Below are 72,089 nucleotides of genomic sequence, written 5' to 3' on the forward strand. Positions count from 1 at the left end.
GATGATAATTCTGAGTAGTTAAGTCTCGATTTATAGTATTATTGGGGGACAATTTGGCAATTTAGTTATAGGAATACACTAATAAACTTAGCAAATGATGTAAGCATAACTAAAAAAAGTTATTTTTTACAAGATTTTTCAATAAAAAAAAAAGTTTGTGGTCAATGACTTTCATCATTAATTTTGTTAGTTCCATTATTCTATAGGTGAAGTACTAATAAATCTCAAAATATGATCTTGTAAACGGTTTAGTTCTTCATTTTTTCTTATGAACTCAAAGTTCCCATTAAAGTGAAAATTACACAAAAGGATAGTCACTTATATGTTTGGGTTTAATTTTTCAAGGAAAAAGTGAGTTTCTCCAAATGTAAAAGTACACATTTGGGCAATCCGCTAGATTTTCCCTCATTTTGGAACAAATCCCACATTATAAACAAAAATGTAACATATTAAAATACTCATTGATGTACTTTTTCTAAACATAACAATGTAATCTAAAAAAAACTCCTTAATGTATTTTTTTCAAACGTAACACTCCAATCAATGTAATTGCAAACGTAACACTTCAATGTAACACACTCCAACGTAACATACACAAAAACATTAAAAACTCCTTAGTGTACTTTTTCCAAGCGTAACACTCATAGTTTGAAATTATACATTTGCCAAAATTTACTAAGAAATTTTTGTACTCCTTTTAGAATAGTTTGAAGAATCTCTCATCCACTGCAGGAAAATTGACTTTTACTGGCATTTCAAAAACGTCGCTAAATCTATCAAAAACGCCAGCAAAACATCTGCTGGCATTTTAAAATTACGTCAAGGATGCAGCCGTCGCTATAACTTGGTGACGTTTTATAAACGTCGTACAAGATCTTTCGCGGCGTTTTTTTAAACGCCAGTGTAGAAGTTGCCCATACTAACTCATAGTGGCGTTTTTATTAAAACATCTCTAAAAGCCTTTTTTTTATTAAAAAAAAAAAGGTGAACCTAATCAGAATTTTTCCCAAATAAATTTACAATAAAATAGCAAAACCTAATCAAAACATGTATTCCTTCCTCCAAAAAAACCAAAAACAAAAAGAGAGAGAGACCAACAAAAGCAAAATTCAAATTACACAATTCACAATAACTTGAACATTTGATCACCTTTAACATTCAAAATAAATTAAAACCAATTAAGCCATAAATATTTTAGAAAAATACATATTTGACCAATGAAAATTTATGTCAACAAAAAATTAAAAATATTTACAGACATGAGCAGAACATGACACGCTACTACATCATGATATTAAGTTCACTTTCTGCCATGGCTGCTAAGGTGGTACTTCAAATGCCTACACTTGAAACAAAATAAGACATCTATGAGAATTGGACAAGTTTGGATATAATAAAAACATTATTAGACATAATCAACAGCAACAGTACACATTAACAAATTACTCAAAAGTAATTATAAGTAATTAACTGTAACAAACTAATGAAGGCAATGTTATGGAACAAACGTGATAATGACAAAAAGAACACTAGCAGCCATCATGAGGAAATCAAAAATAAAAATAAAATACTAAGATAATTGGGAGTGTTTGGAATGAGCCCACTATATTATACGTGTTTTGCCTAATCAATATAGCCAATTATTTGTGTAAAAAAATCCACATCAGTGTTTGGGTGGTGTACAACACATGACAACATGGCAACCCAAGTGTTTGGGTGTCTGTAGTGCATGGTATGTGTCAGCAAATCATATGATAAATCAAAAATCATCTTGAATCTGCAGACTAGCTAAAAAGAATTTGCAAATTGGGGGAAACAAATTTGCAGATTGCTAGCAATTTTTGCTCTCAATTTGATGATTCATGAATTAAAGCACCACCACCTACCACCCTAGGGTAGCAGATTAGAGCATTGAGCCAATGCTTATGCTTAGGTCTTTTTACTATGCTTATGAAATTTCATTCTGAAAATCAACATCCAACAGTTATAACATAAGCATTTCACCAAGCACAAAATCTACTTCAGAAAAAGCAACTTCATCTCTACAATGCTTCTTGTAGTTGTAACTAGACAGATCTGAGCACTACTACCCACATCAACAGCTGTGAAGCATAAGTGGAGTCATCACAAGAATAAGGAATGGTCAAAAGGAAAACAACATTCATATTTGATAAGGGGTTGTAAAAGATGACGGTATGTTACAATTTTATCTCCAGATTCATTTTGGTGGTGATTTAAGAATTTAAGATTAACAGGAAAAAAATCTTCAGTGTAAAAACTGATACTTAGATGTTAAAACTGGTGGATTTGTCATCATTTTAATTATCAGAATAAAGCACAGTTGTTTTCCTCACACTATCATTCTGCTATTCTTCATTCAAGGAAAGGAAAAGGATAGGACCAACCTCTTCAGAGTCTCCATGGGAAGCAGCGATGTCCTGAAAACTGACTGGAGGTGCCACGGATATTCCAACCTTGTGAAAGGAGATCTCTCTTCTCTCTTCTATTTCTTTCTCAACCTTGCAAAATAATGTTTTTCGTAAGAGACAAGATTATGACATCACAAAAGACTAACCTATCAGGAGTAAGCATGAACCTGGGGTGGAGAGGGCATACCCTGACAAAATAGAGGAAGAAGCTTGATTTGAATACTCAACAAAAGCCAGATTAGAGCAATTTTTGGTAACCATCCAGCGATTTTTAGTGTTTTGGGTATAGCTTAGATACTTTCTCACAGAGGTGTCCCACAGATGATGAGTTCTTATATATATTTATTTTCCACAATCCTGCAATTTTGAGTTATGCATCATGCAACAAAAAGAATGATTTATGAGTTAAGCATCAGGCTTGTAAAATGTTCTTCAGGGAGAAAAATGGCAAGACGGGAGCTAGTGTTCCAACAAAGCACTCACAGTTCTAAAGAATTTACCATGCAAAACACAACTCTATGTCATGACACAAGACCATGTCACAAATGATGCTCTGACAACAATTAGATGTAGGACCAAACTGAAGAACTAACATATTACAAGGAATTATCAATGTTAAAACTTACAGTTTTTCCTTAATGATTTTTATGTTAAAACCTTAATTAATAATCATATCCTCGATCATCATGTAGAAAAAATCCTCTTCTTTATATTTCAATAACAAATAAAGAGTCCCCAGTTCTTTTAAGATATCACTAATGCCAAACTAAAACAGGAAAAAAGCTATGTTAGAATGAAGGGCTAGACCTGGAGAGTCAGAGCACTGGTGTGTTTGGTGACCAAGAAATTGGTCAAGTTCACACAATATGCCAAGGCAGAATTGAAGAGTAAATAAAAGATTATTTTGATATCATCTCTGGCAAGAGTTATTATGATCCCAACCATGTTTTCCTCCATCAACAATGTAGCAAGAATTAAGAACTAAACAACTATTGGTGCCATGTATAACAGAAGGTTCATAGAATTCAGTTTTTCCCTGGAAAAGAAACTAAGATAATAGTGTGGGTTTTCAGTAATGGAAGCAGATAAATAATCTGTAACAAAAATAAAGGACCCAAAATATCTACAATTTTGTTATAGAGAAAAAGTGAAGACAAATAGTTAATTACCCTTCTGAGGACAACAAAATGCCTTGAAGCAGAGACTTTAATGCCCTTGCAGCTGTAGCACCATGACACATTATAAAACCAAATAGATGAAAACTTGGTTCACCCTGCAGCCACATGACAAAGTTCAATAATATAATACACGAAAAGGTCCAAGAGGCCAAGAAACTCTAGAACATATCAGAAATACCAATTATAAATAATTTCTTCAACAAAATAAACAAAGGTTATATGGATAACAGTGCAAGTAATTGAGTCATCATTAGCCTAATTTGCCAGTGCCAAACTTACAGCCATGGATTGGTAAACATCATAAGGTACAAGATGAAAATAGACAAATCAATAATAGGATAAATTACAAGATGAAAATGGACAAATCAAAGGCTGCAAGATAGTTTGATATAAATTATGAGGATGTTCAATAATAGGATAAAGTACACTGACCTCCCCCTTAAGTTTAGAGAAAACACAACAAACGCTACAATTTTGACATAATTACGTCGATCTTTCCTTTTAATATAAAGCTAAAAGAACAAAAATTAATGCAAATGATGTGAATACATGAAAATAAATAACATTTCAGTATAAAACTATAACAACCTTTTAAGAAAACCAAATCTAATTATGCTTAACTAGTGCGGTTTACTAAAAATCAATTAAATCCCTATATGCAACATTTTCCTTATGTATGCTATGGAGAAAACTTTACCTTTTCAATTACGAGGAAGAAATGTGAATACATGAAAGGAATCCACCAAACCACCTTGGAAGAATAGGGGTTATCAACCCACCATTAATTGCCACAACAACTGCAATATTTATACTGCTATTATAAGTAAAACTCTTCCCATCTTTACATGTAGTATTCACAACTGGGTGCTGAGCATGTGTCATGGCCGCAGCCTTAGCTAACAATGTAGTCATAGTCACACAATGAAAATATTTATGAAAAAATCTAACAAATGTTCACTAAACACAAGAAATATAAAAATATATCAGCTTTTTTATTTTATGTTTCTTCTTAAAATATATCAGTTTTATGTTTCTACTACAGTCTACAACAGTAAAAAGAGGGCAACGTCAAATAACAGGGGTCATTTTACATTACCTTTTTTTTCTTTTTCTTTTTTAAAGATGATTACAGATAAAGGCTCTAGACGCAAGTTGCATGAAATTCCAGTGGCTGTGGGGGGAAAAATATAAAAAAAATAAAATATATATATCAACAAAAAAAAATGGAGTTCAAGAAAAAGGAAGAAATCTGGACAAAACAGAAATCTGGAATGAAAAAAAAATCTGGACAAGATCAATTTGTTCTTGGTTTGCTGCCAATGAGGAGTACAAAAATCTGGAAAAAAAAAATGAAAAAAGAGGAAACAAAAATCTGGACAGAACAGAAAAAAAAATCTGGACAAAACAGAAATCTGGAAAAAAAAAATGAAAAATTATTGTCTTCGTTCTTCGTTTCCTGTAAAGAAACAAAATTAAAAAAAAAAATCTGGAAAAAAAAAATGAATCGAAAAGGAAGACAAATCTGGACAGAACAAAGAAGAAGAGGAAGATGAATCGAAGAAGAGGAAGAAAAGAAAAAAATCTGGACAGAACAAAAAATGAATCAGGAAAATCTGGACAGAACAAAAAATGAATCTGTCGTTCCATGCAATCACCTCATTGTCCATGCGATTGAAGCTACTCTCCATCGCGATCTTCCACTCCTCCGTACTCAAATCTGTAATAACCCTCACCACTGATTACTGATAACCCTACTAATTACTGCTAAACTGAGATTGATTATGAAAAGTAATTGAATCGACTGAACTATTGAACTGACTGATTGAACGTGCTAGTTTAAATGCATATCTATCTGTTGACTGTTAAACTTATCTGTCCATGTTTTATGTTTTAAATTGCGAATTGAAGGCCTTATCGGCGGCCGAATCTGAAATCGATTGATGTTTTATGATCATTAGAATTTATAAGATTTTATGGCATATTTATCTGAAATGTGATTTGGTATGATTAAATTAGATTAAAATAAGCTAAATTGCATAGTTGGCTCTAATTACCAAACTACTGCTTAGTGGGCCAAGTCTTAAGCCTTTAGTTGATTCACATATGTGAGCCTTAACACATTTCATCAGCCATTTGAGAGACATAAACCGACTATAGAGAGAGAGGGACCTAGAAGAGTTGGTTTTCATTTTGTTTTGCTTGGTTTTGCTTGGAAATTAAGAAGATTAAAGGAGTTCTTGCTTGATTGAGCTTCTAGACTTGTAATTGGGGGACCCAAGATAGAAAATTCAACCTTTTATTGATTTATTTAAGATTTTTCTTGCATGGTTCATGGTCCATTTGAGGGTGGAGTCTAGAATTGGTGCTAAATTGTTGAATGAAAGCTTAATCTTTGCATGCATGTTTATATCCTTGCATTTGGATGTTGATTTCATGGCAATTAGTGCATGCATGTTCATGTTTATGTTAAAGTCCATGATTTCATCATGTTTTGGAAAGAATTGGCTCAATTGAGCTAGCTTTTAAAGCTTGAAAGTGGTTTAAAGTCTTGCATGTTACACATTCATCATGTTCTTAAAGTATTGTTTGAAATTGGGTTTAATTCCCTCACCTTTGGGCCTTGATTTTACAAATTGAGCATTGAATCATGTCATACTATGTATTTACAAGTGTTTTCTAGGAAATGGGCGCAAAGGAATCGAATTTGTTACATTTGAAGTTGAATTTGAGCTTAAGGTTCAACTTTGGGAATTCCAGATTTTGAACTCCCGCTCGAGCAGGGTGACTGGCGTTCGAGCGTGAAATTCATGCTCCCAGCACTTTACATTGTTTTGAAGTCCACTCGAGCGAGACCTTGTGTCTTACGCTCGAGCGGGTGTCGAGCGCCCAATCGAGCGTGATTTTCACACATCCAGCACTTTTGACTGTTTTGCAGTACGCTCGAGCGGGTAATGCTACGCTCGAGCGGAAACCTTTGTCTGCATGTCCGCTCAAGCGGAGTAACCTACGCTCGAGCATGAACCCTGTTTTCTGAAAATTCTGAAAATGTTTTTCAAGTGCATCTTTGCATCCTCATTTCATCCTAGGCATTCCTAGGCCTAGTTTAAGGTATCTAATGAGGATATTGATGTAGGACCACACCGAGTCGAGTTAGGGATTAAGTTATTATTTTCCCAACTGTATAGCTTAGTGTGTGTTCACTCTGTAACTGTGTAGGGTTGGCATCCGGAGACGCGCTCTAGCTTATCTATAGCCCAAAACTCTGTGAGTAACAACTGTGTAAAGATATGTTCAAATATGATTATCTTCTGAACAATTGAACTGTACTGTTTTTTGAAATGATACTGTTATTGAATGAATAATGTCCTAATTGTGAACTGTATTACGGCATCCTTAGCAACCTACTATTACTGTGTTGTACTGCTACTGTCACAGAGATCTCTGTCGGTTCCCATGTTGGAACCACTACTACTTACTGATATGATGGCCATCAACTGACTGTTTGGTCTAATAAGACCTACTGTACTGTTTTGCTACTGGATGTACCACATATGACTGTAATGACTGAATAACTGATATACTGATTGAAGTGACTGTTTTCAATACTGTAAGGACATTCATTCTTAACCTCTTTACGCATTATGTTATTCACTGGGCTTTAGCTCACTGCTCATATATATATATATATGTAGGTGTACAGGCACTGGACCGTTGCTAGAAGCGTCGGGGTAAACTCCAGTTTTGTCAAGCCAACCTATGTGCCTCACTGCGAGGTTCCGAGTCCATACAAGCTAAGGCTACGGGGTGTTTTAGTTTTTCCCTTTCTATCCTGTTTTTGTATAGACTGTATACACTGTTAATGTACTGTTTTAATAGGGATTAAGTCCCTGTCCTGAACGATTGTAAATGTTGTACATACTGTTTTGCACTGATTGTATATATATATGAGAAGTCTTTTTGCATACAGACTGTCACAGCTCATTGGACATTGTCTATTTACTGTTTTGGCTTCCGTTATGCCCCTGTACTCTGTATTACTGTTTTACTGTTAAGCAGGCCTTCGGTAATCTCGGATTACTGGCCGGTTACGGTGCTAAACCCATAGGGGTGGGTTTGGGTTGTGACAGAGTGGTATCAGAGCGATACTTAACCACAAGTTATATCGCACACACGTGTCCAAATGAGCTATAGGGTGTCCTAGAAATGCAATTAGGGCATCACATGAGCATGAAAAGTGTGTGTGGACATGACATGAATATGTGTTAATGTGTTGAAACATATAACTGCTTATGTTTAAATGTTTAAAATATGCAACTTCTTATGTTTATTATTACTATGTTGTATATAGTGAAATGGATAATGCAAGCACTGCTAATGAAACTGAATCCTCTGAGGCAAGAATGGCGAGGTTGGAGAGAATGGTGGAACTATTAACTGCAAGACTAAAATAACAACAGAACCAACAACCCCCACCTCCTCCAGTACAACCAGAGCCACCTGTTAATGATGATATCATAGTTCTGACACAGAAATTTAGCAAGATGAAACCGTCATCCTTTCAGGGAGGCCTTGAACCCTTAAAGGCTGAAGCTTGGGTTCTTGAAACAGAAAAATTGTTTGAAGTGTTTCCGTGCTCTGAAGCACATAAAGTATTGCTAGCTACCTTCACCTTGCAAAAAGAAGCTAGAAGGTGGTTGATGTTAATCCGTGATCCAAATACTGTCATAACCTGGGCTCAATTTATGGAGTCCTTCTTCGAAAAGTACTTCCCTCAGTGTGTCAGGGATAGAAAGGTGACTGAATTTGAATAGCTAAAACAAGGTACCATGTCCATAGGAGGGTATGAAACAAAGTTCACCGAACTTGCTAGATATGCACCACACATGGTGGACACCGACTACAAAAAGGCCAAGAAGTTTGAAGGCGGCCCGAATGTGGAAATTCTTGACAGAATAAATGTATTGAAACTGTTGAAATATGTAGATGTTCTTGACAGAGCCATCATGGCTGAAGCAAATATCGAAGCTTTGAAACAGACTGAAACACCCGCAACTGAGTGGCGCGGGAAGAAACGGGATTTTAAATTCAAGAAAGGCAGAAACAACCCACCGAACAAAAAGTAAAACTCAAGGTCAACCACCAGTTCCAATCAGGGAAGTGGTTCCATACCGCCCTGTTCTAAATGTGGTAAGAAACACAAAGGGGTTTGTTATAAGTTATCTAGTGCTTGTTACAGGTGTGGCAAGGTGGGCCACATGGTAAAAGATTGCCCCTCTGCTCCTCAGGGCAATAGTAAAGCTGCAGCCAGCGGCGCAGCATCAACTGCTCCACCTAAACCCAACCCCAAAGCTACTGGGAAAGAGCCTATGAGGCAAAGCCAAGTGTTCGCACTCGTACCAGGAGACATACAAAATACCGAGACCGTTGTGTCAGGTATCCTCTCTATTTGTACTCAAAATGCTTATATGCTGATTGATTCGGGGTCTTCGCATTCATATGTATCGCATGTTTTTTCGCGAAAATTGAATAGACCATTAGAACCCATGAACTATCTGTTAGCTGTATCTTCACCTGTTGGGAGATCTATGACTTGTGCTTATATGTACCCTACATGTGAAATTATTGTTGGGGATATGCATATGTATATTGATTTACTGCCATTGAACATTGACCATTTTGACGTAATATTGGGGATGGACTGGTTAATGATGTATCATGCCACCATAGACTGTGTAACGAAACAAGTAGTTTTCCGTCCACCCGGACTACCCGAATTTGTGTTTAACGGAGTAAGAGTAGTACCTCCCCCGTATCTGATTTCCTCCATAAAAGCCTTTAAATTGATTAGAAATGGGTGTAAAGGGTATTTCTGTTCTATATTGACTATACCTACTGATGATAATACTGATGTGAACAATGTTCCTATAGTTAGAGAATTCCCAGATGTTTTTCCAGATGATCTGCCAGGGGATTTGATTGATAGGGAGATTGAGTTCACTGTTGATGTAATTCCGGGTACACAGCCAGTATCTAAAGCTCCTTACCGAATGGCTCCGACTGAACTGAAAGAATTGAAAATTCAATTGCAAGAGTTGCTAGATAAGAAGTTCATCAGGCCCAATACTTCACCGTGGGGAGCACCTGTCTTGTTTGTGAAAAAGAAAGACGGCTCACTGAGACTTTGTATTGACTACCGCGAACTGAACAAGGTAACTGTGAAAAATAAATATCCATTGCCGCATATTGATGACTTATTTGATCAATTACAGGGTGCTCAAGTGTTCTCTAAGATTGATCTTAGATCCGGTTATCATCAGTTGAAAGTTAAACTAGAGGACATTGACAAAACTACTTTTCGAACGAGGTATGGACATTACGAATTCCTAGTTATGCCTTTCGGAGTTACCAATGCACCTGCTATATTTATGGACCTTATGAACAGAATTTTTAAACCATTCCTCAATGACTTTATTGTTGTATTTATAGACGACATTCTGATTTATTCCAAGAGTAGAGAAGAACATGAACATTATCTGAGACTTGCCTTACAGACCCTAAGAGAACATAAAATTTTTGCTAAACTATCTAAATGTGAATTTTGGCTTAATCATGTTATGTTTTTGGGACATGTTATTAGCAAGAATGGAATTTCAATTGATCCACGGAAGGTTGAAGCAGTAGTGAATTGGCCTAGACCAACAAATGTTACAGAAGTCCAAAGCTTTTTGGGATTAGCTGGATATTACAGAAGATTTGTTAAAGATTTCTCCAAAATTGCCTTACCGTTGACCCAATTGACTCAAAAGGGGATATCATTTGACTGGATTGACCAAAGGGAATCAGCATTCCAAGAGTTGAAAACTCGACTTGTGATTGCACCGGTTCTTACCCTACCTTCAAGTACGGATGGTTTTACCATTTTTAGTGATGCTTCTCATAAGGGTTTGAGATTTGTTTTAATGCAGAATGGGAGAGTTATTGCCTATGCTTCCCGACAACTGAGACCGCATGAAAAGAACTACCCGACCCACGATCTAGAACTAGCTGCAGTAGTGTTTGCACTGAAAATTTGGCATCACTACCTTTATGGGGCTACATGTGAGGTATACACAGACCACAAAAGTTTAAAGTATTTCTTCACACAGAAAGAACTGAACATGAGGCAGCAGAGATGGTTAGAACTGATAAAAGACTATGACCTACAAATCTTGTATCATCCGGGGAAAGCTAACACCGTTGCCGATGCACTGAGTCGGAAATCGATTGGAAACTTAGCCTATTTACTCACCGGACAGAAAAAGTTGCTTTGTGACCTTGAGAAATCTGACATTAAGATTGTTTTGCGAGAACAAGGTGGAACAATGGCCGCTATTTTTGCTCAACCGGCACTGATTGAAGAGATTAAAGAGAAACAACAACAGGATGACTTCTTGAAGAAGATCATCGAAGAACAAGAATCCAAACCGAGGCCGGATTTCAAATTTGAGAATAATGTGTTGAAATTCCAGGGAAGATTGTGTGTACCGAATGACTTTGAACTGAAAAGAAGAGTTTTTCAAGAAGGCCATAATTCGAAACTGTCTATCCACCTAGGAAATACAAAAATGTATCAAGACTTGAAATTGAATTTCTGGTGGCCGGGAATGAAGAAGGAGATTGCTGATTTTGTATCAAAATGTCTTTATTACCAACAAGTTAAAGCTGAACATCAACGACCCGCAGGCTTACTGCAACCCTTACCGATATCGGAGTAGAAATGGGAACATATTACCATGGATTTCATCGTTGGTTTACCTCGCTCCAGTAAAGGTATGGACTCAATTTGGGTTACTGTTGATAGACTGACTAAATCTGCTCACTTCTTACTTGTCAAAACAATTTGTAATGCGGACAAATTGGCTATACTCTATATTGATGAGACTGTTAGACTGCATGGAGTGCCTGTGTCCATTGTTTCTGATAGGGACTCGAAATTTACATCGAGATTCTGGCAAAGCCTATAGACTGCATTGGGTACTGAACTGAAACTGAGTAGTGCATACCATCCTCAGACAAATGGCCAGTCAGAAAGGACCATCCAGACTCTGGAGGACTTACTGAGAATGTGTGTCCTTGATTTTCAGGGAAATTGGGAAAGCCATTTGCCATTAGCTGAATTCGCCTACAACAATAGTTATCACCCAAGTATTGGTATGGCGCCTTTCGAGGCATTGTATGGCAGAAAATGTCGATCTCCGATTTGCTGGGCAGAAGTTGGCGATGGGCCTTTGCTTGGGCTCGAGATTGTGTATGAAACGACTGAGAAAGTAAAACTGATACAACAGAGACTGAAAACTGCACCGAGCTGACAGAAAAGTTATGCGGATGTTAGAAGACGAGACAGAGAGTATGAAGTAGGTGATCACGTTTTTGTGAAAGTGACACCGATGAAAGGCCAGACTCGTTTTGGAGTCAAAGGTAAGCTAGCACCGAGATATGTCGGACCGTATGAAATTATCGAGAAAATCAATCCGGTCGCGTATCAAGTAGCGCTTCCTCCTGAAATGGAGCATATGCATAACGTGTTCCACATTTCTATGTTGAAGGACTACCTCCGGGATCCTTTTCATGTGATAGAGCCGACCCGTGTAGTGCTAAGTGATGACTACACTTACGAGGAACGACCTGTTCAGATTATAAACAGACGAATCAAGAAGTTGAGAAACAAAGAGATCCCGTTAATTGAAGTTGACTGGCAAAACCATGGTGGCGTGTATGCCACTTGGGAAAGGGAAGATGACATGGCCAAGAGATATCCTAACTTGCACCCACTGAATCCTGTTTTCTTCCAGAATGAAGGTAATTCGAGTTTATAGGACCAAACTCTTTTTAAGAAGGGGAGACTGTAATAACCCTCACCACTGATTACTGATAACCCTACTGATTACTGCTAAACTAAGATTGATTATGAAAAGTAATTGAATCGACTGAAATATTGAACTGACTGATTGAATGTGCTAGTTTAAATGCATATCTATCTGTTGACTGTTAAACTTATCTGTCCATGTTTTATGTTTTAAATTGCGAATTGAAGGCCTTATCGGCGGCCGAATCTGAAATCGATTGATGTTTTATGATCATTAGAATTTATAAGATTTTATGGCATATTTATCTGAAATGTGATTTGGTATGATTAAATTAGATTAAAATAAGCTAAATTGCATAGTTGGCTCTAATTACCAAACTACCACTTAGTGGGCCAAGTCTTAAGCCTTTAGTTGATTCACATATGTGAGCCTTAACACATTTCATCAGCCATTTGAGAGACATAAACCGACTATAAAGAGAGAGGGACCTAGAAGAGTTGGTTTTCATTTTGTTTTGCTTGGTTTTGCTTGGAAATTAAGAAGATTAAAGGAGTTCTTGCTTGATTGAGCTTCTAGACTTGTAATTGGGGGACCTAAGGTAGAAAATTCAACCTTTTATTGATGTATTTAAGATTTTTCTTGCATGGTTCATGGTCCATTTGAGGGTGGAGTCTAGAATTGGTGCTAAATTGTTGAATGGAAGCTTAATCTTTGCATGCATGTTTATATCCTTGCATTTGGATGTTGATTTCCTGGCAATTGGTGCATGCATGTTCATGTTTATGTTAAAGTCCATGATTTCTTCATGTTTTGGAAAGAATTGGCTCAATTGAGCTAGCTTTTAAAGCTTGAAAGTGGTTTAAAGTCTTGCATGTTACACATTCATCATGTTCTTGAAGTATTGTTTGAAATTGGGTTTAATTCCCTCACCTTTGGGCCTTGATTTTACAAATTGAGCTTTGAATCATGTCATACTATGTATTTACAAGTGTTTTCCTGGAATGGGCCCAAAGGAATCGAATTTGTTACATTTGAAGTTGAATTTGAGCTTAAGGTTCAAATCTGGGAATTCCAGATTTTGAACTCCCGCTCGAGCGGGGTGACTGGCGCTCGAGCGTGAAATTCGTGCTCCCAGCACTTTACACTGTTTTGAAGTCCGCTCGAGCGGGGTAATTTACGCTCTAGCGGGACCTTGTGTCTTACGCTCGAGCGGGTGTCGAGCGCCCAATCGAGCGTGATTTTCACATATCCAGCACTTTTGACTGTTTTGCAGTACGCTCGAGCGGGTAATGCTACGCTCGAGCGGAAACCTTTGTCTACATGTCCGCTCAAGGGGAGTAACCTACGCTCGAGCGTGAACCCTGTTTTCTGAAAATATTTTTCAAGTGCATCTTTGCATCCTCATTTCATCCTAGGCATTCCTTGGCCTAGTTTAAGGTATCTTATGAGGATATTGATGTAGGACCACACCGAGTCGAGTTAGGGATTAAGTTATTATTTTCCCAACTGTATAGCTTAGTGTGTGTTCACTCTGTAACTGTGTAGGGTTGGCATCCGGAGACGTGCTCTAGCTTATCTGTGGCCCAGAACTCTGTGAGTAACAACTGTGTAAAGATATGCTCAAATATGATTATCTTCTGAACAATTGAACTGTACTATTTTCTGAAATGATACTGTTACTGAATGAATGATGTCCTAATTGTGAACTGTATTGTGGCATCCTTAGCAACCTACTGTTACTGTGTTGTACTGCTACTGTCACAGAGATCTCTGTCGGTTCCCATGTTGGAACCACTACTATTTACTAATATGATGGCCATCAACTGACTGTTCGGTCTGATAAGACCTACTGTACTGTTTTACTACTAGATGCACCACATATGACTGTAATGACTGAATAACTAATATACTGATTGAAGTGACTGTTTTCGATACTGTAAGGACATTCATTCTTAACCTCTTTACGCATTATGTTATTCACTGGGCTTTAGCTCACTGCTCATATATATATATATATATATATGTAGGTGTACAGGCACCGGACCGTCGCTAGAAGCGTCGGGGTAAACTCCAGTTTTGTCAAACCAACCTATGTGCCTCACTGTGAGGTTCCGAGTCCGTACAAGGTAAGGCTACGGGGTGTTTTAGTTCCCCCATTTCTGTCCTTTTTTGTATAGACTGTATACACTGTTACTGTACTATTTTAACAGGGATTAAGTCCCTGTCCTGAACGATTGTAAATGTTGTACATACTGTTTTGCACTGATTGTATATATGTATGAGAAGTCTTTTTACATACAGACTATCACAGCTCATTGGACATTGTCTATTTACTGTTTTGGCTTCCGTTATGCCCCTGTACTCTGTATTACTGTTTTACTGTTAAGCAGGCCTTCGGTAATCTCGGATTACTGGCCAGTTACGGTGCTAAACCCATAGGCGCGGGTTTGGGTCGTGACAGAATCCTTCTTCTCTATCTCTTCCTTTACAAGTTCATGTAACCGATCTCTACACTTTATCACCACCTACAAAGAAACCAAACACCTATTAACACTTGTTAATGAAAACCAAAATAAAAACGACTTGCTTGAAACCTTGTTAATCAGCAGATTTAACAAAATGCGAGAGAGATCAGATCAGATCGAGTTCGAATTCTGATGAGATTAGATCGATTTTCTTGTTCGATTTTGGCTCTACAATTTGCGAAAGAGATCAAGTTCGAGTTCGATGAAGAAAAGCTAGGGCAAGAGCAGATCTAACAAAATACAAGAGAGATTAGATCAGATCAGATCGAGTATGGATTTCGATCAGATTAGATCGACTTTCTTGTTCGATTTCGGATCTGCGATTTGTGAGACACACACACACACACACAGTTCGATGAAGAACAGCTAGAGAAGAAAGATCGAGTTCGAGTCCAATGAAGAACAACTATTGAGAGAGATCGATATTAATCGCGGGAGAGGAGCAGCTCATGAGAGATTGTGTTACTTTGGTAATTGGAATGGGGTTAAGTATCTGTTAAGTAAAACAGACTTGGCTCATTGAGACCATCAACAGGCATCATGCCTTGAAAAACGTGTTGGCTATTGAGATATACCACAGCATTTCATAAAACGTCTTTGAATCAAACATCGTCATAGGCAACTTTTCTTGTAGTGATCCTTTTGGAATGGTTTGAAAAATCTCACATATTTTTTTGGAGTGTTACTTTTCAGAAAAATACACTGAGGAGTTTTTTTTGTTTGTTACATTAAAGTGTTACACTAAAAAAAAAAAATTGTATGTTACATTAAAGTGTTACACTAAAGAATTTTTTTGAAATGTTATACTGGAGTGTTACATTTGGGAAAAGTACACTAAGGAGTTTTTTTGTGTGTTGCATTAGAGTTTTACAGTAAGAAATTTTTTTAGAGTATTAAGTTTGAAAAAAGTACACTAAGGAGTTTTTTTGTGTGTTACATTATGATGTTATACCATGGAATTTTTTTAGAGTGTTATATTGGAGTACTATGTTTGGGAAAAATACACTAAGGATTTTTTTTTTTTTTTAAGTGTTACATTGGTGTTATGTTTGAGTGTTACATTATAGTGTTACAGTTTAAAATTACACATTTGTCCAAAGTTTACCAAGGAGTTTTTGTACTCCTTTTAAAACATTTGAAGAATCTCACATCGTTTTGGAATATTTGAAGAATCTTATATTTCAAGTCATTTTTGTACTCTTTTTGAAATATTTTCCAAATAAAAAAGATTCTCATACAAAAATTTATCCCATATTTGATTCTCATACATTGTATACCTTACATTTCTATCACAAAAGAAGAAGGAAAAAAAAAAAAAGAAGAAGAAGAAAATATAATAGAAATAAGGGTATAATCGTAAATCTAATTTTCAAATAATATATTAAATCTACCCTTCTAAAATCAATGGGACAAATTGGTCTATAAAAAAATTCTTAGAACTAAATGGACCACCATTCCTCAAAATGGGATTTACATGTTAATTTTCCTAGTTTTATATTAATATCACATTAGAAAGAAAAAAAAAATATTGTTGAATTAATGTTGTGTAGGCATCATAACATTTAGACTCATTTTATTTATTGTAAACTGTTTCATTAAAAAAAATTACATTTTGTGATATTTGACCACATATAATGTTAATAAAATAAATGTCAATAAATTATTTTATATTGGATCATGTAAAATCACTTATAAAATTTAATTTGATAAGTCATTTTATGAGACACTACATTGTGTTTTGACTTATTTGAAAATATTTTCTAAAAATGTTTTCATCATGCTTCTAAATAATAACTTGTAATGAGACAATCTTATTAAATCAATATTATTAAAATTTTATCTTGTTTAAAGTAGGACGTTTTTGTCATATTTAAATTTATAAACTTTTCAATGACATTTAAAATATGGGTATTTAGTTTAATATCTCTTTTTCAACTTATAGTAATAAAAAAAATTCACAATATTTTATTTTATAATCTAAGATCTCTCACCTTTTTATGAGTCTGTGTCTCACCCACACCCATATATCACTCTCTCTCTTCCCTCACTTCCCATGAAAAACAACTAATCCTCTCTCTCTCATCTCCATGATTTGATTTTTATTTTATTCTCAATTCACACCAAATTGCACGCACACATCCTATAATATATACACATTCATATACGTACATACACACACATATATATATATATATATATATGCACACATAATCACTGAGCTGAGTTGATTGATCCAAAACCAGTCTCAAAGAAAAAGAAGATTAATGGCTTACAAAGCTCTAGATTGCATCACCCTTCGAAGTTGCAGAGCGATTTTACCAAAATCTCAACGAAATCATCTGCAATTACGGCTCTGCCACTCCCCTCCACTCCGGAGACATGGCAGCGCAGCGCATCACTGTTTTGAAAATCAAATCGGTGAGCAAATCGAAAAAGATATTAGGTGGAGGTCACCGCTTCAATTGTCAGATCAAAACAGTCGAATCGTGACGTCATAATTAATATTATATAATTAAAAAATATAATTATAAATTATAAATAAATAAAAATATATAAAAATACTTAAATAAAAATAAAAATTATTGCATAATATTTATTAATAATATTTAATAAAGTCATAATTGATAAGAAAAAGTCACTTGTTTTAAATAAATTAAATTTTTTTAACATTCCCTCCAAACAAATTGATTGAATGATAGATTTAATTTTGGAGGGAAATAAAATTTTCAAGTCTCCTTCCAATCAATATGATTCAAATAATTTGATTGAATCCCACATAGAATTTTGTAGGTTCCTTTTGAAAATCTTTTCTTATAAATAGCAATAGACTTTCATAATCTCCTCAAGTTTCAATGAGACCCCTCCTCATGAGAGGAGACCCTTAAAGTATGAGTTTTTAGGCAAAATCTTAAATATATATATAAGAAAGAAAGAAAATGTTAGACTTATTTATTTTAATAATTTATTTAATTATGTTTTAATTTATTTGAAAAAGAAAAATAGAATTAAAATTTATTTTGATGATTTATTTAATTATATTTTAATTTATTTGAAAAAAAAATAGAATCAAAATTTATTTTGATGATTTATTTGAAGGAGAAAAATAGAATCAAAATTTAGTTTGTCCCATTATTTCTCACATAAACTTTTATCCTAAATGTTGTTAGAATGTATTTAATATTTGATTAAATCAGGAGTTCAAACAGCCCAAAACAAAGGTTCAAACAACCCAGCACAGCAGCAGGCCAAAAGGTTCAAGTGCAAAATATTCAAATTTGTAATGATGGAGTGGAAGATATTCAAATTAGTAATGATAGAGTACAACGACTATAAATTCAAATGAATACAACGACTATAAATGGCTATAAGGTTCATTATATATACCAAAGTCTCTAATGTAAACAAGTAACAAAAAAAACCAGAAAATATTCTTTGATGTATAATCACTCACATCTATTTTCTGAAAAATTCTCTGAGAAGTGTTCTTTAATTTTTGTTTACATCCTCTCTCAGAAATCATACACTGAGCCTTATAGCATCAAGCTTATCTTTCTTGTGTGAGGTCTACAGAAAAACCAGAGTTTCATTTTTATATCTATCTTTGAGAGATAATTATTGTAGTTTTTTGTGAAAGCAAAAACACCTTTTTTTCAACCTTGTAAGAGTGTAGTACACTCAGTGTTCTTGACTTAGAAAGTCTGTGTAAAATCTGTGAAGGATTGCTCCCTCTGTGAAAATGTTGCTAGCACCCTGTGAAGCTAGAAGATAGTGGAAAATCTCAAGTGAAACTTGAGGAGTGGATGTAGGCTTGGTTGAAACCGAACCACTATAAATCTGTTTGTCTCCTCTTCCCTAGTAGCTTTACTTCCCTATTACTGCTATATCTATCTAATATTCAAGTGCTAATCATTTGATTTACCCTGTATGTTAGTTATACTTCATTGTTATTTTAATTGATTATTTACTACTAAGTTCATCATTGTGCTTGTTAATAATTTGTTGTACTAGTAGTTAATTTTATTGGGGTATTATTAATTTTAATTTGTAGAAACCTAATTCACCCCCCTCTTAAGTTGCTTTTTGGGTAATAGAAAGAAAAGAAGAAAAATAAAAAATAAAAAAATTGAAAAATTTTCAACCGCCAGGTTGTTACAAAACTAGTACTGGCTCATCGGTTTTTCCTGTTGAACGGGCTGTTCTTCCAGTTTTCACAATCTAAGCTGGTTTTCAACCTAGTTCGGGTTTTGGGTTTCTTCTGAACCAGAACTAGGCCCAGGTCCTGGTTCCACCGATCTAACCGGCCAGTCTAGTCCAGGTTTTAAATCATTGCAACGCATCTCCAAACACCTCATCGATTTGGACCTTCTCTTCTCTCTTTATCAGATGATGTACTACATTTGCGTTCCAAGAATCGATCAGCAATGATTTAGCCAAACCTATGTTGAAATCGCTTTGTGTTAGCTTTTTGATCAATTTTCTCTAGTTAAGCCACAACACAATTTTCTTTGATTTAGTTAGAACACAGAAAAAATTGTAAGCAAATAAGAGAAAATTAGTCAAAATATAGAGAAAATTGTAAGCAAATTAGAATATTTTGTGTGCAAATTAGAAAAATTTAAAAATATAGTGAAAATTTGAAAACATAGAAAAAATATCAGAGAAATTGAGCAAACTTCACAAAATTTCAAAATTTCTCTGTGATATGAAATTTCTCTGGATCAAAAGGTTTTTGAATCGAAATTTCTTTAGAAAAATGTTGAGGGACCCCAACTACTATAAAAATATTGCATGTCCTTTATTCTATAAAATTTTAATACCAAGGACCTTTAAAAATATTAAAATATTCTTAATTGGAAAAAAAAAATACAATGATTTCAGTCAAAATAAATAACTATGTTTATATTAAAATAAATTTAATTTATAAAATCTATCTTAAATCACTACGATTTATTTTATAATTTTCATTTGAGATAATAGAAAAAGTGTTGATAAGTTTTTATTGTTTGACAGATATTTTTTTCTTTTTAAAAAAAATAAAAATTGAAAATACTTCTATATACTTTAATTGTATAATTATTTGGTATATAAATTCACTAGCGTATACCCATGCCTGAAGACACGGTATAAATAATGTTAGGATTAGAATGTAATTGCAATTCCAACACTATTTAAATTTATTTTTTAATTTGATAAAATCAAAAATTTATTGTAAAATTTTGGAGTTCTCACAAAACTCCTCACGAAAACTCACTTTTGCTTATATAATATATAGCTAGATAAATAAATGTGCCTGGCATACATACAATTTTCACGAACATACATACAATATTGCTTTTGCTTATATAATTATATGGAAATTGTATGTATGCCCATAATGTCCTAGTGTATTATGGGCATACATACATTGTATGGAAATATGTGTAAAATATATTGAACAAAAAGGAAAAAAAATAAACAAATAGAGAGAAAAAAAATGGGAGAAAATAAAAAAATAAAAAGAAAAGAGGGAGGAAGGTGGGATCAAAGAAGGATGGATAAGAAAAGAAAAAAGTCAGAGAGAGAAACGGGAAAATAGAAAATTTACATGTAGGATATTTTTTAGAAAATATATCTCGGGCGTTGTTTTATAATTTGAATAGATTCGAACCGTCCAAATGTCCTAGTAGGACAAATGTGTATAGGATAAATTCAAAAACCATCCTGCTTTATTATAGAGATGTTGAAAATTCATATGAGGTTTAAATTTATGAAGTCTATCAAGTATTCAATATATTTAAAAATAATAATTAATTGTTCAAATTAATTTAATTTGTGGAGTATAAAATTAATTAATCTAATCTCCACTACGCACAGTAAAATCTAACTTTGAATGCTGAGATCGTAGATTTTTTCATATAATATGCATAAAAATAAGCAAACAAAAAGGAGAAAATTTTAAAAATAAACAAATAGAGAAAAAAATAAACAAGGAAGAAAATAAAAAAAAAATAAAAAGAAAAGAGAAAGGAAAGTGGGATCATAGAAAGACGGGTGAGAAAAGGAAAAAGTTAGAGAGACAAACGGGAAAATAGAAAATGTACATGTAAAACATTGTTTGGAAAAATATATCTCAACCGTTGTTTTATAATTTAAACAATCTAAGCCATCCAAATGTCCTAGTAGGACAAAAATATGTTGAAGATTCAAAAATCATCCTGCTTTATTATATAGATGTTGAAAATTCATATGAGGTCTAAATTTATAAAGTCCATCAGGTATTCAATATATTTAAAAATAATAATTAATTATTCAAATTAATTTAATTTGTGGACTATAAAATTCATTAATCTAATTTCCACTGCACACAGTAAAATCTGGTTCCTAATTCTAGGATCGCAGATTTTTCCATATAATATGAATAAAAATAAGTGAACAAAAAGAGAAAATTTTAAAAAATAAATAAATAGAGAGAAAAATAATAATGGGAGAAAATTAAAAAAATAAAAATAAAAGAGAGAAAAGTGGGATCATGGGAGGTTGGGTGAGAAAAGGAAAAAGTAAGAGAGAAGCAGGAAAACAGAAAGGAAAAAGATTGAGGCCTCAAATTTTTGGCTCAAATTTGGCTCGAATTTCCTTTTTTTTTTTTTTTTTTTTTTTTTGCTGGGTTGATGCTTTGCTTGTTATTATTATTATTATTTTTATTTATTTTTTTTGGTAATGTATAAGGGTTGATGCTTTGCTTGTTATTATTATTATTATTTTTATTTATTTTTTTTGGTAATGTATAAGCCCAGAAAAAAAAAAAAAAAATTGCATTTGAGGCAATTTCGAGGCCTCAATCACAGCTCAAACAGAAAATGCACATGTAGGACATTGTTTAGAAAATATATCTCAGCTATTATTTTATAATTTGAACAATCTAAACCATCCAAATGTCCTAGTAGGACAAAAATATGTTGAAGATTCAAAAACCGTCCTGCTTTATTATATAGACTAGCGTATGCTCGTACCTGAAGGCACGGTATAAATAATATTAGGATTATAATATAATTGTAATCCCAATACTATTTAAATTTATTATTTTATTTGATAAATTCACAAATTTATTGCAAAATTTTGGAGTTCTTATAAAACTCCTCACGAAAACTCGTTTTTACTTATACAATATATAGCTAGATAGATAGATGTGCCTGGCATACATACAACTTCTATGGGCATGCATACAATAATGTTTTTGCTTATATAATTATATGGAAATTTTATGTATGCCCGTAATGTCCTAGTATATTACGGACTTACATACATTATATGGAAATATGTGTAAAATATATTGAACAAAAAGGAGAAAATAAAAAAATAAACAAATAGAGAGAAAAATAAAAATGGGAGAAAATAAAAAAATAAAAATAAAAGAGGGAGAAATGTGGGATCATGGGTGAGAAAAAAAAAAAGGTAAGAAAGAGAAGCAGGAAAATAGAAAATGTACATGTAGGACATTTATGAAAAATATATCTCAACCATTATTTTATAATTTAAACAGATCTGAACCGTCCAAATGTCATAGTAGGATAAATGTGTGTATAATAAATTCAAAAACCATCCTGCTTTATTATATAGATTGTTCAAATTAATTTAATTTGTGGACTGTAAAATTTATTAATTTAATTTCCACTACACACAGTAAAATCTGGCTCTTAATTCTGGGATCGCAGACTTTTCCATATAATATGAATAAAAATAAGTGAACAAAAATGAAAAAATTTTAAAAATAAGCAAATAGAGAGAAAAATAATAATGGGAGAAAATAAAAAAATAAAAATAAAAAAGAGAGGAAAGTGGGATCATGGAAGGATGGGTGAGAAAAGGAAAAAGTAAGAGAGAGAAGTGAGAAAATAGAAAATGTATATGTAGGACATTGTTTAGAAAATATAGCTCCGCCGTTGTTTTATAATTTGAACAATCTGAGCCATCCAAATCTCCTAGTAGGACAAAAAATATGTTGAAGATTCAAAAACCGTCCTACTTTATTATATAGATATTTATTATATAATAATATTTATATTTGTAAATATACAGATGTTATTTAATTATTAATTTCAAATTTTTAATTTGTGATCAATAATGGAATATAAGGCTAGTATGCAATTAACATGATTGCTACAATGACCCAAATGATGAGGTGGAAATGTGGAGCTAATGAAAATAGTGAAACAACTAGAAGACGTAATGAGAGGGTCATTTCATTTATATATTAATAAAGCTTAAATAGATGTGACCTCCAAACTTGTTCTAGATCCTCACCATTACTGCACATTATGATTGATAAAAATTTACATCAATATGTCCTTATTTTTTAATTTAAAAATTATTAAAGAGAATATTATAAAGTGTTAATTTTGAATTTGAATGATGCGTTACAAGCATATAAAATAAAATGAAAATTTGGATATGTAATATAGAGTATCTCAACCCATTTATTTTCTATTTAAATCATCGTATAATTTTTTTTGGAGTTCAAATGAATAAAAACTAAAAAGTAATCTCTTAAACCCTAAGATAGCGTTTGGTTTATTAGAATGAAACGGAATGAAATGATCATTCCATTAGTATATTCATTCTCATATTTGGTTAGGCTAAAAAAATAATAACAAATACGTTGCAAATGGAATAATCTTTCACCATTTTAAGGAAATGATAATTTCATAGGAAAACTTCAGAAATCACCATTCTATCCCATTTTCTCTCATTCCAAGAAACTAAATAAATCATAGATTATTTGAGTGACGAATTAAACTGTGATAAGTGCCTTAAAAAATGTATGCTCTAAATTTGAATTCTATGAAACAATTGATCCCTTGGAGACTTATGACTTTGATATGCGTTTGACGGAATGACTACATATACCTAAGAGATTAGTAATAAACCTCTAAATATCCTTCTTACCAAAAAAAATTTAGACATTTCATAGTTTCCTCATTTATTTTTGAAAGCTGTCAATTAGGTTTGAAAGGTGGATTTGTACAGACTTTTCAATTCAAATTTCCTGTGCCTCCTATACTCACACAAATATATATATATATATATATATACATCTCCACACCATAATACAACTAGGATTGCTCAAGGTTTTGTAAGACTTTCAATGGGCTATAGTGTGTCAAATCTGTTGTCTTATTTCTCTATAATTGCATGGCTATCATCAAATGGTACCGCTGATGTTCCATTTGATGAAAACTACTATGTTACATGGGCAAATAACCATGCCTCAATTCTTGACCAAGGAAGAGAAGTCCAACTCTCTCTGGACCAGTCTTCTGGTTTTTTTCCCTCTCTTTCTTAAATGTGTGTTGTTTGCTGTGGTGTGTGCATGCAAAGACTACCTACCTATATATCTATCTAATTTAATTATTGTTATTTGATTTGATCAAAATATCACAACATTGCCTTGAGGAAATGAATATGTCTAGCTTCTCAACCAAGGAAGAGAGACAATTTACGTCTGTTTATCTTTGAATTCCTCTTAAAAAAGCATAATACAATGCATAAGACGCTGTTAATTACAAGATCTAAAGAGAGTCAAATGTACGCAGCCTTACTCTGCATATAGAAAGACTATGTCTGTATATAATCCCTTTTTCTTAATATACATTTGGGCATATGTTTGCAAATCATTAAATCTATGTATGTGTTTTGTGTGTGTTTATGTACGTATACAAGAAACTTAGTAAGATACTTGGATTTAAAATGAATACTTCTTCTTCTTCTTGTTTTTTCTTTATTTTTATTATTTTTAATTTTTTGTTTGTTTGTTTGTATTGCACCATAGGGGCTGGATTTGTTTCAAAGCAAAGCTATATTTCTGGGTTTTTTCATATGATGGTGAAGTTACCGGATAAGGATTCCACCGGAGTCATTACGACTTTCTATGTAAAGATCATTCACTTTTGTTCATCAAATTTGATGTCTTATTGTTTGCTTAATAATTTCTCCAATTGTTCATCACATATTTTATTAAATTTGAGTAAAAATTTGTTCTGACACGATATATTCTAACATTTTCATCAAATCTAACCGGTCGACTGTCTAGAGTAAATTTTATCAAATTCATCCTAAAAACGGTTGTCCGAGAGGACATTCGGGTGGACGTCCAGGCCAATAGTCACCTACAAATTTGATGAAAGGATAAACTCTCCCTATGTTTGATGAAAAAAGTACCACTTCCTTCATTTAAACCAAACTGATGAAACGGTTGGAGTACCGTTTTCATCAATTTTTTATTAAATTTAAATTTAATGAAAGATTTGATGAAGAATTAGAGATGGTTTTAGTGATTGTATTAATTGTTTTTTGTGTTATTTTTTTTTTTAAATGTGGAAAAAATGACAGTTGAATTCAACATCGGGGGCTCATTCGGAGCTTGACATTGAGTTCTTGGGTGGGAGAGGCAGGCCTTACGTATTGCAAACAAATGTGTTTGCAAATGCAACAGGAAACAGAGAACAAAGGATTCACCTTTGGTTTGATCCCCTTTCTGATTTTCATGACTATCAAATTCTTTGGAACCAACATCAAATAGTGTATGAACTCTCTCTATCACTCTCTCTCTCATATACAGACACCTCTTTGCTAATATCGAATTGTGATCCTCTCCATTCTAAAATTATAATCGAAGATCTTCATTACATTATTTAAGAGTTTGTAATTGTTCTTTCTAAATTTAAAATAGTGATAAATTCTTATGCTTATTTCACAACGTTTAAATAATATAATAAAGAAGATCTCAGTCTATCATACTTTTGAGTACAGTAGCCTCTTTAATAATTGATACTTGTAATAATTAATACTTGTGGGAGAATAAAATTACTACTTAATAACTAATATTAAGTACATGCTTGGTTATGTTTTTATTTTTTATTTTGAATTACTGATTTCATTTTTTGGAAAAACTTTTTATACGATTTTTTTTTTTAAAAAAAAAACTTACTTTTTTTAGGAAATATCAAAAAGTTGTTTTTGAATTTTAGTAAAGTATTTTCACAAAAATAAATAAATAAATAGAATGAGTAAAAAAATGAGTGTTTGCAAACTTATCATTGTTTTTATTTTTTGAAAATAAGAAAGATCAAAATGAAGAAAGCGAAATACAACCAAACAGGCCCTAAGTTTCTCTATGAATCTCAATGATGAGTTTTTTTATTTTATTTTATACTTGTACATATAGGCATGCTCATTTTTGAAGAGAATGGACTTTGTTTGCGTAAAATATGCATTACGTGTCATATTAAAGCTTCTAATCCCAGTTATTTAAAATAAAAAATAAATAAAAAATAAAATAAAAAAACAAAGAGCTATTAATCCATTGTTCACTACTAGTAATAATTCATATAAAACACATATGCTTGTTTGAGTGTATTTTTCTATTCGAATAATCTTACAAGAGGATTTTCAAAACAAAGAATGTTTAACTCTTAAATAATAGAATTATTTTTCTCAAAAAAATATTAACTAGTAGAGATTATTAAATTATTAAATATTAATTACAGCCTAGGAGTTCAACTCTTGCCACCATTAGCTAGATATATAAATTGTATTTGGAATCCTAAAACAACAAATGATATTGACAGGTTTTTTGTGGACAATATCCCAATAAGAGTGTTCAAGAACAACATAAAGATTGGAGTCAGTTACCCAACAAACCCTATGCAAATTGTGGGTAGCATATGGCAATCTGATTGGGCAGCTGGAGCTGGAAACAAAATCAATTGGACTCAAGCACCCTTTGAAGCCCACTATAGAGGGTTTGACATTCAAGCTTGCAATTCTCAACAATGCAACAATTCTTGGTGGAATCAAGACAAGTATTGGGAACTAAGTCCTGATCAATTAAAGGCATACCAACATGTTAGGGCCAAGTACTTGTATTATGACTACTGTTCAGACAAGCCAAGGTATCCTAATCCACCCCCAGAGTGCCCAAGTAACTCCTAGAATAGTTTGGAGTTCATTAATATTTGTCATGAGTGACTTTTTTTTGTGGAAAAGATGCTCTATTCATTACTATTTGTTAGTTCAATTTAATGTTTGATTAGTAGTTTCTTAAAGTCATTAGTGAATGTTAAAAGTCACAGAAAAGTTACATATACTTGCTTGTTGTTTTTCGGAAAGGATGGTTTTAATAATTATTATTACAAGTTCATCTTTGATTAATAGTTTCTTAGACCCGTTTGTTTTCAGAGATAGAATGAAAGAGATTTATAGTGGGAGAATTTATAGTGAGGGAATTGTTAATAAATGGATTAGTAGTGACAAGATTAAGTAAAATTGTATTTGTTTAGATGATAATTGTTAGTGTAAGAATTGTTAAATTATTTTTATATAAAATAATAAAACAAATAAAAAAATATAAAAAATTAAACATTAATGTTTTAAAAAAAAATTCTCAATATGTAAAAAATAAAAAATTCTTATCCCCCTCACTATTTTTCTAATATCACCTCCACCTCCTCCATCCCAATCCCCTTTCCAACCTCCATCTTAATCCCCTCCTCCATCCTGATCCATTTCCTAACTCTACAAACAAACACTACAAATAACCCCACCTCCATCCTAATCCCCTCCCATCCATTACACCCCAAAACAAACAGGGCCTTGAGTTCATCAGTAAATTAGAAAGTCTGCAAACAGACAGAGAAGCAATAGAACAGGCAAGGACGGATGTGGGTGAAATCGTATAATTTGGCTTGTTTCAAGCACAATATACACAAATAACACGTCAAATTTCATATATCCGAAAGATGAAAAGCATATATGTGTTGGATCATTACGACCATTGCATTTTTAGTGATTGCGAGAAACAAGTCAATATCATGATGAAGTTCTTTCATAGTATCATTTCTTCTCCACCATTATCACAGAAAAACTAAAGCAATGTTAAAATGTCACTCCCAAAACAGGCATTTACCTGAAGGGAGGGAAAAAATTTACATACAAACTGATTTTAAAAACAAAGGGTGCTGAAAGAAACAATTAATATTAGTCGAGCTAACTAAAGCATGCAATACTTTACCTAACTAAACACCAACTCCAAGTCATACATTTGATAAGGGGACACGAGGGAGGACTAACCTAAAATCTACAATGGTAAAATACAGGTGGGTATGGTATGCAGATCTTAAATACAAGAAATTTCACCGTTGAACCTGATCGGGTGTGTGATTGCTTGTGGTGGACGACGATGCTGGCCTACCATTTAGCATCCCGTTATCAACAGGTGGAGCAAGTCCCCACTTGCCCTCTGATTCCAAGGGTTCCATAACTTTAACAGACCCATCTGTCAACCCAATAGCAAATTGGTTGGGCTCCTGCGGGTGCGCTGCAACAACATATGGATACATGGCTTGGCTTCTGCAACATATCCCATCGGAGGGTTCAGTATTGCATCAGATCAACAATGCTAAAAGCTTGTAACTTTTAAGAATCAAATCTAGAATGAATACGTACGAGACAGAAGATAAAGAACAATAGGGATAGATTTTTCTGGGTTCCATGCAGTTAAGGGATAAAGACCGACCTTTAGGAGTGATTCCTAGAACTTTCTTCTTCTTCCTTTGTTGAATTCTATATATTTTAACAGCACAACCACACTTCTCTCTTTCTTTTCCTTTTTCGATTAGTAACCAGATTTGTTCCTCTTCAATTTTTACATCCTATTCTCCAAGCTTAAACCTTCACATCCTAATTCCCTTACACTAGATCACATAAAACAGTCTAAAAGCAATATATATATAATGTTTCAGGTTTTGTTCACTGCACCTAGAACATCCCCAAATTTCATTCCCTTTCCCTATATAATTTACCCCAAAAGCCTACCCTTTTGTTACCCCGTACAAACCCTCTATGTTTTATTAGCCATTCCACCATAAAACCCAATTAAACTAAGTCCCAAAAGCCTAGGGTCTTCAGCTGCATATATTAATTTTGGGTTCACTAGTAGTAAGAGAGTAGCCCCCTACCTGTCCTACATCACTTCACTATTAAGACAACTTCGACACAAAGTTTACTTTACCAAAAAATAAAATAAAATAAAATAAAAAAATTAAGACACTAGGACTTGTATGAAGAGAAAAAAAATGGGCACTAGGGTAATTAAGCTTATTTGAGAGTTTGGAATGGCCGGACACGTGATCTAACACCTTTAAAAACCCACTTTGCCCCATTTATAAATTTCACATCTTCATGAAAGTAAAAGTTCAGGAACAGGCCCTGATGCCTTACCCATTTAACACTGCTGGGGGCAAGTATACAGATGGGCCAATACGGCATCTAAGTCTCAAGCTATCTGCATCAAATACCCCAACATTACCATCACAGAAGGAAGTAAAAACTAGTTGACTGTTGCAAGAGTATGCTGCATAGGAAATAGGTGCTGGGAGGACATCTTGCGGGACCCACTGCAAGAAAAAATACCATCATAAGTTTAAAATTGTTATAGGCTATCTCAATACCAGTTACTTAGGTTTACTTTCTACCTGACGAATACGATCCATCTTGGAAGCATCATATATTGCTAACTGTGTTTCATGGGATACCAGCAAGCGGATCTGATCAGAGTGAAACAGCACTCGAGTGTCACCATTAGGAGCCTTCCCAGCAGGCAGTTGTATTGGAACTGATTTCCTCTTTTCCCATGTATCAATGCTCCAAATACAAAGCTGCAAATAAGGTTGCTATATTAGTACAAGTTCAGCCAGAATAGTCTTAAAACCATGAATGCCCAGTGCCGGCCCCTAATGGGCAGGAAAAGAGGAAAAACAAGGATGTGACAAGCTGATTGAGATTGAGAAATCTATGGATAAAATAAGGTAACAATTCTAGATAATGTAGGTTTCCCTGTGTTTCAGGTTTTACATAAGATCAACTTGTATGTCCATGTGCTGAGTCAAGTTCAAATTCTTTGTCCTTCAAAGCAGATACTGTATTTAGAAAAAGCAACAGTACAGAGAAGGCTGCTTTTCCAAGTGATGATAGTTGAATGACAAGGCATTACATGTTTACCATTTACTCTGCACCCCCAACAAAAAACCTTCTCATACAATTTAAAATAAAAAAAAATAAAACATTACGGGGAAAAAAGAAAAGAAAAACGAAAAACATGAAGTGCAAATTACCTGAGCATCAGCTCCTGATGAAACCAATATATTAAGATTGGTGGAGAAAGCTAAGCCAGTTATGCGCTTTTGGTGACCTTTCAGTTTTGATTTTACCTATAGAAGGCAAAGTATATCACATCGATTATAATTATGTAAGCAGTAAGAATATATGGCGGCACTCAAATAATGATAGGAAGCAAATTACCTCATCCACCCTAACATTGTATATGTGGATAGTGGAATCTTCCATTCCAATGGCTAAGATGTTGTTATCTTGAGGATGAAATGCCAAGAAGGTTGAAGCAGGCGGAGGTGGCATAAACGTTGTCATTACCTACATTTCAAAATAAATCCCATATTTAATCCTTTCATACTTCAAGTCTTTGATGAAACGAGCAACCAATTCATGCAGAGACATACCTTGAATGTCATCATATTGAATAGCGAAACCTTTCCACCACAAGCAGACATTACATAAGAGTCATTCTTTGATAGTGCTATGCATGGCACTGCTTCCTCAAGGTTGACACCTGTGACATCATTTGTCATAAGAAGACCACTGTTTGGTTGCCATTGTTGTGGAACAACATTGGCAGTGGCCTTTAAACCCTCACTGACTTCAGAAACTTCTTCTTCAGAATACCCACAAATTAAAAAAAGGAAACAGGAAAACATGCAAGTACCAACTTTTTATTACCTTTCCATTTGGATTTTGTTCACTGCGGACCCACTTCCACAACTTCTGAATACCATTAGATCCAAGTGCTAAAACACCAACACCAGAATTTGTATAGAGTAGTCGAGCAACCTGGGTGTATATGTGTCCGTCAAGCATCATTTGGTAGATTAATATTATTATTGCCACAACAATAAGAAGTAAAAATTACTTAGACATACCTTGTTGGCTGCATCTGTGCTGTCTGGCATGGCAACCAGCCGGCATTGAGCAGGGTCTATGATTTCAGTCAATTGCCAGGGTTGTTTGTTTTTTTCAGTAACGTCATCCAAAGTTCTTGGTTTTTCCATGCTTCTAGCCATATCAACTCCATTCTAGAGGGAAAAGAAATCAACATAAAATCAGTTCCTTGCCAGCTAGGAACTTCCTATGCTGTTGCAGTATATCTTTCCAGAATAAACAAACATGACATTGTACATTATATAAATTAAAAAAAAACAAAAACAAAAACAAAAACAAAAACAATAGGAGAACTACATGCAGGTTGGAGAAGGGGAAAAAAATCTATCAAGATATGGGGGGTGCAAGTGTGTCTGTAGTGAAATGCAAATGAAAGGCTGCAGGTTGCAAGTGTTGGAAAATTTTCCCCTTCTCCCACCTACATGTAGTTCTCCCAAAAACAAAAACAAAAATAAAAATCTTAGTCATTCTTAGAATCACTCTATTTTGGTCATTATTTAAGTTCAACTCCATGAGAACATGCTCATCATCTGACAAACGTATTTACAATTAAATAAGAGTTTCAACCAAAACGCTTTGAACATACTGTTGAATCGGAGATTGAATCGGAAATTGAGTGAATGCTCAATTCAAATTGTGATTCACTACAATTCATTGTGATCCAGTTCTGTTTTTGTTTTTGTTTGGATAATGCATGAAACAATGTTTTTTTCACCTAGAGAGAGAGAGAGCAACTAGTTATATTAATATAAGTGGATATATATATACATATATTTTAGTTATACTAACATTTATTTCATTTTATATACTATGCCTGTAATGTACATTCATATACACACATATATGAAATTATATATTATATTAAGTATGATTTGCGACTAGATATGATTTACTATTCGCTATTTTAGCAAATTGATTCACAATTCCATTCATGATTTGAAAACAATGAGCATGCCCCTCTTAAGCATCTGCTGTACACTGACTGGAACATAGTATGCTGAACTAGGGAACTAGAGGTGACTCACACCTTAAACCAGGTGGTAGCAGAAAACGAGAACTCAAAACTACAGTATTAAAGAATTTAAACAGTGTCTGATTCTAACATACAAACCTCAAGTCTGATCCATCAGTACACAGTTCTGCTGAATCAAAAATTTGGCATACAATGGGGGAGGGAGAAACAAAAGAAAATGATCCTGACAGTTATTGGTAGAAAAGGTATAGATTACATACAAGAACAGGAGAAGGCCTGACCGGAGAGCTTCTTTCTACTTTACAGTTGACTGAACTAACATTTGCAACAGCAGATGAGCCAGAAACCTGATCAATGAACACAACAGTCTATAAAGATCGTGATTCGTAATCATTTAAATTTTTACCAAAATAAAAAATAAAATAAAAAGCAAGAGCATGGATGGACCTTAATTGCAGCAGGTTCAATGGGTGATCTTAATGCTTCAAAAGACGAGGCTTCAACGGCTCTTATCGAACTAAGACCAGCAGCAGTAGCAAGTATCTTGATTCCATTGTCAGCTGTAGTAACAGCAAGAAGATTCCCTTCCTTGTTGAATCTCAAGCGTGGAAGACTCTAAGGTGAAAATGTGATGATGTAAGAGACAAATTCAAACAAGCTGGGTGTTTCCCCTAACAACTACAAAGTTAACACATAATACTGACCGGAAGTCCACCCTCCGCATCCGTACTAGTAAGAACGTTGACAGTGTCCATTTCCCAAAACTTTATCTGGTTATCTTCACCCACAGCCAAAAAGTGATTTTGAGTTGTGTCAAACTGCACAACACCATTTGATTTCTTTCTGAACCCAGAGTACGTCCTCTTTATTGCTCCTTCACTTTCATTCCATTCAACCAGAAAAGAGTCCCCATCTTTACTTGTTCCACAAGAGAATAATCTGAAAGAAAGGATGAGGAACGAAGAGACTGAAAGATTAGAAGGACCTCATTTGACCAGCTGAATCTCATCAAGGACATTCAAAAATACGAGAAAAATAAAAATAAATAAATAGAAGGGAAGAATGAGGATTCAAGAAAACAATCGTTGAGCTAAATGTACAACGACCTATATATCAAATTTTTTTTTTTTTTAATTTCAGTAATCTTACCTACTTCCATCAGCACTGTAAAGCATAGTAGTACACCAGTGCCCAGGAGCATCATAGTCAACTCTAGATCCCATATTGTCATACAGCCAGGCCTTAATTTTCCCATCAATAGCAGTTGAGAATATGAACTGCAAATGTACGAGTAGAAGCATCGTGTCACCAAAACATGTTTTCCAGTAGGAAATGAACTTCCTCAAAAGTCCATCTTTAATAACAATAAAGTCACGGTGTTTCCACCATATACATATCTATATATATTCTTTCTTTTTTTTGACAAGAAACCCCTCCAAGGTAGGGCCAACAACTTAAGTAAAATTAAAGTACTATTTCAAAGAACATTTGGTATGCGATATAGTCTTTTGGTTATAGCCACGAGAAAAACAACTGGTTTTTTTTTTTTTTTTTCAAACAAGAAACCTCCATTCAATTGTTTTTCTCACCGCTATAACCAAAAGAATATCGCATACCAAATGTTCTTTGAAATAGTATTTCAATTTTACTTCACAGTTCACAATCTACTCAAAGAAGGAAAACTACTAGTCCACTAATAAATAGATCTTTGCACCTTCTGTGATTTTTTCCAAATAGGATCAACCAAATGAATGGTGTCATTATTGTTGTTAAGATGCTTTGGTCATTTAACGAAGAAAGGCTAAGGGTACCAAAAGTAGTAGCAAAAATGGAAGAAGAAAGATCAGTCAACTCAATTCATCCAAAGTAAAATTTAAACTACAACTTCAAACATATTTTCACAAAAATCAATTAGCAAATAAACAAGTTGCTAACTAATGAAGTAGTTCCCTTTATCTTAGATACCTGAATATTCTCTTTCTGATGAGGACATACAGAATATACAGGTGCTTCATGCCCTTCAAAGTTAAAAAGCTTTCGGCCATTTAAATCCCAAACCTGTTCCAATTATTTCCATCAGTGAAGAATACATAAACAAACAAACCAATAAAAAAATAATAATAATATATCTACATAGACTACATTTATCTCACACCTTTATCATCTTATCATCGCCGCAGGTTACCACACATAGTTGTTTGTTTGGATGAGCAAAAGCCAAGTCATTCACTTGACCAGCATGGGCTTCAATCTGTAAACACAAAGGGATGCATGTCAAGTAGCACTTAAAGATTTTTATTCATTGGACAGGCAGCAATCTCCCAAGCTCACCTCCACATGCTGACGTAAATCATTTGACCCAGTGGAGGCATACAAATGGATCAAATACTTTGTAAAGGCTACCCCTGCAGTATGAAAAAAACAATAAATAAATTAAATAGATAAATTATCACACGCACATTCTGAAATCTCACAGATGTTAAAGTTGACGTACCCATAAAATTTCCATCTGGACTCCACATAACACGAGTAACAGATTGTGACAGCTTGCTCCCTTCTTTAACATAGGTAGCCTGCTTGCACCATTAATTGTTAGCCTCCACAAAATAAATAAATAAATAAATAATAAAAAATGGTACAGTTTCAACTATGAAAGCAAGACACTGGATGGCGCATCCAACACACAAAGATCAGGGTTCTTGCATGTTCGCATCAATTGGAGACTTCTTTTCCAAATTATCACTTTGATCTCAACATTCCAAATGGGAATTTTAAAAAAAATTAATATTTGACAACAGCTAGTTGAAGATTAGTATTATAAATGTCCCCAAATCAAGCAAGAAATAATCTGGTCACAATTAATTTATACATGCTGTTTACAACCTACATAGATATCTCATATCATATGTATATATCACATCATAGACAAGCAACGAGATTTTTTTTTTTATTTTTATTTAAAGAAAAGGGAAGTAATAAAAATGAAGCACCACAAAGAGATGAAAAGGAACCTGAAGCGGCATAGAACAATTTGCCATCTCCCATATCTTGAATGGCTTTGAAACCAATTTATCTCGCATCCCCACTTCCCAGAGCGTTATTTCACCAGTAGCAGAACCAACTGTTTAAAAGAGAATTTACGTCAAATAAAGGAAAGAAAAGGAAGAACTCGTGTATTTATTTAGCAGGAGCTCAACCATTGAAATCATAGGTGGTATGTTCAAATCATTGATCAAAGACCATCATACCAAGAAGCAATGTGTGATGAGAAGGATGAAAATCCATGCTGGTGACAGCAGATCCTTGATGCATGGTACAAGCTACTGTTCTTGGCAAGTCATCCAAGGACCAAGTGGCATGTTGACGAGATGTTGGATACGTAACCTGGCAAGACGAGCACTATTAGTAATGAATTCATTAGTAAGAGGAACGCCTAGGAAATAGTTAGCACAACGACAAATAGGCATCGCAAACAAAAGCATATAAGGACAGTAACCCTTCAATATTACCTCCTCAACGGATTGTGCTGGCCGCAGACGTTTCATTAATTGTTCATGATCAGTGCTCTGATAATCAACCATACCCAGAGTGGCTGGTGGTGTTATTGGACGTTTCAAGATTGAACCTGTTCAAAAATAAGTGAATCACTTCAAAAAAATAGTCACTGAGATATGCATAAGCAAAAGTTGACAGCAAGGATCAAATATAGAGGATGAAAGGTCATGCAATCAAGTGAATATCTCCTATGCTGCCACCTGTTGCAGCAGAGCAAAGTACACAACAAACAGTCCACCAGCATAGCATCTACAATATTCCTATGAGATGCAAGCAAGAAATTATAAGCTTCTCAATAGTTTTTTTCCATGGGATGGGAGTATTCAGGTTGTCTCTATGATTAGAAAACCAAAATAATGAATATCAAAAAACTTTTAAAACCTCTCATCCCACCCAAAAAAAGGAAAGAAAAAACTGAGAAAGAAATAAAATTAACAGTGAGTAAAAAATGTAGGTCTTAACAGTTAAAAGCCGTTAAGAGATTGCACTGCTTTTTGCAAATGTTACATAGCATCTAAATATTCCCGTAAGGTGCAAACAATAAATTATAAGCTTCTCAATAGTTCTTTCCATGGGAATATTCAGGTTGCCTCCATGATTAGGAAACCATTGTAATGGATAACAAGACATCTTAACACCTCCCACCCCACCCACCCACCCACCCAAAAAAAACCAGAAAAAATGAAAAAATAAATCAATGAGAAAGAAATTAACAATAAGTAAAAAATTGTAGTTCTTAACAACTAAAATTACAGATAACACTTTTTTCGCAAATGTTGCATAAAAAGGCTTATGAGAAAAGTTCATATAAAAAATTTCCACAAAAGTAAACTCTTTTTTCAGGTACAATAAAAATTTTCAAAATAAAACAAGTACTTTAGTGCCAAGTCCAGTTGAAGTAAAGCTCTGACCTTGATTTGGTGGAACAGGTAAGGAAGATGCAGTAACAACAGCCGCTTGAACGGATGAAGAAGCAGCAGCATTCGCCATCCAACCTGCTAAGGCATTAGCATTAGCATTAGCAGTTGCTGCAGCAGGCGGAAAGGGCTACACACAACAAATGAAAACAAGATATTCATCAGTAAAACTACTAAACAGATGTATGTAATTAGAGAGAAGGGGAGAAGAAATTAAACATCTGAGACAAATGGTATCATACACCATGTGCTCCAAGTGATGGATAAGCAGTAGGCTTTGCAACTCCAGCAGGTGGCAGAGAAACAGGAGTAGGTGCAAGAGCCCCATTTGGAGGTGTGCAAGTATGGTCCGTGAACAAAGTCTTTATGTCTGGGTTTGGCCTAGGATTTTTACAGAGTTGGTGCTGCCAATTCAGACTGGATAGACAACAAAATCAGATTCAGATATCAAACATACCCAGCGAACATCACAATTCTATAGCAGTATCTGTAAGAATGACAAGAAAAATAAACATTGAGCATCCAGGAATTTACCGAGCGCAGGCATAAATAAGCACAAAATAAACGCATGGAAATGAATTTATTGTCAAAAAACGCACAAGAAATGAGTATGCTGAAAGACTGTAAACAAATGGCAAGTAAAAAGATATCAACTCACCAACTGAGAAAATATCACCACTGTTGTAAAGAAAAGTAGATCAGATTTTTAAGAATTTACACGTGAAAACAGTTGGGTAGCAATTAAGTGGACTCAAAATAGCCACCTCAATAGGGTAGCCAACAGAAAGACGGATGCATCAAAAAAGAAAAAGGAAAATTGACTCCAAATTTAAATGAATAATTAATATAACTGACATATAAAAGCACAATAAATAAATTATCAAATAATCGTAATTTGCTTACTCATACATTACGAAACCAACATTACCTTTGATTGATCAGAGTCCGCAATCTTGATGACTTTAAAGTAGGGAAGACAAGCTTTTCGCGGAAAAGAGGATTTGCTTCTATAAGTTTTTTAAGCTCTATCAACATTATGCTACGAGCTGTTTTAGTGTCACCATACTTGGATAGCTGCTCATTTTCCCTGGTATTCGAAGGACAATAATTAATTTCCTAAATAACAGGTTACTTTTCAAATTTCACTTATTTGGCTAAACTAGAAAAAATAAAACTAGGAACAATATTACCCTGAGTGTAGCAAGACTTGAAATCACATGAAATTCTCAAGACTTTAAATGTTTCAAATCAACAATAATAAATGAGGGAGAATATAAAGGCTTCATTTGGTTCTCGAATGTAAAAACTTGACTAGAAATTAAAAATGCAATGTTAAAATGAAGAATTAATACCAACTAAGTCAACCAATTTTGTTAGGCTCAATGAAGTGGGTGGGGCTTTTGTTTTGTCGTTTCCTAAATAATGACAATCTGACGATTCAAAATCTCACTTTATTTTCTTTTCTCGCATCTTCTCATTGACAAAACAGAGGATATGAAAAAATGACTTCCCAGTTTTAAACTTCACCAGCGCATTAATGTACCTTCTATGTAACGACAAAAAAATCATTTACCTGAAATTGGTAAGTGTTAAAAGCTGAGTGATTTCTTTATATAAGTCTTCATTGAATGTCGAGAACACTTTCAAATCATTCACTAATATCTCAACGGCCTTCGCTTTGTCTTGCCTAATAATGTAAACCAAACACATAACGACAATTAACTCTTTCTGAGCAACAACAGTGATATAAAAAATCAGAAACAGACAGAATGCGAACATACTGATCAAGAGCTTCCAGATATTTCTGCTTCCTGATTTCAAAAAATATCTTCATGGAGTATCTGTTATCGTCAACCTTGGTAAATCCGGATAGGTACTTCTCAACTTCATCCCACTCACCAGCTTGTACTTTCTCCTCGAAGTATTTCATATTGAAGAAAAACCCAGACTCTTGTTCAAGCCTACATAACCCACAACCAATTTCAAATGAAAATAATCAGTTTCACAGCTGTGAAAGATGAGAACATCCACATATCTAAATAACGGTACCAGGATATGTATTGTTATATTGAATAACAGTAACGGAAAACCAAAATTCTGTTACGTAACGGCCAATACCATATATAACAACCGATGTTTAAAACCCTTTAAAGCTACAAACTCAATTTTTTTGTTTGTTTACCATTCTAGGTCACACAACAAACAAAACCTCTACTAGATCAGCCTTATAAGCTTAGTCCCAACTGTTCTTCAGAAAAAGGAGATTTTTGGCGTAAGTTCAGAAAGAAAAGAAGAATTTTGTTATGGAAACCAGAGAAACATGGGGAAAAAATAAAAATTCTATTTTTTTTTTCTTCTTCTTTTGCTCTCTTTCCTCCATAACCAAACAAAAATTTCACATATTCATAGATCATAAATTTTAACACATATTAATCTCAGATTTTCAAAAAAAAAAAAAAAAATCAAAAAAAAACCCATTCCTTGGCTCAAGCAACTAATTAACTGAGTTCAGATCAATTTTTTCCTTCTTCCTTTCTCTCAGTTATTTCTAAGAACCTTTCCTTTTACTGACCCTTTTTTTTTTTTTTAATCGCCACAAAAATTTCATAGATTATTCAATAAAACCCCATTCCTAGGCTCATGCAACTAATTAACTGAGTTCAGATCAAATTTTTTCCTTCGTTCAGTTATTCTTAAGACCCAAAATTTTCTTTCATTTTCCCTGAGCTTTCATCACAACAAATCAGAGGTGAGATTTACAACCTCATACACAAATATAGATAAACATAGAGATAGAGATAGAGATAGAGATAGAGATAGAGATAGAGATAGAGAGAATCACCTGTGCACCGACTCCTTAAATTTCTCTTCCTCCAGGAACTGGAGTATGAGAAACACCAATTCTCTGCTGAGCGAGGACATTTGCCCCACCAAAACACTCCAAAATCTCAAATCAAAAGCAAATCAAACCACAAAACACTTGGAGAACACAAACATAAGCGAAAAAAGCAAAGGCCGATTCGAAAACCGACAGATCGAGAGAGATAAAAATCGAGGACGAAGAAGAGGTTGGGGAATTTCTAGGGTTTTTGGCTGAGGAAAGCGTTGGTGAGGAAGGCTGCGGCGATGAGAGAGAGAGAAATGGGGGGGGGTTGTGGGGGGACTGGGTCTCGCTATCTTCGATGCGTTTGGCAGGAGTCTATCTATCTATCTTTCTTTCTTTCTTTATACTGACCTATCAGTGATAAGTGCAGTGGTTATTGATATGATACGCCGTTTTTCTAATAAGTAGTTGTCTGCTTATCGAAAGAGTTGGGTGGTGCGGAATCGAAACCACAAATTCAAATCTGGTGAATATTCGGAGGTAACGTCCAGTCAGTTGTGCATTCAATTCTCTTTTTTTAATAAGTAAATTACAAACGCATATTATATGTCCGAAAATTTTTAATTTCATAACAAATAGATTCTTTTATTAATAATTTATCAAGTTAATTAACAATTTTTAATAATATTAAAATTTTATTTCAATTAATAATTCAAATAATTTTATTATTGTATAGGTGAACAGTTAGAAATTTTATTTTTTTAATTAATTCTGTTAAATAAAAAATTCTGACAATGAAGTATTTACAATTTTTCAAACCACCAGGGTAATTCGTACTTTAAGCAAATGTCAATTAGTGTATTTGTAATTTATCCTTTTAATAAAGAAAAAGTTGTGTTGACAAAACAACATGCATTGACTTTGCCAAACAAGGCCTTGATATACTTAATTTTTTAAGATTTATTTAAAATATAAATTATCTCATGTACTTCTAAAAACATGCATTGACTTTGCCAAACAAGGCCTTGATATACTTTTAATTAAGGTAAATTATAAATATATTTTTGAGATTTATTTAAAATACAAATTATCTCCTGTAATTCTAAAAATTATATCTTGCCATTTGAAGTTTTAAATTTCATAACAACTAGCCCATTTTATTAATAAATTATCAAGTTAATTAATAATTTTTAATGATATCATAAATTTATTTCAATTAATAATTCAGATAATTCTATTATTGTACAAGAGAGTCATTATAAATTTTATTTCTTTAGTTAATTCTGTTAAATAAAAAATATTGATAATGGAGTATTTGTAAATAAAAGGAATAATTCATATTTTAAGCAAATCTCATAAGATATTTTTATAATTTACTCTTTTAATTTTGGAAAATACTAAAAATAATCCTAAGGTTGTTGTTGGTGTAAATAAGGCTAGTTTTGGGTATGACCTAGGTCATTTTGAGAAGATGGTTAAAAATCATATTCTAATTTTTAACTCATTTTAAGTTATATTATCTCTCACATTTTTTACACTTTTTTTTAAAAAAAAAAATCAAAAACTCTACTTTTAACCATCTTTTCAAAATAACCCTTATTTTTTAATTTTTTACTTGTTACGAAAAGGCATACAAAAAAATAAAGAGATAATGTGATCCAAATAAGTTAATAAATTTCTTATTTCTTGTGTCGCTAAAAAGGACCTAAATGTATATAAAAGTATATTAAAATGTATAAAAGTGTTTTGAGATAAAATAAAATGTGTATTGAGATTATAAATATTTTGGCATTATATAGTTTTTATTGGTCTCCATCCAATGTCTCAATTTCGAAACCTCCTAAATACAAATAATTTATTAGGGTTAATCGATACAAGGCTTTGCCCCGGCTTTAAATAGACCCTCAATAGTGAATTGTGGGATTAGTTCCCCGAGATTATTCCGTCTATTAGGCCGGATACCAAGTTATTAAAAAAAAATATGATTCTTATTGATAGCCCTTAAAATTATTATTAGTAAGACCAGGAAACAATTTAAAATATAAGAAAATTTAAAAATATAATTTTATAATTGAAAATGTATTAAAATAAAGAAATTAATTTGATATGTAATCATATGCCAAAAAAAAAAAAAAAAGGTGCAATCAACTTTAGAATGTGTGAAAAAAAAATTAATATGTGACCCAAATTTCTTTAAGCGTGATCATACTTAAAATGAATTTGAATAATATTTATTTATTTATTTTTGCACATGGACAAAGTTTGATAAATAAATAAAAAGTCATGTTAATAAGTGTTCCTAGAACATAGGAAAATACCAAAAAATTAATTAATTGTAAAATTGTTTTAATATTTTAACTAATTTCTATAATACATTTTATATATTTGGAATTTACATAAGTATACTTTTTAACTTTTTATGAAAAAAATGTAAAAAAATAGAAAGGTAATGTGACCCAAATAAATACACTTATCTAAATAAGTGCACTTATATCCATCATACCAACCAACCAAATCTTAAGCCAATCTTTGGCATTTGCTATATATAAATGTGGATAAAATGATTCTCTACACTTTATTATTTTTATGGAAAATGTTTGGGATTCCCTTTGGAGATGATCTCCACACCCCTAAAATAATTCTGACCCTCTTTATATGTGTGAGATCCACTCATGTATGTGTGAGGTCCACATTATGAATGGTTTACTCATGAATGTTTTAGATTTATGAGGGTCTTGTGAGGTGGGTTTCAATCATTACTTTTATTTTTATATCTTTATCTATTTACTTTACGTTTTCAGTTTTCTGTTTATATTTACAAAAATTTTAAAAACTCAAATAAAAACTTGTTTGATAAAATTTTTGATTTATAAATCAGTGGTCTCAGTTTATAAATTGGGCCAAAAAATGAAAACACAAAAAATGTGTTTCCATTTTGAGTTTTGAGTTTTTTTTTTTTTTTACCACCCAACACTAGCCACCACCCGCCACCATTTTCCACCACTGTCTTCCGCCACCACCACCCACCACCCACCCCCCACCACCACCTGCCACCACCACCACCCACCACCCATCCACCACCACCCACCCCTCGTCGTCGCCACAACCACTACCACCACCCACCACCCACCACCCACCTGCCATCCACCCGTCACCACCGACCACCCGCCACTACCATCCACCGCCCGCCACCACCACCATCCGCCACCTACTTGCCACCATCACTCACCACTCACCTGCCACCACCACTCACCACCAGCCACCCACTACCCACCACCACCACCACCACCACCACCACTACCATCACCCACCACCCACTCGCTACCACCTACCACCCGCCACTGTCACCCATCTACCCACCACCACCACCACCACTACCCGCCACCTACCCGCCACCACCCACCACCACTCGCCATCCGCCACCCACCAGTCACCACCCACCACCCGCCACCGCCACCACCACCACCCACTCGCTACCACCCGCCACTGTCACCCACCCACCCACCATCACCACCCACCACCACCGGCCATCCGCCATTCACCCGCTACCACCACCCGCCACCTGCCACCATCACCACCGCCGCCTACTCACTACTACCCATTACCCGCCACTGTCACCCACCCATCCACCCACCACCACCACTCGCCATCCGCCACCCACCTGCCACCACCACCCACCGCTCGCCACTACCACCACCACCACCCACCACCCTCCACTACCACCACCACCACCGCCCACCACCCTCCACTGCCACCACCACCACCACCACCCACTCGCCACCACCCACCACTCGCCACCGTCACCCACCCACCCACCACTACTACCCACTACCACCAGCTACCCACTACCCACTATCACTACTTTTCACCACCGTCTTCCGCCGCCACTTGCCACCACTTGCCATTTCTCACTCTTTTTTATATTTTTAATTTTTTTTAAATATTTTGTCAATTATTACCAAACACGTTTGTAGTTTATGTTTTTCTAAAAATAAACAAAAATTAAACAAAAACCAGTTTATAAAATTTTTGTAAATATAAACTGAAAACGTAAATGTTACCAAACACACCCTTATAGTTGAGATTTTCATTTTTAAAAAAAATTTCAATATTATAAAGCCATTATTATTATATTTATGTAGGATATTTTATTTATTATTTTTATGTATAATTGTACTAATACATAAAATACATAACTTAGGTGGTGTGACTCGTCACATTTAAAATATATATATATATATATATATATATGAAAAATACTTGGGAGTACTAATTAGTGCTTCCACTAATTAGGTGGCAGTGGGTCCCGCCATTAATGATGTGATGTTTTGGTCTTGGAGTTGTGTTTTTTTTTTTTTTTTTTACTTTTTTAATGCATTAGTGCTATTAGTGGTGATGTTTTTAGTGGGATGAATCATTGTTGTATATATATATGCTAGTACAACTAACTTTATATAATTATCTATATAAATGTGAATAAAAGGATTCTCTATACTTAATTATTTTTATGGAAAATGTTTGAGATTCCCTTTGGGATGATCTCTACACCTCTAAAGTAATTCTAACCCTCTATGTATGTGTGGGGCACACTCATGTATGTGTGGGGTCTAAATCATGAATGATTTAGATTTATGGGAGAAGAAATGTTGTGTATCCCAAATATTCTATCAATTATTCTATCAAACCTCTCACATGGGGTGGGACTCACACAAATCCATATGTGTGTAGGTCTCACACCCATGTGAGAGATTTGGTAGAATATATATATATATATATATATTTTAGTTACAGGAAAATCCTCCTTATCCTTCTGCAGGTTCAAGGCAGCGCCCCTTGCAGAGATCACCAAGGTGTCCTGTTAGTCATTCCGAGCGAGGAGACTATAACTTGGGAATCCAATACAACCGAGCGAGGAGACTATAACTTAGAAACCCAATACAAGCTCTGCTTAAGTCAGGACTCGCACAGCGAGGGAGCATTGAACCCACACCAAGTGCTGATTAGACAACTTGAAGTCCAATCTCCTAACCAACTGTACTTCGCCCAGAAGATTGGCCCAGGGTGAGAGAATTGAACCTGTGACCTTGGGGCTTAAACCCCAAGTCTTAACCACAATTGAACCTGTGACCTTGGTAGAATATTTGATAGAATACTTAGGATCCCTAACATAACTCTTATGAGAGTCTTGTGAGATGGGGTCTCAATCATTATTTTTTTTTTATGTCTTTGTCTAGTTACTTATCGTCGAGATTTTCATTTTTTTTTTAAATTTTCAATACATGTATAAAATTGACATGATGGGGTGATATGTTTTCATAAAGTCATTATAATTATATTTATGTAGGATATTTTATTTCTTATTTTTATGTATAATTGTACTATGAATCGTCACAATTTTGATTTTGATTTTTAAATTATGTTAGTATAACTAACTTTATATAATTATCTTATATTTTTAAATTATGCTAGTACAACTAACTTTGTATAATTATCTCATATTTTGATTCTGAATTTCAATTTTTGATAACTTAAGTTCTATTAATATTTTAATTCACGTAATAATTAACTTATTTTTTATAACCAATTTGTTAATTATATAAATAAAATAATAATATATATTATATTTTAATACTAAAATATATATAAATTTTATGTCTACACATTAACTATAATTTTATTTTTTTAACATTGATAGTAATTAATGTAATTAACTTATTTTTTATCACCAATTTGTTAATTATATAAATAAAATAATAATATATATTATATTTTAATACTAAAATATATTTTTTTTATGTCTACACATTAACTATATTAATTTTGATTACTATAAATTTTATTTTTAAAAATTAATATAATTATATCAAATTTATAATAATTTTTATTTTTTTAACATTAATAGTAATTAATGTAATTTACCTATAAAATGTCAACCGACTGTCACGGTATTCGTCCTCGGTATTAAATCGACTATTTTATCGCGATACTTTGATTTTCTCCGTATCTTGAGCATTTAAAATTGTCTATATATGACACTTTTGTCAGAGGCCGTTGGTTAGATTCTCTTTAGTCCACGCGCTCTATGCACGCGCCCACCTTTTTCATCCCAACAATTATTCAGTGCTCTTAGAATAAATTACGTGATATTTTAAAATGTTGTGCTTGATGGAGAAAATAAGGTTTATGATTTTTTGTTGATGATTGAAGAATATAAAAAATATAATATATAATAATTAATCTTAAAATATGAACGCGTGATATTTCAGAAATATTTAATAATTTTTTTCCTTTCATGCTGTTGACTGTATAAATTGTATAAGTCAATCACGATTCAATATGTGAAATGAGAAGGGCAGTTTGGAAAGGTAATATAAATCGCCAACCATAGTCAGACACGTGTCAACCCATATTGATAATAATGGGTCTACATAGCACTGGAACGATCAAGGGATAAAAGGTAATGTGGCCTAACGGTTACTCATAAGGTTTAAATTCAAAATCAAAAGAGAAGTCTAACTGTAGACATGGCATAGTGGAGCTAACTGTGAGAGAGCATGATCAGGGATCATAGACGCATGTTTCGACGGTTAGAAGTTCATTTCGACGGTTATTATTAAGAAGTATAAATAGCAGAGAAAGCCCTAGAAAGAGGATCCAGACTCAGATCCAGAAACCAGTTTTTATCTATTTTATTTTCCTTCCAGTTTTTACATTTCTTGTTCTTTACATTTCTGTACTTCAAATTCTTGTATTGCACTTTATTCATAGGAGTAGTTTCAAGTATCTTGTTACTGTAAACCTCTACGAGGCTGGATCAAATCGTTGTAAGTTTTTCATTTTTATTTAATGAAATGCTGCAATTGTTCTTCATTTAATTATTGTTTAACAAATTCTCCTAAACAAGCCACCAGTAAAAGTCCTCTTCGTTGAGGCTGAAAGAACTGAAACACAATCGTCTAATAATTGATTGGCAATTAATCTTCTGTAAGGACTAATTGATACTTACTGGCATGCTTAAAATTACAATACTAACATTTGAAAGCCAAAAAAGCCAACACATGCTCACCTAAGAGTATAAAAATGGTTCGCGGCCCGGGGTGGGCCCGGCCCATTTAGGCCTATTTGGGCCCGAGCCTGAGCCCAGCCCGAGACCCTAGGCTAGGGCCTAGACCATCATTTTGAAACATGGCCTGACCCATCGACTCACTTAAAACCCACTCAAGGCCCGCCCTAAGGGCCGGCCCGCTCGATTCCCAGTGTCTATTTTAGTGGAAAATAATGAAATTTTGGTAGAAAATTTAAAATAAAAACAAAAAAAATTGCTCAAGCCTGCCCCGAGCCCAGGCCCACCGGCCCGCCCAAAGTGCGAATACCCCTGGGCCTAGGCCTAATTTTCTGGCCCGTGGGCTAGCTCGGCCTGGCCTAAATTTTGGCAGGAACCCATGAGGCACGACATGGGCCGGCTCAGGCCCGGGCCTGGGCCAAATTTGTACCCCTAAGGATCTAACTTTTTTAAATAATTTTTTGAAATTTTTTATGAGACAAAAAAAACTTACTATAAGTGAGTGTTGGGAATTTGCTTTATAGAGAAACACCTGAATAATTAGTGTGATCGACTTTTTTTTTTTTTATAGTAATTTTTAGTTTTTTTTTTAGGGAAAACAACTTAACAGTAATGTTAGGAAAAAAAATTACAAAAAAATAATAAGCATTTTGACTGAATGATAATTTTTTATTTTTTTAATGACTTTTTAATTCTTTTTTGACTTCATTAAATTGGAGGCCAAATTATCAAACAAGCTCGGTTTTGTTAAAATAAAAAATCTGACATGTTGTGAAACAAATATGTACCCATCTTAGTGATTAGAATTGTTAATTTATACGACACGCTGCGAAGAGAATGTATGCAAAATATTGAATTGATAAAATATAAATAATTATTATATGATCAAAATTTGGCTCGAATCCCAGCAACCCCCAAAACGACGTCGTTTTGGGGTTTTTTTTTGATTTTTTTGGTTTTTTTTCTTTTCTTCTTCCTCGTTCGAACAGAACCAGATGGGAGGGGAAAAAGAGAGAGAGGGGGAGGGGAGGGGAGGGGAGGCAAAGAAGAGAGAGAGGAAGGGAGAAGAAGAGGGAGCCGCCGGTGGGCCGGACTGGAGGGGACCATAATCACCGAGGGAGGAGGAGAAGGAGGCGGAGGTGGGCCGGAGGCGGAGGCGGAGGCGACGGCGGTGCAGCTGCTGCGACAAGCTGGATCGGGCGACGATCGGACGGCTGGCGAGCTCGACGAGCTGCGACGACGAGTCTTCGGCGAATCCGGACCCCCTCCCCTCCCCTTCCTCTCTCTCTTCTTCCCCTCCCCTCCCCTCCCCTCTGGTTCTGCGAAGAAGAAAAAAAAAATTGATTTCGAGGCAAATTCGAGCCTCAAATTCGAGGCCTGAATCATTAATCTTTAAATTATGAAATGAGCTCAAAACACTCTCATAATAAATCAACTTCACTATAAAGTTAAGATTTTCAATTTTAGGAAATCGACTCCTAAAAACATGTCAAATAGTGCATTGCTAAAATCACTAGCTATACCTAAATTTTTGTGATGAATCATATTAAAATATTATATTTTAAAAATCAAAATAAAATAATGTATTTAATGCACGTATGGTCAAAATCCAATCTAGAAAATTTAGCCAAAACTTCTTAGGTTTAACATGTTAGTGTGTAAATGACAATCTAAAATCTTTTACTTCTTGAACCTCCTGAGTAGGAGGCGTGTTCTTTATAACGGACAGACTAATATTTTTTTCTCCATTTTGTGGACAATCTTGCCCTAGATAGATTGTCCCTAGATATATATCTTAGATATTTGAATCGAATTTGTTAGAGTGATGAGGCCTTGAAATTGATTTGAGATCGAGCCTTTTGGAGGGCTGGTCAGTTTGATTTCAATCAAATTTATTGGTGTGAGTTTTCTTTCTCTACGTTTCTTTGAGCTCGGAGCTTTGAGTTTTCTAGGTTTTGCCTCTGTTTTTGCCTCAAAGCCATCGGAGTTTTCGAGTCATTTGATAGGGGTTTCTTGGTCTTGGAAGCAACTATTGTTACTATTCTCTAGCGAATTGACTCGCCTGAAGAATTTCACCTACTGTTTCTCCGACAAGCATTACTAGCAAGGACATTCTCTGACATTCCCGTGTATTCAAGACAATCAATACAATGAGTCTATATGCCTTGTTTAATGAATTTCAGAGAAAGAGAGAGAGAGAGAGGGGACCTGTATTTGTTGCCAATTTTCTTATTTGTTGATTGTTGTTTGTAAAACTTCCTTCAGGTATGTTGAATTGTTGTTGATTTGTTATTGAATTGTTGTTGATTTGAATTTTTATTCGTTGATTGTTATTGATTTGTTTGTGAACTTATAAGAAAGGAATTCGAAAAACTTCCTTCAATTCATACTCTGTTTTTTTTGTTACTGATGCCTTGTTCAAGAAGACTACGTGTTACTCTAGTAGTCAGTAATATGTTACTGTGAAATAGAGTAAAATGTTACTATTTGTGTCAATTTTCACGGTAATTTTTTTTTAAAGGAATTTCATAGTCAACCAAGATCTTATTTGATAGATTTTGATGAAAGGATTCTAAAAATACTAATTTTATTAAAGGAATTTTTATTGATAAATCTCATTTAAGAGTGTTCTAACCCAAAAAGTCCATGAAGGAAATTTATAATCCACTTAGTTCCATGTATTTATACTTTTATTCCATAAAGCTTCTTTTTCTTGATTTACACTATTTTTTTAGACTGTTATACCCTTATATTTAATGTTGATATATATTACACAAAAAAAAAATAAACATGGATATTGATTGTCATTATGTTTTGGTAGTTCTCATATATCAGGATATTGACTGTCATTATATTCACATTAATTTGAAATGAAAATTTGTTATTGTGTTGTCAGTTGGTATTAATAGTATTCACATACCTATATAATATTGAATGGTGAACACATTTTCACTGTGTTTATTACATAATATGAATATTCACACTTTTGTTGGCAAACTACCATATTCAAAAAAATGAATAGAAGCTCAATGTCAATGTTTATACAATCCATATTCCAAAATATCAACACCAAATAGACCTCAAAACACACACACACACACACACACACATATATATGGTGAATCAAATTTAGCAATACAAGAAATTATATAGTGTTGATTTACAAGCAAGCTAATTTGTTCCAATATGTCAAAACTATTTGTACTAAACTGTCTTAAATGTAGGTGCATCCAATAATTGCCAAAATGTGGTTTGTCTCAGGCAGCCAAGTTGCGGTCTTGTAAACTTCGTGCTTTTCATTAATTTCACCAAGCCTATCATGTTGGATCTATAGTTGACACGATGCATGTCAACATTTGTGTGGTTAGTTGCAGGTTGGCTTTCATCTTTGACATGATATTCGTCCATTTTTCGCTTGTGTACAATGTTTGTTACATGGGGAATACACATTAACACAATATTCATGCAATACAAAAAACCGAGTCTGCTATTACCTACAATGAAAACGCTGATTCGAACATTTGAAATAATGATGTAAACTTTCACTTCTTTTTGTTATTGATGCCTTGTTCAAGAAGACAATAAAGTGTTACTCTAGTAGTCAGTAACATGTTACTGTGAAATAGAGTAAAATGTTACTATTTATGTCGATTTTCACAGTAATTTTTTTTATAAAAAATTTCATAGTCAACCTAGATCTTATTTGATTGATTTTGACGAGAGAAATTTAAAAATATTAATTTTATTAAAAAACGATATCTAGATCAAAAGTTATATCATTTTAAAATTTTAAAATATTAAATTAGTCACTAAGAATATTTTGATAATAGTGATATGTAATGAATTTTTCAAGGAAAACTTTTTGTACTTGTCATTAATGCATAAAAGTTTTATTATGATGGGATTTTGACCAAATTTTCCATTAAATTTTGTGGCTAATTCTATGTTCTCCAAATTATTTTTGGAACATTGAAACACAAGTCCCATTTTGTGACTTTATAATAAATAAATTAAGGATTAATTGGTAATAAATCCAATATAAGAAAGGTATAAGGCACAAGTCCAAGAGATATTTTTTGTTGATAAGAGGTTCATGTTTTGTAAAATAGTTTGGTGAGAAGTCCTAGTGAACATTTTGTTTCCAATTTTACCTATTGACTTTTTTTATCTGTTTGACTTTTCATTGATTATCTGTTGAAATTATTTTTATCTATTAAAATTTCTATTTATTCAAATTTTTTATTTGTTGAATTTTTTTATATGTTTAAAATTTTTATCTGTTCAAAAATTTTATCTGTTCAAATTTTAATTTTTTTTATCAACTGTTGAAATTTTAACTTATTTGTCTAAATCTACCTATTCAAATATTTTATCTATTTAATTTGTTTAACTCTTCAAATTTGTGTTTCATCTGTTCATCATCAAACTTGTGTAAATTATCAGCCATTGATTGAAGTAGATCTCAAACTTGTATTGATCTTTGAAGAGTTTTACACAAGTTTTAACTCTTCAAAGATCAATACAAACTCGATTTATTTAATGATCAATAAGTCTGATGATGAACAAATTGGAGTGAAATTGATAGAAGTTGATTAACACAAGTTGATAGAGAATCAACAATCTGTGAAACACCTTGGTGTGAAATTGATCTTAGATTGATGAACACCAAGGTGAAACTCAGATCTGTGAAATTGATATGTGAAACTCTGAGGTGTTGTAGATCTCAGATTCTATCAACTTGTGTTGATCAAATTCTATCAATTTCATCAAATAAACTTGTCCAAGGTGTTGTAGATCTCAAACAATTTGTTCATCATCAAACTTGTGTTAATCTTTGAAGAGTTAAAACACAAGTTTCATCTTTGTGTTTTATTTGTTCATTATCAAACTTTTGTTTTATCTGTTCATCATCATGATCATTATCAACAACAACAACAACATCAAAAAATTTGATTCAAGAAAAAAAAAAAAAAAAAAACACATATTTGAGATTATGACTATGGAAAAGTAGATCTGAGTAAGATTACGACTCAAACTCTTCATCTTCTTTGTTTCCTATCTGTCAAAATAAAATTGTAATTTGTTTCATTACCATCAATAACAACCACAACCACGACACACACACACACACACAAGCAATTTCCATGGATATGTTTTGATCACACTAGTAGTGTTCGAAACCCTCGGATCTAAGGAGTAATGTCACCAGGGCCACGTGGTTCGAATCTATGGCCTGGAGAGAGAATCCAGTGACGGAGCGGACAAAGTAGCGATAGATCTGGGGGACGTGATAGATCTGACGAGCCTTCACGGTGGAGACGACGACAGATCTAGAGAAGCTTGGCAGAGAAACCCAAACGGCGAGGCTAGAAACATTGTTGCGACGTGCGTCATCAACGACTAGGGTTATGATGTTTCACGTTGACGATATTGAAGATTGGAGAGAAAGATCGATGAGATGAGGAGTGTTCGCGCGATGAAATGACACAGACAAGAACTCAGTACAGTTTGTTCAGCGGTGAGCTTCTATAGACCGATAGTAGAAGTCATCACCGCCATGTTGAAGAAAGAGAGGGTAGCAACGGAGGTGAAGGTAGTGGTGGCGGCAATGGTAGTCAAGAGGAGGAAGAGAGAGAGAGAGAAAGAGAGAGAGAGAGAGAGAATGTGAGTGTTGTTAGGGTTTAGACCGTTGATATGATATATATATATATATAAGGAATGGTATTTTGGTTATTTTATCTAAGTCTGTCCTTATGGACAAAGAAAATAAGCCCTTGGACTTTTTGACAGAAAAAATTTAATTTTAGACTTTTGACATGAGCACCCATCAATTAAGCCTTAAATAAATAAAAATTCTCCTTGAGTCATAAATAAGATTTTTTTACGGGAGGTTCTATTTACACACACACATTCCTTTTTTTACACATCCTTCTTATTTCACACACCCAAAAAAAAAATACTCATCACACACAATTTTGTTCCAGTTATATCCCATACACACACTCTCATCCACACACATTCTTTCATACCAGCAAGCAATGATCAAACCCTATCTCTCATCAATGGTGTTTAGAGAGAGAGAGAGCGGTCGCAGCGGACACGTTCTTTCTCGGCCTCGCGGCCTCGCGCTTATTGGCCTCCACCTCTTCGTCACGGCGCTAGGTGAGGTGGTTGCAGCGCTGCTAGAACCGCCATTTGGGGCCGAAGCGAGTGCGAAAAGGTGGCTTGACGTCGACAAGGCGGAAGGTGGCGTCGTCGGCGGCAGCGACGGCACCGCCGAAGGAATTGTCGTCGGTGAAATCGAAGACGGAGTCGGAGTGGTGGGTGGAGTTGCTGGGGTTGGTGGAGTTGCGGGTAGGGTTATAGTTGCAGGTCCAGTCGGCTAGGACTGCTCCGACTTCAAAACCCACCATTGATGAGAGATAGAGAGAGACTGCAACAGATGAGAGAAAAGAAGATGACAATGGTTCAGAGGGAAGACGAAGAGTGGTCACTAGAGAGATAGAGAGAAATAGGGGTATTTTGGTAGTTTTATTTTAGGACAAAAATGTAATAAAAAAAAATTCATTAAGTGTGTGTAAAGAGGGTAAATGATGTGTGCAAATAGAAGCTCCCTTTTTTAACTCATTCAAATCCCATTTATTTTTGATAGGCAAAATTACCCTTATGTTTCACTTCGTTCAACAAAATGTGAATGGTGCATCCTATTGTCTTGATCGACGTGTCGTTGGAGGGGCTGGCATTTTGACTTGGGAGCGTTGGGTATAATAGTTTCTAAATCAATATATTCTATCATTTTGAAAAGAAAAACAAAAAATAATAATAATAATAATAATAATCTTATTGGCATAGATTCTGATTGTCCCTTTTTTTTTTTCTTTTCTTTTTTCTTCTAGGTTTTTCAGAGTTAAAATTTACCATTTAAGTCAATGGTTAATTATTCCAATTACCTAAAACGTTAATGGGAAAGAAAAAAAATATGAATAAAGATTGAAACTATAAATAAAAACAAAACATCAATATTGAGCCTGAGCTAACACTTTCGATAATGAAAATTTTTCTTAGTTGACGAAAAATTATATGAAATATTTTTGTATAAAATTGAAAAAAATTTCAATTTTTTCTAATTTTAAAGTTGCAAATATTACCAGTTTAAAATTAAAGAAATTGATAATATTCTCAATTTTAACACTCGAAAAAATTGAAAAATTTATCAAAAATTGATAATATTATCAGTTAATACTAAAAAAAATTGGGAAAATATCTCAGTTTTACTAGATAGTTTCGCAAACTGAGAAATTGTTAGTTTCGTATAGCTAAAAAAATAATTTTTATTTTTAAAAAAATTTATATTCAATATTGGTCTTGTTTGATAAATCTCATTATATAGATTCCAAAAATATAAATTTTATTAAAAATAAATGTGTTTTTAAGTTTTGAAACAATAAAATAAAAAGAAAATTGTTGAAAAATCCAATCTAAGGAAGGTATAAGGTATTAGGTCTAGTGAATTTTTTTTGTTAGTGAGAGGTCTATCATTTATAAAATAGTTTGGTGAGAAATCCTTTTGTTTGTTTTGAATAACATTTGGTTTCCAATTTTACTTCTTAATTTATCTATTGACTTTTTTTTACTATTTATTCAAATTTATATCTATATATTCAAATTATTTTCTATCTGTTCAAATTTTTTAAGTTTGGTGCTAAACCTAATTTTTGGGGAGCAATAGAGTTATCCCATTAGTATCTTTATATTTTTATTAAAATCTTATTTTCGTCCAAATATTTTCACCAAAATCTCAATTTAGTCTCTCTAGTTTCAATTTTCGTTAACTTTATTAACAAAATCCGGTGTAGAAAAAGCATTAAGTAAAGCGTTCACCTCCTCAACCGACCCGTCGATATAAAAATTCTCAAACCCAAAATGAGCTAGACAATCCTCTAGAGGGTCCTCTACAAGAATGGAAGGTAAAGCTTCTTCCATAATGTCATCCACAACATCCAAAAATAAGCACTCCTCTCTCTAATGGGGTTGTTGGGATGGTTGGAAAACATTAAGTTTTACGTACACGTTCCCAAATGAAACTTCCATAACCTCGATACGACAATTTATTCATGCATTGGCCATAGCCAAGAAAAGTTGACCTAAGATCACCAAGATTTGTTTCTTAGAACTGGTTATCGGTTCCATATCTAAAACCAAAAAATCAACAGGAAAGTAAAACCTATCGACCTTCACTAGCACATTCTGAATCATGCCATTTGGCACTTTGAGGAACTGGTCAACCAACTGGAGAGTAACAGCAGTGGGCTCAACTCACCAAGCCCAAATTCCTCGTACACAGAGTACGGAAACAACTTGACACTAGCCCCTAAATCTAATAAGGCCCTATCAATGAAATGGTCCCCTATAATGCATGCAATGGTTGGGGCACCCGGGTCTTTAAGCTTAGAGGGTGTGTCATTCAACAAGATGGAGCTTACTTGCTCCGTGAGTATGACCTTTTGGGACGCGTGTGTCCTAGATTTACGCTTTTGTGTACATAGGTCCTTCAAAAATTTAGCATAGAAGGGTACTTACTTAATCGCCTCCAATAGGGGGAAGTTGATTTTCACTTGTTTAAAAACCTCCATCATTGCTTCCATGAATACCGCCTTCTTATTAAAAGGGGACGGTGTATCAAGGCATTGGGGAAAGGGTGCCTTAGGCATATATGGTGCCTTAGGCTCATGTGAAATGCTAGGGACTAAGTCATCCCTCTTAGGTGTTTCTCATGCACCCTTGCTCTCATTGGGTGTACTACCGTGGTCACCCTTCTTAACCCTAGTTGCATCAGACGCAATTGGCCGAGGCTTTAACTCCCTTCCACTTCTCAAGGTAATCACAACTTGCACTTGCTCATGGTGCTTTCCATTCCCACCTGACCCTTCTGCCCTGTATTGACCCTTAGGTTTGCCACGGTCTGACTCAGTAATTTCCCTCCTCTCTCCTATTCATGTTGTTAGCCATTTGACCTAATTGGGCCTCTAGCTTGGCAATGGAGTGAGTGTGGGGGTGAACTACTGGTGCTAACCCCTTAAGTTCTGAGAGAACTTCTAACACCTGAGTCTCAAAGGCAGAGTTGCCTTGAGGAACAGATAGTGTAACGCCCTCAAAATAATACGTAAAACCCATCACTTTAGACATACATTGACATAAAAGAAATCAACCATCTTTCCATTAATCAGAGTAGTTCTTACAAAAGTATTACATGTTAACAACAAAAGTAAGTGCCCTACGGGCTTACAGCTTTCCAAGTTAACACTTGGTTACAGAAAGAAGAGTACTAACTCAATACATATAAAGCCCTCGGCTTGAATTTACATGTAATGCATCAAAAGAAAGCAAACAACAAAAGCAATCTGTCTGCCTCTAGCCTCCCAAGCTATGTCCTTGGAGGTGGCATGCTACCTATACCTGAAAATGATGTCCCATAAAGGGTGAGCCACAGCCCAGCAGAAATACACTAAACCAGCTATGAACAATGACTAAAAGATTAGCAGTTGATAGATGGTCAACACCGATACACTCATTTATATCACATTTTAGTTTCATGACATTTAAGTCCATGTTACACTTCATTTCTCATTTCTTTTTCAACCTTGAGTTTGAAAACAAGGCTCAACACTTAGTCAAATAACTTAATGAGAATAAGACTCATCTTCAAAACACTTTCGAAATTCATGATGGATACACATTTTAATGTTGTATCAATAACACATAAACCACTCCCATACTATACGAACGATACACATTTTGGGGCTGTATCAACATAACATAGAAACACTTCTATACTTCACAATTGATAACGATATACATTTTAGTGCTATATCAAATCAATTTAAACACTTCCATAATCAACACTTGATACACATTGTAGTGCTGTATCAATGTCACACACAACCGGCTTAGAGGTCCATCCCCTATCTTCCCCTAAACCGTGGAGTACATCCCCTATTTCCTCCCACATACACAATGTATATAAACATAGATCATATACATAAACAATCAATACATAAAGTTGATGTATTATTCCAACCGCTATATTCGATAGCATACTCAATTGATTAGTTTTAGTTTGCCTAATCATCATGCATTGTCTACAACAATCAAGGCTATCCTCCACCGATAGCCCAAAGCAGTTATTTCTAAATAGGAAATAAATGCACCAAATGGATATATTATCAACATTCAACCTGGGTGGGCGATTAAATGAATCCAACTACACCCGTTAATCCCATAATCTTTTCAATTTGAATACTCTCAATTCAATTCTTCATTTCTCAAAATTAATTATACAAATTAATTTATCCAACTAATTAGGGCATTTTCCCATAATTAACATAACAACCCCAAGGTTCCACTTTTATCCATAGTTCATCATCTATATCATTTCTCTATACCAAACATGCATATAGGTTTAATTATAAATAAAACCCCATCTTTTGTAAAATTACACAAAGACCCAAACTTTCTCAAAATTACCCAACAACTCCCAACATATCAAAATGCTAAAATTCAAAGACAAAGCTCATAAAGAGGAGTAGGGTATCCCTACCTCGAAGTTAGAGCTCTAACGGAGAAGGAGAAAAAAGTGAAAATGCTCCAAACACTATGATTCTCGGATCAAAACGAAACCCTCGACGATCAACACACTCTTTACAAAGGCCAAAGGATAGGGAGACACTCTAACTAGATCAAACCCTAGAGAGAAGGGAGATCCTAGAGAGAGAAGCTCTCAAAAACTGTTTTTAGAAAGTAAGAGAGAGAGAGAGAGAGAGAATGTAAGAAGTGATTTTAAAACACCCAGCTTCCAACTGATATACAACATACCTGCTCGAGCGGATAACAGGACGCTCGAGCGTCAAGGATAGAAAACTGGGTCCGCTCGAGCTCCAAGACACAAAGACAAAACACACCCGCTCGAGCACGAAAGACCAGTCCGTTCGAGCATAGATTTTCATCTCCCAGTACTTTCACCAACGAGGTACTACCCGCTCGAGCGCCAACAAGCCCGCTCAAGCGCAATAAACCCGCTCAAGCGTAGAAAACACACCTGCAGAAGTTTTGCAGAGACTCGAAAAGCTGGAAGGGTGTAAACCCCGCTCGAGCACAAAATGACCCGCTCGAGCGGACCACTCAAAAACTGGATAACAACAATGGGAGCCAAAGCTCTACCAAGCTGTAACAACCAAGCCCAACACATCCTAAAACTCAAACAAATGGATTTAAAGGACGACAACAAGATAGATACAACTACCAATTCCACGGAACCGAGTCCGGAATACAACTGAACAGTAAAGGGACAACCGAGATCGCTATAGATAGGGGTTATTGTTGCTGGTAAGGTTGTGGGGGGTCGATAAGGTTGTGGTGGTCGGTAGAAAGATTGGTTGGCAAAATTATTAAAATTCTGTCTTGGTGGTAGAGGGTTGTAAGAAGTGTCTTGTAAATGAGGTCTCTATGAGAAATTAAGGTGATTTTTCCATCCTGGATTGTATGTGTTGGAGTATGGGTCATTACCCATGTTGGAGAATCCTCGAGTCGCATTCACATGCTCTTGGACTACCTACGGAAATTATGATGCCGAAGGGTACTCACTCAAGTCATGTGCAAGGCTCACACAAATAGCACACGCCTCATGTAATTGAGGCTGATCTTGCTGTGTAGGGGCATGTCCTGTAGCTAATAATTGGTCCATTTTTGTGGGACAATGCCTCTACTTGTTGGGCTAACTCCAGGTTTTGCCCGACCTCATAAATGCCCCTTCTTTTTGGGGCTCAAACTACTGGTTACCGGACTTGCCGAGCTGCGGAGGCATGGTGAAGGGAATTATCACTTAAATTCTCAAATAATTGCCATGTCTCGGCGTCATTTTTGGACATTAATGTCCCACCACAAGATGAATCCACTATTTGGCGATGAGGCCCAATTAAGCCATAGTAAAAAGTTTGAACAAGTTGCCAATCAGGCACTTGGTGGTGGGGACACTGTTGGAGAAGGTCACGAAGTCTCTCCCATGTTTCGTGAAATTGTTCGCCATCAATTTGAGCAAAATTGGTGATGGCTCGCCTAAGTTGGTTGGTTTTACTGATGGGAAAGTACTTCTCCAAGAACCGTTGCTGTAATTGGTCCCAAGTTGTGTGATTGAATTAACAGGTAAGAAATTCAGCCAGTGTTTGGCTTTGTCCTTTAATGAGAATGGAAACAATCGCAACATTAAGGCCTCATTTGTGAAATTTTGGATCCTCATTGTAGAGCAAATTTCCAAAAATTCATTCAAATGTTTATAAGGATCATCATGAGTTAGTCCATGGAATGATGGGAGCATTTGTATGGTGCTAGACTTAATCTCATAATGAGCAGCAGTGGTGTCGGGTAATTGGATGCATGATGGTGATGTATATACAGGTGTGAAATAATCCTTAAGGGTCCGGTTGGGCCTATTTGGGACATTTGGATTTTCCATCTCTAATGGATCAAAGTATGGATATGAATATTCAAGCCTAAGAACACGCGTAGAGGCTCTAAGTTTCCTAAAAATCCTTTCTAGTTCAAGGTCCAAACTCCACAATTCAAGGCGACAAGAACGACGCACGTGCATACACTACTCACTCAAACACACTAAGTTTCGACTCTGTGCACTAAGTATGAAAGCAAAATACCAAAGGGAGAAATACTCACAGCGATTTAACGAAAACGCTTTACTCGTCTTGCGAATGCTTGACGTATAGACGTTGTCTCCAATCTCCAATTGAGCTTTGTCTTTCTTCTTAGCACTTTGGTGCTTTGCTTGCGAGTATTTTCTTCTGTTTTTTTTTTAGCACTTTGGTGCTGCGGTGTTTTTGTTTAAAAACTTGGCTGCACTTCGCTTGCACTCCAGTGATGGTTCCAATTGCAAATACTCTGCACACTTAGCAACACGAAAGCATAAAATCCTAAACTAAAAATTAAAATAAGAATATAACTTTAAATTAATTAATTTCGCCAGAAGTTCTCGGCAACGGCGCCAAAATTTGATGTGTCGTTACACACACAAAAAATAAACACTAAACTATACCAAATTCTTTTAGAATAATGGCAAGTCCAAGTATTGATCCACAGGGACAATTGTGAAATTAGACTAATTTAATCACTAAATCCCTAAATTAATTTTGATTAAAAAGATAAGATTGATTTTATGACTAAACAAGAATTAAATGAAATTGAAGAATTAAATTGACAATTAAAATTAGGGTTTGAGATATTATTTTTTGGAAAAAATCCTAGGGTAAAAAATTCACTACTAACCATATGAATGAAACTTAAAATTGGCCAACAATTGCAATTTGGTTTGAACCACCCAATATTTCATAACTACAAGTTTGAAATATTGATCAAAGAGTTGTCGTATCAACGTACAAACACGAATCATCTCGAGTAGTATGAGGCGTTTGCTCTAAACTATGGTAGCAATACGACCCGTCTCTCGTAGCATGACTCGTCTCGTACTTTGAATACAAACACAAAGAAAACTAATGTATGGAAAGTATTAAACAATCACAGAGAGTAAAATACTTGAAGAGATGAAAGAAACAAATATTAAAAACTTCTAAATCATCCATACATTGATTCAAAACAATTCACAATTAAAGCTCATGAAAAATCCTATTACATGGCTAGGGTTTCATCAAAACCCTAGAAAAAAAGACTAGCCACTCATAGAGGAGTGGGAAGAGGAAGAAGATGAGGAGGAAACCCCCGTGGAAGTGTCCTTCAAGCTTTAGGAGAAAATCACCTCTTTAGAACCCTAGCATCTCTTTCCTTTCAATTAATCTCGAAACCTAAGTTAGCCTATTTTTCTTCCTTTTATTCTCAGCAAAATAGGCTGAAAATTTCACACACACGTCCCTAGGTGGGCCGCTCGAACGCCCATGTGAGCTGCTCGAGTGGTGGTGGCTGCATGTGCGGTAGTCTGGCTGGCTCGGATTTTTTGTTTCTCGCTCGGAGAATATGTTTTCGCGCACTTTTTGATTGAATTTGCGTGTTACCTGCCAAATCTGTACAAATGCACAAAGCACATCATCTCTAGTAAATAAACAATATTGAAAGATTAAAAATGTAACTTCAGTGGTCTCAATATGGTACTTCTCGGCCTACATCAACTATTATAATTAAAAGTGAATGGACTATAGTGAGATTTTGATGAAAATTTGTATCCATAAATTAATCTTTATGAATGTTTTATTTTAAAGTAAACAAAAGTACACATTGAGTCATATTATTATGCAAGAAAATTTTCTATAATTTTTTATTTGTATATCATTATTAATATTATATATATAATTCTATTCAGTTTAGTAGTAGACTAAAAAAGTGCTATCTGGGCTTGTGAGATCCACCATGAGCATGGTTTCAATGATTAGAGCCGTTCATTTTTTAGGATTCCTTGTGTATATCATCCAATACAAAAGAAAAGAAAAAAAAGAAAAAAGGGATTAGATCAAACTGATAATCGTGGCATTTTCATTTTATTGTGGTTGTCTCTAAAAAATGAACGGTAAGTGTAATTTTGAAAATAGATGATTCATTTTTTTAAGACAAATATTATAAAATAAATATACTACATTTATCAGATAGACTTAATTTTTTGTATGAATAATAGACAATTTTTTTAAAAAATAAATAGTTCAAATTATTAAAACAAGACCTACAGTGAACCCAAATGGCACCTATCTAGTCTAGATTTGTATTGAAAAAGGATAAGGCTTCTCTCTAGTCCACTTTGTGGACTAAACGGTCCTATTGGACCCATGGGACCCATCCCATTTTGATAATCTGAACCGTTTAATATGTAGATATCGTCGAGTACTTCATCCTTGCAAAAAAACTCATATTGATCGGATATCAATAGCCCATTGATCGTATCATGTTTTTATCAATAGTAAATATGATTTTAAAAATAAATTGTTTACAAAAATATGTTCTGATCAAATGTCTATCGATATCCAATTAATGTATTTTTTTTAATAAAAATAAAATACTTGACCAACTCTACACATTAAATAATTTGAATTATCAAAATAGAACACGTGCTGCACCCATTAAAAAAAAAATGAACTATTAATAGATCATAATAGTTGACTTAATTCTTATCAAGTCCTATTGAAAATAATAAAAATATCGCTAAAAATAATTTTTTGTGACAATTTTTTGCATATGTCGCTAAAAATTGACAATTAGTAACTTTTTTTGTCATGATTTTTATAAATAGTCGCTAAAACTTATAATTAGTGATACTTTTTTGTGATAAATTTTTCAAATCGTTGAAAATTAAAAATTATTGACTTTTCTTGTGACGATTTTTTAAAATTGTCACTAAAACTTATAATTAGTAACATTTTTTGTGACAATTTTTAAATTGTCATTAAAAATTAACAATTAGTGTAATTTTTTATGAAAAACGTAATTTATTCTTACAAAACTTATTAGATAATAAATCTATCTATTAAAATTTACACCTAAGTCCTCTTTGAAAAAATCCTCTCTGCATAATATATATATATATATATATATAATAAGGGAGAAGAGTTTTTGAATTTGTGTGAACATGTATCAGAGATACATTTCAATTTAACGGCTGAGATGATTCTTAAGCTTATATCGATGGTTCAGATTGGTTCAAATGAATGATGATTGATTCATTCACGCACGTCTGACCACATCCTCCCCACCTTCCCTCTCTCTATCTCTCTCTCTTTCACTCTCTGTTCTTCTTCGACAGAAGCAAAAAACCCCACCTTCTTCGCTACCGACGCTCCTCCTTCGTCACGCTCCTCTTCATCAACCGTTTGATTTCAATTCTCTTCATCGACCCCCACCCTCTTCGCTACCGACGCTCCTCCTCCTCCTCCTCATTCGTTACGCTCCTCTTCATCACAAGGTAAGATTCCCTTACAACCCAAAATGATTTCAGTATAGTTTTGTGGCTTTGATCATATAACAGAGTACTCATTTTGATTTTGATTTTTGTTTTTCTAAACCTTAAATTGATTTGTTAATTAGGGTTTTTTAGGTATTTGGATTGCTCTAAATCAAGTTTGTAAGATTTGGTTTAGTAATATGTGTTTGTTTCCCTCACCAAGTTCGCTCCTCTGTTTGCTCCTCTGTTTGCTCCTCTCCTCTCTCCCTCTCTCTCAAACCCTAGATTTACGCTCAGCCACCAGAAATCATTCTCCGAAAAATACCATTTCAGTTTTGGGTTCAATTCCATTTTGGGTTTCGATTAGTTTGTAATTGTGTTTATGTATAGTTGATGTGTTTCAAATTATGTTGATTTGTTTGTACCCAATTGTGTTTGTTATTGCCAGAAAAAAGATAAATTTTATTGGGTTTTGAGTTTTAAGACTTAATAGGAGTAGTTTTGTTGGTGGGTTGGCTGAGACAATTCTCTTAATAAAATGTCTAAGTGTGTGCAGATTAAGCTCAATTTCTTTGATCCTGCCTGCTGAATGCTCTGCTCAGAGTAATCAGTGCGGTTATTTATTTCAGTATACAGATGGAAGTGGGACGTTTGGTTTTTATGTATCTAATTTTCTGTATTTTGACATAATTATGGGGCCGTCTTTGGTCACTAACTCTTCCGCCCCAATTGTTTTCGGGTAAGCTGTTATGACTTCTGAAGGTTGTCTGTGTCAATGTGGGACATAAAATAACTATTAGATGGAAAGAGTAGATGGCCAAAAGAGTGAAATAAAAAGCCTTCGTGACAGACTAATATGTGGTTTCCATAATTAGTAGCTTTTTTTTTTATTATTTTAGTTTACAGAACAACCATAATCAAATGTGACATTGATTATTTCAACATGATTTCACCAATCTTCTAATTGAAAAAAAAAAAAATCAGTTAACTTAGGGTTCATTTGGGAATTGGCTTTTTTAGTGGCTTTTTGTCTAAAACTTCGTGGCCTTATGTTCTACGACAAAAAATCAGTGGTGTTCATTCTCTTAGTAGATTCTACATTGGTAAATGGAGAAGAGGAAGAGGATTATAAATGGGATGAGGACCAAAATTTCTAATGGTAACTGTAAAAAGAAGGATGAAGGTCAACTGAAGGAGGATTAGAGAAGTAATGATCTTAGTAGAATGTATCTTATATTATATGTTATATATGCAATGGCTTCGCAACATATCAGGATTAAGGAGTTGAGTGTACATTTCAAAACTTCTGTCCTCTTTTTTCTATTGTCGTTGTTTTATCCCCATATCAATGCTCATCTTTAGTTTTGTTGGGTGGATTTTGAACATTTGATTGGCTGTTTTGGAATTTGTGAACAGGTGTAGCACCAATCAGTCTGGGGACTTAATTATGCCAGATAAAGCAATTGATGGGATTTTTGGGTTTGGTCGACAGGGTCTGTCTGTCATATCATAGTTGTCATCCTGAGGGATTACTCCCAAGGTTTTCTCCCACTGCTTGAAAGGAGATGGCAACGGTGGTGGATTATTAGTTCTTGATGAGAGAGAGCCAAAGCCACACCAAATTTGAACAACACAGGCCTGATATCTCTATTCTCTTTCACCATCCTAATTGAAAAACTCTAATCTAGACACATAGATACAGATATATACACATATATGAAGATCATGGGTCCTCTTCTTCATCATCTCCCATCTACACGCCCAAATTCAGAAAAAATCAAACGACCTATTTGAGATAAACAATTTATAAGCAAAACCCAATTCAGATTTTGGCGATTTATGACTCACCATCGGAGATAAAAGATCGTATATGCATTGAGAAATAGAGCAAATGAGTTTGGAGACGATTTGGTGTTATTGTGGGTCTTTTTGCAAACTCAAGTTTTTGTGACTTTCATGAGTTTGAGATTTTGTCTTTCTTTTGAGAGTTTGAGACAGTTGCGTATGAAAACCCATAATTTAATTGAGTAAAGTCTCATGATGACTGGCCATTGATTTTTTGTCTTTAGTCATGTTGAATGTAATAAGCACATCTATATAATAAGGGAAGATGGTTTTTGAAAATCTATACAAATGTCTGAGAGATACATTTAATTTGGACGGCTGAGATGTCTAAAATGTTTAGATCAATGGTTTAGATCAATGGGTGGTTCCCGCCCAACACATTTCATTTGATTTGCCTATATCTACCCTCTATCTCCCTCATACCCTCTGTCTACCATCTGTCTTCCCATACCCTCTACCTTCCCTCTCTATCTCCCTCTCTGTCTCCCTCTCTGTCTACGGTCTGTCTCCCTATTCCTACTCTGCACTGACTCTCCCCTCAGTATCTACCTTCCCTCTCTATCTCCCTTTCTTTCTCTGTTTTTGGGTTTATCTTATTGTATTGGGTTTGGATTTTGAGTTATACGGGTGATATTGAGCCAACTGGTATATACGGGTGAGTTATAGATATATGGAAAAGAAATTCTGCACAGACTTTAACCAATTCTACAGGTCAGCATTGGTGATTTGTCTGCTCTGCCCATTTTGAGTTTAAATTCATTGAAGTTGATGTTGATTACCTTATGGGAAAGCACTTATTCCCTTTTTGTATTTAATGTATTTGCTTTGTTTAAACCTGATGATACTTCTTCTCTTTGCTGGACTTCTGCATTTGTAAACCATTATAGCCCTTATTGACCTGGTAGTAATTGATTTACAGGTTTGCCACTCTCAAGGAGCCAATCAGATTCAGCAAGGACGAGTCCTATTGGTGATCCAATAGAGGACAAAGTGGTACAAATTAAGTTTGTTACTAAGTCGTTGTAATGATGGTCCACAGCTGACTAAAATCTATGCAGGATGTCTATTCAGTACTGAGATCTGTACTACGATATTATTACATTACTCTGATCTATTTTATGTTTGTGGATAGCATGCAGATAGTGTCTGAGCTGAGAAATGCTTCAAATAGAAGATCAAATGGAACACCCATAGACCAGGAAATGTCAAAAGAAGTGGAGTCCAAGCATGATCCTCCCAGTGTGGTCGCCAAGTTGATGGGGCTTGATACCCTTCCACGGCAACAGTCTGATTCTACTGCGCAAAGAAGTCATTCAAGAAACTATGCACGAAGTCATTCAGGTATTCCTTTGGCTTATTGGCAACAAGAATATGGATTAGACATGCAAATGCAATGTGAGATCCATCAGTGTCCAGCGCATAATGAGTATAAGGATGTTTATGAAATATGACAGCAATCACAGAAAGGAAGTTATGTAAGAGATAAATCACTACAGAAAGGAAGGTATAATGAGGATACAAATGAGAAAAAGATGGCTTTAGTTCGTCAGAAGTTCATCGAAGCAAAACGTCTAGCCACAGATGAAAAACTTCGCCAATCCAAACAATTCCAAGATGTGTTGGAAGTTTTAAGTTCTAACAAAGATTTATTCGTTAAGTTTCTGCAAGAACCAAATTCCCTGTTCTCTCAGCATCTGTATGATTTGCAGCATGTTTCCCCACCTCCCGAGACTAAGCGCATCACTGTTCTTAGACCTTCAAATCATATATATATTTAGTTATAGGGATTATATCAGACAAATCTATAGTATTTATATCAGACAAATTTTGCACAGACCAATATATGGAAAAGTATTTTTAACTGCTGGGTTCAATAGAGTTATTAAAAACATGACTTTAACTAATTCAGTATTATTATTTAGTGTTGAAAACATGACTTCAGTATTCTCTCATTTTTATTTTAATTGAAAACATGACTTTGGTATTCTCTCATTGATTCGGGTAATTGTTCTTCTTCTTGAATTTTTTTTTTCCTCTCAGCTTTTGCCTACATCAGAGCTTCTGTGGATCACTTTGACCACTCTCACCGTTGTTCACTCCGGCTGTGACATCACTTTGGCTGCTCGGCTATTCACTTCGGCTACTCGACATCCTGCTCGGCTGCTCGGTTAGTTTATTACTTTGGTTCTTATTTTTTTTTTTTGCTCAATGTTTTTTTCTGCTCAGCTGCTCAATGCTTTGGTAACGTTTGGTTGCTCAACATCACTCTTTTTCCTCTCTCAGCTTTTGTTATTTCTTTTGTTATTGCTTTGCTTTGATATTGAGCCAACTGATATATATGGGTGAATTTTGTTCTTTTGTTATTGAGCCAACTGCTCTGTTTTGTTAAAGAAAATAGTTGCTTTGTTAAAGAAAATAGTTGCTTTGTTAACAAAGTGACTATACCATGGTTGCTATGGTTTAGACTATATCATGGCTGCTTTGTTAAAAAAAATAATTGTTTTGTCAAAGAAAAAATAATTGATATTGAGCCAACTGCTTTGTTTTTTATCTTTTTTGTTGCTCTGTTAAAGAAATAACAAAAGAAAAAAACTGTTTTTTTCTTTTGTTAAAGAGTAGTTGCAAAGGCTATGTTTTTTATCACCAAAATCAGTTGGCTCTGTTTTTTATCACCAAAATCACCAAAAATTCTACTCAATGTTTTTATTATTGTTTTTTATTCTGTTTTTTATCACCAAAATCACCAAAAATTCTACTCAAAAATTCTGCTCATTGTTTTTTATTCTGTAATTAAAAATCCTGTTTTTTATTACTGTCAACTGTTTAAATTAGTGATGAGAGACAAAAATTCTGCTCAATGTGTTTACTGTTATGAGAGACAATTTTTATGTTTTTCCAAAAATTCTGCTCAATATGTTTTTCCAATAATATATATGGATGTGAGCATGAATTTAGATGTTATGAGAGACAATTTTTATCATTAGATGAATATTCAATTAAGTGAATTTTTATCATTTCATGCTCACATTCAATTTTTATCATTTCATGAATTTTTATCATTAATTGAATAGTTGGTCCAGATGATGATATGTGAGCATGCATATATATTATGAGAGACAAAAATTCTGCTCAATGTGTTTACTGTCAAGATATTTGTCTGGGTATATAATTTATTTGGTGTCTGACATACACCAAAACAATATATAATCTTTATTTGGCTCAAACTCAACATCACACTAGCCACTCCTGAACTAGATGAATCTCTCACTATCTCAAATGTTGCTTGAGGAAACCTGCCATCTTCGCCTACCAGGGTCAATTATAGTCCCTCTTTTGCCTTCTCTTTGTGGCAACAACCCCCATGATATAGTCACTTCGGCTGCTCTGTTTCTTATCACCAAAATCAGTTATTGCTTTGCTATGTTTTTTACCAATTTTTGTCTCTCCTCCTTTCTCTCAGTGTGTTGGGCCCATGCTATAGATTTTTTGAATTCTTGCTATCGGATATTAACTGCATTTTCAGTGTGTTGGGTTTGTGCTTATGGTTATTTACTTCCAATATTTTGCCATTAATTTGGTTTTTTCAGAGTCATAGCAACTCCCTTTTTTCAGAGTCATGTTAATAATTTTTAAGTGGGTGTGAAGTCTAGGTCCATGCAGTGTTGTTAGTGAGTTGCTATAGTAAGAAAAAGAAAATTGTTTTCTCCATTTTAGCTCCAAAAACTCACAAACATTATATAGTTCTTTGCCTCTATAATTGATTATTCTTTTTAGGGGTCCAGATGATGATATGGACAAAATTTTTTAATTAATTTCAAACTCCAAATCCAATATCTTAAGTAATAGATTCTAATAAATTTGTAAGCTTTTTAAGTGTACACATATAAATATATAGAAATTCCTATTTATTAGGTTAATAACATCTAAATTATTAGAAATAACATCTAAATTTCCTCTCACATCTAAATCAGAAATTTTTATCACCAATGTTCCTATTTATTATGTTAACAACTCCCTTTTTTGTGTTTATGTGTTTATAATTTATTATGTTTTCGTATAATTTATTATGTGTTCGTATTTTGGTTTGTTTGTTTGTTTGTACTATCACAAATGTTCGCAATTTTTTAGACTTAATAAGCTTTTGTTTGTTTGTTTGTTTGTGTAGAAATTCAGTATTTAAAATTTTGATTTTTCTATGTTTGTTATTTAAAATGAAATTCAGTGCTCTTAAAAAAATAATATAAAATGAGTGTCTTGGATTTTTTTGTCTTATCAACTTCAATTGTTTAGACTGACTTTTTCAAGTCCTCTGTCAACTGAATATGCTTCATTTTAGTAGTCATCTTGGGCATGTAATTGATCATATATATGTATATGCATATCTTAGCTTGGTGGTGGGTTGCTAGGTTAAGAGGCTTTTTTTCCATAATTTTAGCTTGCTAGATTTGTATCAAGGTTCTGCCTCAAGGTTGAGGCCTCACCCGTTGGTCATGTAATGAAATCTCAATGGATAAGCATTCTATTTCACATTTAATTAACTACACTTTCACAAATCATGCCTCTCTTTCTAGATAGCACACCACCAAGTTCCACATGGATTGGATTCTGAATTTCAGACATCACCTGGCAAGATATATAGATCAATTTCCATCACACATGGACATGTGCATGAACACTTCAAAAATGCCACAAATATACCAGAGATTCCATGTGATAGTTATCCCCACATAGAAAACAGAACTGACGCCATTATTAAATGTGCGGTTGGACTTTGACAGATTAATACTGTGAATGATTCCATTTTTCCTACAAAATTATTAAAATTATAAGTTCATTTTTTCATATTATGAAAGTCTTAATATATGTACAAAATAATACCTATTTGTATCAATAGATGCATGTTAAACAAATTATGTGTGTGTAGTTCAAAGTAACATTCTAATAAATGACATATCTTCAGGGAATGAAACTCTTTAACCGATCAATTTCATTAGTAAATACCAATCCCATTAGGCATAAGCTAAGTCATAATCAAGAGACAAAAGCAATTGGCTGATGACTCCATAATGTTTTCCTTTCTATGATCACACTCCACCTCCAGATGGTATTTTTATATTTTGGACCCAAAACTACCAGTTCTTTAATATAAATTTAGCTCATGATAGTATCCAATGCTAAAATGGAGGGGAAAAAAAACATCCACTCAAAACCATCCTAGGTCTCATAGCTAGCTATATTCAAGGAGATGCTTGAAATACAAGTAGCCAAAATTGGAAAGAATAAGCTTTCTTGATCAGCTTTATATGTTCAGTGCACGTAGAATTGGAACAACAAAAGACTCCAAATAAGCAATTAGAACCTGTTGTGTGCTCATTGTAATAGTGTTGACTAAAATTTGTGACAATTTACACATAAATCTTTGCAATCTGTGTGCTAAGTCTGAAGAAGCTCATTGGTACTTGGTAGGTCTTATTTTATATTTTTCAAATATGAAATCTTTCTCTCACATATAGTAATTTTGGAGAGTAAAATTGATTATACAAATAAGAAAATTGCAAAGGTCTTTAGTGCTCCTCTCTCTATTTGATTTTACACATAGATCTTTGCAATCTGTGTGCTGAGTCTTAAGAAGCTCATGGGTATTTGGTAGGTCTTATTTTAAATTTTTTAATATGAAATCTCTCTCTCACATATAGTAATTTTGGGGAGTAAAATTGATTATACAAATAAGAAAAATGGCTAAATCTTTAGTGCTCCTCTCTCTATTTGATTTTTTTTTTTAATCAGCTGTTGTTCATAGAAAATTGGCTAAACCATTAAAGGTATCCTACTTCTTTAATATGTTGCTTGGCTTCCATTGGGAATTAAATTGTTCAATTTGCTTTTAGTTTACGATTTTTTTTTTAATTTAATATTATCATTTGTAAATGTTTTGCAATAATAGATTAATCTACAATAATAGATAGATATATAATACTTGATCTTAAAATGTAATTTATCCAGTTTAATGTAATTTATCATCTGGATTAAAATTTTTGATATGCCTTTTATATTTTTTATATGCCTTCCATTGGGAATTAAATTGTTCAATTTACTTTTAGATATACAATTTTTTTTTTATTGCCTTTTATATTTTTGATATGCAATATAACTTTAAATCTTATATGTTTGTTTTTTAATTTGCATTAAGATTAGGAGGAGTTATTTTATTTGAGTTTTGTAGAGCGTGTAATACAAGCAAAATTGTTATAAGTTCTTTAAGAATAAAAATATTTCAATATATTTTTTCAGTATCTTTATAAAAAAATGACACAAACTTTATAAATTTCAACATAATACGTATAAATTATAACTGCATTTTAATCTTAAAATTATTTACACCGTGTCTTTAGGCACGAACCTACGCTAGGTTTGCTTTTATGGATCCAAACATCGTCTATAGCCCCCTTGACCGACCGCATATGCCCATTTAGAGAAAACTCGACTTTTTTTTATTGACTTTTTTTGACTATCTGTTCAAATTTTTTGACTTCTTGAGATGGCTGAGATACCTAATCAACATCTAACTGCTGAGATTAAATGATGGTTCCCGCCCAACTGATTTCAAATTTTAAACTCCCTCTCTGTACCCATTTCTCTCTCACCTTTTGCCTCTCATTTCTCTTTATCCTCATTTCTCTCTCTGCCTTCATTAGAGCTCAGAGATACATTTCAATTTAAATTTGTGTGAACCATCATTAAATCTCCACCTCTAGATGGTATTTTTGTATTTTGAACCCAAAACTACTAGTTCTTTAATATAAATTTAGCTCATGATAGTATCCAATGCTAAAATGGAGGGGAAAAAAAAACATCCACTCAAAACCATCCTAGGTCTCATAGCTCACTCCGACTGTCGTTTAATCCGACAGCAGCTCTGTTGCAACATCACTCCAACCACTTCGGCAGCTCAGCAGCTCAGGTTGCAACATCACTCAAGTGGATTTGGTGTTATTTTTGTTTGCGCTTTGATAATTACTCAGCTGGGCTTGATGATTTGGTTTTATCATATATTTTGTGGCTTTGATTATATATGTTGTGTAGTTATTTGGGAGAGATACCAAACTAAAGAGTAACAGACTAGCACAGGTCAAATCTATATATATAAATTGTTTTGATATATTATTTTTTTTTTCAGTAGGAATGCAAAAAAATATGTGGAAGACAGAGCTCGCAAAGGACTGAGTGGCCATTTCTTTCCACCGACAAATTGTTTTGGCTGTTAATGGTATTTATTTATTATTTATTTTTAAGTATCAAAATACATCTCAGATTGTTTATTTTAAATTTTTTTTAAAAATTTTTTGTATAAATTCTGTAATTATTTAAGAAAAAAACAAAGCAAAAATTTGATGGCACATCTCATCTGCTTTGACCGTACATGTTTTATGAATATTTTATTTACTATTAACTATTTCAAATAGTATCTACATAATAAGGCAAGAGGTTTTTTGAAAATGTGTTAAAATGTATGAGAGATACATTTTGAATCATGGGTTTAGATCCATTCTAATAAATATCAATGGTTGAGACGTGTTTGATTCTCGCCCAAATGCTCTCTTCTCTCTCTCCCCCACGTTTGCCTAAACATATCTCTTCAACTCCCTCTCTATACGTTTCTCTCTCACGTTCTCTCTTCAAAATCAAAAAAAAAACCTGATCTCCTGTTGTTACCTTTACCCTTCTTCATCCTTCACCAAACACCACCACCGATCCGCTGCCGCCGCTCACCACCACCGCCGCTGCTCATCATCATCGTCGCCATTGATCCAACTCCGTGACTATCCTACATTCCCTCTCTATCTCTCTCCCACTCTCTGTTCTTCTGCTTTAACAGAACGATCTCACCCACCCTCTTCCTCCTCAACGAAAGACGAAAGAGAGAGCAGCAGCAGCAGAGTCCCAAGTGGC

The 72,089-nt window shown here is 34.1% G+C and overlaps 2 protein-coding genes and 1 long non-coding RNA gene across 7 annotated transcripts in view; 2 read left to right on the forward strand and 1 right to left on the reverse strand.

The window, feature by feature from the left end:
* Positions 1–24,612: 24,612 nt before the first annotated feature.
* LOC114287520 (xyloglucan endotransglucosylase/hydrolase protein 2-like) lies at positions 24,613–26,945 on the forward strand. The gene is made up of 3 exons (XM_028230902.2): positions 24,613–24,884; positions 25,344–25,534; positions 26,582–26,945. The coding sequence occupies exons 1-3, from the start codon at positions 24,660–24,662 to the stop codon at positions 26,943–26,945; spliced, it is 780 nt and encodes a 259-aa protein (XP_028086703.2). The 5' UTR covers positions 24,613–24,659.
* Positions 26,946–27,821: 876 nt separating this feature from the next.
* Positions 27,822–39,726, reverse strand: LOC114287514 (topless-related protein 3). 4 transcript variants are annotated; one of them, XM_028230891.2, is made up of 25 exons: positions 39,310–39,726; positions 38,249–38,428; positions 38,041–38,154; positions 37,396–37,554; positions 36,710–36,884; positions 36,462–36,597; positions 35,505–35,620; positions 35,244–35,379; positions 35,007–35,116; positions 34,490–34,568; positions 34,327–34,400; positions 34,151–34,246; positions 33,961–34,053; positions 33,145–33,272; positions 32,700–32,934; positions 32,443–32,610; positions 32,256–32,342; positions 31,004–31,156; positions 30,804–30,914; positions 30,527–30,706; positions 30,312–30,440; positions 30,125–30,220; positions 29,486–29,668; positions 29,232–29,407; positions 27,822–28,361 (listed from the first exon to the last, which is right to left on the reverse strand). In XM_028230891.2, exons 1-25 carry the CDS (start codon positions 39,387–39,389, stop codon positions 28,145–28,147), a joined length of 3,411 nt encoding a protein of 1,136 aa, XP_028086692.2. In that variant the 5' UTR covers positions 39,390–39,726; the 3' UTR covers positions 27,822–28,144. The 4 variants fall into 4 exon arrangements, with proteins under 4 accessions (XP_028086692.2, XP_082770996.1, XP_028086693.2 ...); XM_082914870.1 differs by having other exon boundaries at positions 35,505–35,587; positions 39,310–39,715; XM_028230892.2 differs by having other exon boundaries at positions 32,256–32,363; positions 35,505–35,587; positions 39,310–39,715.
* A 22,371-nt stretch (positions 39,727–62,097) lies between these two features.
* The window catches only part of LOC114287524 (uncharacterized), a 15,076-nt gene continuing 5,084 nt past the window's right edge, over positions 62,098–72,089 (forward strand). The window contains exons 1-4 of one of the 2 annotated variants that reach the window (XR_014361156.1): positions 62,098–62,315; positions 63,711–65,132; positions 65,272–65,480; positions 66,180–66,306. This is a non-coding gene — a long non-coding RNA (uncharacterized LOC114287524). Of the gene's footprint in view, positions 62,316–63,710; positions 65,133–65,271; positions 65,481–66,179; positions 66,307–71,807 lie in introns of those variants that run through there. The other variant, XR_014361157.1, reaches the window with a different exon arrangement.

The sequence above is a fragment of the Camellia sinensis genome, chromosome 2 (assembly GCF_055761805.1).
Source record: "Camellia sinensis isolate YWXY chromosome 2, ASM5576180v1, whole genome shotgun sequence".
Taxonomy (NCBI): domain Eukaryota; kingdom Viridiplantae; phylum Streptophyta; class Magnoliopsida; order Ericales; family Theaceae; genus Camellia; species Camellia sinensis.

Bases quoted from the DNA above. Each gene is read 5' to 3' on its own strand.
- LOC114287520 (XM_028230902.2), top strand. From the start codon at position 24,660: ATGTACGTATACAAGAAACTTAGTAAGATACTTGGATTTAAAATGAAT. The intron at 24,885-25,343 runs GTAAAGATCATT...AAAAAATGACAG, and splicing joins GAGTCATTACGACTTTCTAT to TTGAATTCAACATCGGGGGC. The intron at 25,535-26,581 runs GTATGAACTCTC...TGATATTGACAG, and splicing joins TGGAACCAACATCAAATAGT to GTTTTTTGTGGACAATATCC.
- LOC114287514 (XM_028230890.2), bottom strand. From the start codon at position 39,389: ATGTCCTCGCTCAGCAGAGAATTGGTGTTTCTCATACTCCAGTTCCTG. The intron at 34,054-34,150 runs GTGTGAGATAAA...TAATTGGAACAG, and splicing joins GCGATGATAAGATGATAAAG to GTTTGGGATTTAAATGGCCG. The intron at 31,157-32,255 runs GTATGTAATCTA...TTTTCCCTCTAG, and splicing joins TCAGGCCTTCTCCTGTTCTT to AATGGAGTTGATATGGCTAG.